Here is a 72,089-nt window from a genome sequence, read left to right on the forward strand (position 1 = left end):
TTTTAACTCCCGGGCCTCATTTCCATATCCAAGCCCCGACTCCCATCGAACCTGGCAGAAATCACTGCCTGGCTGGCGGGTGAGAGCTAAAATTCGGGCAGCAGGAGGTCGCCTCCGGGATTCCCGGCAATCGGTGAGGGTGTAGATGTGGCAGGGTCGATCGGGGGGAGGGGGCACACAAGGAAATCTAAAAAAAGTCAAAAAGACTTATTTGCCTGGGCTTCCTCTGGCCCTCAATCCAACCCCCTGCAGTGATAATACAGCTTAGACAACAATAAAATCTTACCATAGCATTATAAAGAAAAAACAAAAGTTATTTAAACACAATTATGGCGTCAAAGTTCCATACGGGTTCCACCTGTTTCCTGCCATTTTCAGGTGCTTCCTCTTTGCTTTGCAAGGAGCTAAAACTCTGTCCATCCTTTACAAAGCAAATAATGGAAAAGGGGTGAAGCCAGAGGTGGTGACTCCCCGAGCTGCTCCTCAGCCTGGAAGGGTACCTAGCATAGTAGTGGCAGCTGGTACACCAAGTGAGTAGAGGCATCCTAGGCCCCATTGGTGGGGTCTTGGCCAGGCAAGCTTGGACCCCCGAGGAGTTTAAATTTTATTTTAGAACTCCAAATCGACCCCCTTGCTCATGGACTGATAGGACAGTGGTCAAGGTTACGGGGAGCGGGGTGGGGGGAGAACACCCTCCCCTCAATGTGCAGGCAGGCAAACGACCCCAGATTCTGGCAGGGTCAGCACTGGCGAGCACCCTGGGACACAATCCTGGCATAACTGGCGGGATTGCAACTCAAGGAATTTTGGGATCAATAGGGCCGATTTTGCAAGGCTTTGTTGTTGACATGGAGGCTCACATATGTGCATGAATCAGACTGGCACCAGCGCTACTACGGGAGCATTGAAGGTGCCCACCTGCCCATAACTGCCTCAAGCAAAATCTCCTTGCAGGAGTGCTGCTCACGACCCCACATTCAAAGAACATGGGCTGCTATCGGCCATCATTAACTCGCGACCCCATCGCCTCCCTTCCCGACCCGATCGCCCCCTTCCTGGTTGACCCGTTCCTGATCGCCCCCCTTTCCAGGTCGCCCCTCCATTAACGGTCACCCTCCTGTCCTCACTTACCTGAAGGCCGCTGCTGATATCGCAGCTACTCAATCCTCCTTCATCGTCTCCAGCTTGATGGAAATGAGGCCGTGGCCCAATATTGGGTGCGCCTTGGGCCTTACCATTCAAATGCAGGGATTGATCCCTGTGGCTTCCCGCACGCTCAAATATGGGCATGCCCAAATTTCTAGGCCATGTTCTCCACACTAGATTCTTTGACCTATGCTTCAGTAGGGCAAGGCATGGTGCTGGGAGCAGAACGTTACAAGGTAAATCCTAAATTCCCTTAAATAGGAAAAAAATATTGAAAATAAATCAGGTTAAATATGAATTCAAATTAAACATATTAATTAATTATTTCATACATAAAACCACAAACAAAAATTAAATGTAACTACATGTTAGCCACATTTGTTTTGTTTACACTAATATCATTCATGGCCATCTTTATTTGACCAACAACATTTCAATGTAAATGGTTTCAACTACATTTTTGTGCTGTATAAAGAGATCAAATAAATAGTCAGCATGATTGAGCTGGACTCAATCCATGCATGGTGGTTCAACATCACAATTATTTTTGTGAAGCTAAATTCTTGATAAGTGCAAGTTGATTCACTTATAAAACCATTTTGCCTAATGTAAGATAACAGGCACTCTTCATAAATATACAGCCTACTGTATTCAGTCTTGGCTCAGTGGTAGCACTCTCGACTCTAAGTCAGAAGGTTTTGGGTTCAAACCCCACCTCAATACTACACTGTCTGAGATGACATCTTTCGGATGAATCGTTATACTGAGGCCTCATCTCCCTCTCAAGTGGATGTGAACATTTTTCAAAGAGCAAAGGCGTTCTCCTGGTATCCTGGCCAATTTTTATCCCTCAACCAACATCACGAAAACAGATTGCCTGGTCATTATCACATTGCTGTTTGTGGCCCCTTGCAGTGTGCAAATTGGCTGCTGCGTTTCCTACATTATAACGGGGACTACACTTCAAAAGTACTTCATTGGCTGTAAAGCGCTTTGGAAAATCCTGAGGTCGTGAAAGGCGCTATATAAATGCAAGTCTTTCTTTCTTTCATTCATACTTCACTCATGACCCCCTAGTTGCATTAAAAAAATGTGTTTGTATTTTATACATAGAAATTGAGACCAAGGTAGCACGGGGCTGCAATGGGTTACAGCATAGACAGTGTGGGATACATTTTATGAATCAGGGCTTGGTGTTTCAGAACATACAGTGGAGCTTCTAATTGAAGACCACCTGTTCTGCTGAGAAAAAAATGGCCTCTCAAAACAGGTGGTCACTTATTGAAGAGGTGTTGCATGAAGCAGCCCTGGCTGGTGCTCCACCCCGGAGTGTGGCAGTCGGCTTAGTCCCTACTTTACTTCCTCATGGCTGTCGGTTAGGAATTTTGTGAGCTGACTCATCCTCCTCCCGCCCCCGCCCCCACCCCCCGAGGTTTTATATCCTACAGAGATGAAATGACTAACATGCCGTTACTGATCCCCTGCATTGGTATTAAAAAAAATAAACTATTTATTTCATGGTTCCACAGGTAATACACTGATATGACAGTCTGTGTGGCAAACTTTGGCTTATAGAACAAAATCTATAGCAGGGACTATTACAGTCAGGGTAAGTTGCTAAACTCTGGTAACGTGGCCGATCACGTTTGCAAATTTTAAAACAATGTAGCATGTTAAAAAAGTTGTGTTTTTCAGATCTTTTCCACGAGCTGTTTGCACTAATTCTGAGTTGAATGATGCACTGAAGTTGTGAAAATACATTTATTAGTTCCTCTGCATCAGACAACACGATGGAGTAGATTTTCGTCTTCACCACCTGGCCGATAATCTGGTCGAGTGAATCGTCTGCCCATTGCAGAACCTGCCTGATTTTCATTCCATTGAAATCTGCCCAGGTGGTGAAGACAAAACTCTACCCCGTTTGTTAAAACTCCCCATAAAATCCATGCACTGACTGGTGTGGTCATTAATTACAAGTAGAGCCTGGATGCTGGTCTTATGGTCTTTCACTGGAGGTCAATTACAGTGGGGAACCTTTCCAGCCAAACTTTTATAGTCACATACATTTGTTAGCTGCTCTGTCATCAGATAACATGATGGAGTAGATTTTCATCTTCATTGTCTGGCTAGTAATCTGACCACCTGCCCATTGCAGAACCCGCCTGATTTTTATTGTTGTGCTCCCTCATAGGAGGGATCTTAAATGACAGGTGCCACAATATATTGGGAATGTGGGTGCAGTCCGTGCCCGCATGCAGCAAGACCTGGATAACATCCAGGCTTGGGCTGATAAGTGGCAAGTAACATTCGCGCCAGACAAGTGCCAGGTAATGACCATCTCCAACAAGAGAGAGTCTAACCACCTCTCCTTGACATTCGACGGGATTACCATCGCCGAATCCCCCACCATCAACATCCTGAGGGTCACCATTGACCAGAAACTTAGCTGGACAAGCCACATAAACACTGTGGCTACAAGAGAAGGTCAGAGGCTGGGTATTCTGCGGTGGATGACTCACCTCCTGACGCCCCAAAGCCTTTCCACCATCTACAAGTCAAGAGTGTGTTGGAATACTCTCCACTTGCTTGGATGAGTGCAGCTCCAACAACACTCAAGAAGCTCGACACCATCCAGGACAAAGCAGCCTGCTTGATTGGCATCCCATCCACCACCCTAAACATTCACCACCGGTGCACCGTGGCTGCAGTGTGTATCATCTACAGGATGCACGGCAGCAACTCGCCAAGGCTTCATCGACAGCACCTCCCAAACCTGCAACCTCTACCACCTAGAAGGACAAGGGCAGCAGGCACATGGGAACAACACCACCTGCACGTTCCCCTCCAAGTCACACACCATCCCGACTTGGAAATATATCCCCGTTCCTTCATCATCACTGGGTCAAAATCCTGGAACTCCCTACCTAACAGCACTGTGGGAGAACCTTCACCACACGGACTGCAGCGGTTCAAGAAGGCAGCTCACCGCCACCTTCTCAAGGGCAATTAGGGATGGGCAATAAATGCAGGCCCTGCCAGCGTCACCCATATCCCATGAACGAATAAAAAAAAGATGTCATTTTATACTGCAAGATTTTCTGTTCATCTATTTCAATTCACAATAAAGGACCTGGTAGCATAATAGTTTGAGAAAGTGACAGCCACTGGCAGAATCATCCCTATCGTGGAAAGTGTCTCTAGGTCTGGCTTGAAGAGCTGGTGAAGTGTTGGCAGCAAAGGCAGACCTTGTCTGACATCTCTCATTAGCTATGCCGTGGTCTATGGACACGAGTGGTTGGGTAAGGACAGGTGTGGGTAGTACTCTCCAGGTGTAAGTGCACCTTCCTTAGATCCTCCTCCAAAACTAACAATAGGAAGGTATTTCCAGCGGAATGCCCATCTTACCTGTGGTTGCGGCAACTTAAATTACAGTTGTCAAAAAGCCACAGATGTAAAATCTGAGTACTCTCCTCCCCACCCCCCAAAATGTTTTGGAAAATTTTGAAAACTAGGCCTTGTGCCAAACCAGAAGCCAAAGCAACAGAAATTATACAAAACATTCAACTACAAACTAATTAGTGCAGGAAAACAAACTTCTGAAGGTACTTCAGGCACTCACCTTTAAGAATAAATAAACAAAAACTGCAGGTGAGTCACTTCAAGGGGCTCATTTGCTTATGGGACCATTGTGACAGAAGCCTGAGAGCAGGATACAGGTCTGTTCTTCTTGGCCAAAATAAGGTGAATGGCCTATAAAGACATGGAAGTAGGCAAGTGAGAGAATTTGAATAGATCACAAAAAGGTGAGCACAGTCTCATACCCTGTTTCATTTCAATGATTGTTACAGAAGAAGATTTGGTTTAATTCTGGCATTGGCTTTCAGTGGATCCAAAGTATGGATTTACCCAAAGACCATGGGACTAACAATATGAATGAAGAGGTCTGACATATGCACCATTCCATGCGAGCTCAGGGAGGACAGAAACCTCCCTAGGAGCAGAAGGGCATGGATGCATTAGGTGAGTTTTCAATTACGGATGGCCAGTGGTGCTACCGTGGGATGGGCAAGCAATGGGCCAGCAAATTGTCAGATTTCATTGTGCCCTGTGCCTCATCTTCCTGTTGGCCTCTTGGTCTTGCCTCCAATGCTCTTACCCAAAACAGATGAGAGGCTTACTTTAATATGAAAATCAATGCAAATAATATTGAAATTAGCGATAGTATATTTCCATAATTTACTTGCAGGGCTAGCAAGGTCAGCATGTTCTGGACTTATCTGGACCATGTGTGAAAGTGGGCTTGAAATTTGGGTTTGTACCAGCTGAATTGTTCAGTGTTTGTTTGGCATTTGCTTGGCATTTTGTTTATTTTTGGAGGTTTTTATCCCAATTTTTCTCAGCGATATTTATTATTGCTACAATTAAAATTCTGGAAATGAGAATTCCAAGGTGGAATCCTCTCTTTTAATGTTATTTGGAGGAGGAAAAAGATGAAAGGAGAGATGTAAGACAGGAACGATTGTACCAGAAATGAACTTCCCTTACGCACATAATCATGTCTATAGACCCAGGTATATCTACCAGGGAATGTCCAAGGAAAATTACATCGGAGGGCTCTGCTTCACCGGGAAAACAATGATATCTTGGGGCCTGCTGCATTCAGGATAACCAGGTCTACATGTTGTCTGACCAGTGGTTCTTATCGCTGAAAGCTACCATCAAAAAGGTGGTCTTGCAGCTTCTTATGTTACATCACATGATGACCATGCAACTGGTGCTGCCGCATTTGGTGCTGTTGTGGTTTGCTGGACCTGCCCATTTTCTGGCATATCTGAAATTATTTGAGGGGGAAAGGTTCTGGATAACCATGGAGTTGCACTCTATGCTGGACTGGAACTCTGTTAAATGGTCATGCATGATTCCACTGATGAAAGTAGTTAATTCTTTCACAGCAGGCACAGGGTCCCTGCAGGGTGCTGTCCTGCTCTCTAAGTTTAGCAAGAAATGATGGTGCTTAAAAAGCATCCTTGTTTTAAATGTAAGCTCTGTGCTCGGTAACTAAGGAAGAACATGAGCTGGCCTTCTGCCATCCAATTCCTGTTCTTCCTTAGCTACCACCTATTCCAGCTCACTTGTGTTCTGTGTTTTACTATTGTACCCTCCTCAAACTATCTAAATCCCGGGGTGAAGATACCTGTGCTGATACTTGAGTGCAAATCCCAACTTTAACGAAAGAAGTATGCTGGGGGTGGGAGTGATGGGGAGACGTTGTTGCAGGATTTAAAGCCCGCAGCAACTTAAAATGGCAGCAGACTCATGGAGTAAGAGAGGCAAGTGATTTCTCTTGCTGCACTTGGAACAATTTCAATGTCCACTTTTGACTGGCCTATTGCAACAAGACATTCAGAAGAACAGCAGGATTTTCTAGCGCCCGCGGACTTCATGGAAGTCTCCTTATCATAAGTGCCAGAAGTGGCTGCAAAAGCATCCAAGTACAACACATAATGTCTCAGAGACTGATCTGGAGGTACCAATGGAACAGATGAGGATATGAAGGGAAGGCTGGGCAGTCACAGAAAAAAGGCAGTGAAGGGCGTAGTGAGATCCAATGGAGGGAGGTGGTGTGGTTTTGAGTGTTACCTCTCTGACACCTAGGGCATCAGACCAGTGCCAGAACTTCTATGATCTCATGAGTGTAGGCTAGGTAAGAGAACTGCCATCTCCCCCTATTCACTTTGACATCATGGCTCCCATCCACATCTTCAGTGGAATTATACATTGACATGCACAGTGCACTGTGGTTTTATGATGCACTAACCCTTCCACTTGGAACCTGCATTTGGAAGTCCCCTCACAAGACTTCTTCCCCTCTCATCTCCCTCCCCCTCAGTTTGTTGAATCGTCACTGGACTCCTTCAAAGGTAAAGTAAGGTGTGCAGAATTGATCGCAACACTCCAAATGATCTCTGACCAGTGCTGTAGTAATGTCTGATGAAAGGTCATCGACCTGAAATGTTAACTCTGTTTCTCTCTCCACAGATGCTGCCTGACCTGCTGGGTGTTTCCAGCATTTCCTGTTTTTATTTCAGATCGCCAACATCTGCAGTATTTTGCTTTTGTTGTTGTAATAATACTTCCTGGCATTTATATCCTATACCCCTTGTGATGAAGCTCAGTATCTCTTTAGCATTTTTGATTACTTTTTGTAACATTTGAGCTTTCTTTTAATAACGTATCTACTTGGGCATCTTTGTTCGTCTATACTTCTCTGCCACTTCCTCAATTGGACTAAATTCCCATCTGCTGTTCTTACGTCCAAAGTATACTGATTCACAATTTGTTACATTAAAGTGCATCTGCCATCATTCTTACTAAAATCTATCATTCCCTATTACAATTTTCTGTTTTTTTTCAGAACTCACTATATGTCCTAGCTTAGTATCCACAAACTTGGATATACTCTCCTCTAGACCCAAATCCATGTCATTTATATATAGAATGAAAAGCTGAAACTCCAGCACTTAAGTACTCACAGTTGAATAATTTACCAAGATTCACTGACTAGGTTGAAACATTAACAAGTCACATGTAGCGAGTGAGCATAGAAATAGGAAGATAGAGCAGATGAATGCGTGGCTGGAGAGATGGTACTGGAGGGAGGGCTTTAGATTCCTGGGGCATTGGGACCGATTCTGGGGGAGGTGGGAACTGTACAAGCCAGAGGGGTTGCACCTCAACAGGGCCAGGACCAATAACCTCATGGGGAGATTTGCTAGTGGTGTTGGGGAGGGTTTAAACTATCTTGGCAGGGGGATGTGAACCTGAGTGTAGATCCAGATGGGACAGAATCACCACAGGAATGGCAGCTCAACGTTCCTGGTTTACAGGGTTTTCAGATGAGATAGAAAGGGAGTTAAAAAAGGAGGGGGGGTGGCAATTTTGGTTAAAGCAACAATTACAGCCGTGAGGAGGGATTATGTGTTTAAAGGATCATCAATGAGGCCATATGGGTTGAGCTAAGGAACAAAAAGCGGCAGTCACACTACTGGGAGTGTACTAAAGACCCACAGTCAGAGGGAGATAGAAGAGCAAATATATAGGCAAATTTCTGAGAAGTGCAAAAACAATAGGGCAGTTATAGTAGGGGATTTCAACTACCCTAATATTAACTGGGATACAAACAGTGTGAAGGGTATAGAAGGCACAATATTCTTCAATTGCATTCCGGAGAACTTTTTTAGCCAGTACATAGCAAGCCCAAAAAGAGAGGGGCAATTCTGGATTTAGTTTTAGGAAATGAAGCTGGGCAGGTGGAAGGAGTAGCAGTGGAAGAGCATTTTGGTGGTAGTGATCATAATTCAGTTAGTTTTAGCAGAGTTATGGAAAAGGACAAAGATAGAACAGGAGTTAAAGTTCTAAATTGGGGAAAGGCCAATTTTACTAAGCTGAAAAGTGATTTAGCAAAAATGGACTGGAAACAGCTACTTGAAGGTAAATCAATGTCAGAGCAGTGGGAGGCTTTTGATGGGGAGATTCAAGGGGTGCAGAGTAAACATGTTCCCACAAAGAAAAAGGATGGGACTGTCAAATCTAGAGCCCCATGGATGTCAAGGAGCATACAGGGTAAGATAAGGCAGAAAAGGAAAGCTTATGTCAGACATGAAGAACTCAATACTACAGAAAGCCTAGAGGAGTATAGAAAGTGCAGGGGTGAAATTAAAAAAGAAATTAGGAAAGCAGAGGGCATGAAAAAATATTGGCAACTAAAATCAAGGAAAACCCAAAGATGTTTTATAAATACATTAAGAGCAAGAGGATAACTAAGGAAAGAGTACAGCCTATTAGAGACCAAAAAGGTAAGCTATGTTTGGAGGCAGAAGATGTTGGTATGGTTCTTAATGAATACTTTGCATCTGTCTTCACAAAAGAGAAATTGATAGCCAAGTTCCGCACCCATGAGGACGGCCTCAACCGGGATCTTGGGTTCATGTCACGCTACACGTAACCCCACCAGCGAAAAAAAAGTTATCAGTTTTTAATACAACTGGTCATTCTCTCTCTTTCTCTTCCTTTCGGATGTTTCTCTCTCTCTCTCTCTCTCTCTCTGTCTTTGGTTCTGGCCGTTTGTATATTCAGTAGTCTTGTATCTAATGTCTCTCTGTCTGAACACTATTCAATTCCTTTGATTGCCTTGATAATGGGCAGTTGGAAAGATTATCTGTAATCACCAGGCATTGTTCTCTGTCTATATATGCGATAAATTTCAAGGAGTCCCACACACACCTGACGAAGGAGAAAGCCTCCGAAAGCTTTTGATTTTCAAATAAAACTGTGGGACTATAACGTGGTGTTGTAAGATTCCTTACATTTGTACACCCCAGTCCATCACCGGCATCTCCACATCATTCACAAAAGAGAGGGACGATGCAGATATTGTAGTTAAGAAGGAGGAACATGAAATATTGGATGGGATAAACATAGTGATAGAGGAAGTATTAAGGGGATTATCATCTTTGAAAGTAGATAAATCACCAGGGCTGGATGAAATGTATCCCACGCTGTTAAAAGAAGCAAGGGAGGAAATAACGGAGGCTCTGAGCATTATTTTCCAATCCTCACTGGGTATAGGTGTGGTGCCGGAGGATTGGAGGACTGCTAACGTTGTACTGTTGTTTAAAAAGGGAATGAGGGATAGACTGAGTAATTACAGGCCAGTCAGTCTAACATTGGTGGTGGGCAAATTATTGGAATCAATTCTGAGGGACAGGATAAACCGTCACTTAGAAAGGCACGCAGTAATCAAGGACAGTCAGCATGGATTTGTTCAGGGAAGGTTATGTCTGACTAACTTGATTGAATTTTTTGAGGAGGTAACAAGGAGAGTAGATGAGGGTAGTGTATTTGATGTAGTCTACATGGATTTTAGCAAGGCTTTTGACAAAGTCCCACATGGCAGACTGGTCAAAAAAGTACAAGCCCATGGGATCCAAGGGAAAGTTGCAAGTTGGATCCAAAATTGGCTCAGTGGCAGGAAGCAAAGGGTAATGGTTGACGGGTTTTTTGTGTGACTGGGGGGGGGGTGGTTTGCAGGACTCAGTACTAGGTCGCTTGCATTTTGTGATATGTATTAATGATTTGGACTTAAATGTAGGGGGCATGATTAAGAAGTTTGCAGATCACGATACAAAAATTGGCCATGTGGTTGATAGTGAGGAGGCAAGCTGTAGACTGCAGGAAGATGTCAATGGACTGGTCAGGTGGGCAGAAAAGTGGCAAATGGAATTCAACCCAGAGAAGTGTGAAGGTGGGGAGGGCAAACAAGGCAAGGGAATACACAATAAATGGGAAGATACTGAGAGCTGTAGAGGAAGTGAGGGACCTTGGAGTGCATGTCCACAGATCCCTGAAGGTAGCAGGACAGGTAGATAAGGTGGTTAAGAGGCATATGGAATACTTTCTTTTATTAGCCGAGGCATAGAATATAAGCGCAGGGAGGTTATGCTGGAACTGTATAAAACAGTAGTTAGGCCACAGCTTGAGTACTACATACAGTTCTGGTCACCACATTACAGGAAAGATGTGATTGCACTAGAGAGGGTACGGAGGAGATTTACGAGGATGTTGCCAGGAGTGGAGAATTTTAGCTATGAGGAAAGATTGGATAGGCTGGGGTTGTTCGCTTTGGAACAGAGGAAACTGAGGGGTGATTTAATTGAGGTGTACAAAATTATGAGGGGCCTAGATAGAGTGGAGAGGAAGGATCTATTTCCCTTAGCAGAGAGGTCAGTAACCAGGGGGCATAGATTTAAAGTGATTGGTAGAAGGATTAGAGGGGAGCTGAGGAAAAATAATTTCACCCAGAGGGTGGTAGGGGTCTGGAATTCTCTGCCTGAAAGGGTGGTAGAGGCAGAAACCCTCAACTCATTTAAAAAGTACCTGGATGTGCACTTGAAGTGCCGTAACCTACAAGGCTACGGACCAAGTGCTGGAAAGTGGGATTAGGCTGGGTGACTCATTTTCGGCCGGTGCGGACACGATGGGCTGAATGGCTCCTTCTGTGCCATAAATTTAATGGCCTTCTCTGTTTACGAACAGGGTTAAAGTCTTTTCCACTCCTGATAGTGCTCACAATAAGAATCAGATTAATATTTTAAATCAGTGGAGATGTTGCTCTAATGTATGTAGAGTGCTGAAAGCCCCTGTGCTTTCTGAAGGAATGTTATATTTGTACTAGTTCTAATGTTAGAACCTACGTAAGTCAGCCTTTTCCTTTTTGCACTGGGGAGGTGTGGGGGGGCTCACCAATGTCATAGGGTGGAAATTCCGATCAGTGAATTTTGCATACGAACATTTGATACTACATTCCTCTTAATGCCTTTTTTACGCAGGTGTTAATCCATTTATTTCAACTCCTGCATAAAAACAGCACACACAGAAATGGACAATTATCATTTTAAGAGTCTGTCAGTAAAGTTTGCCGATCAAAATTTCTACCCTAATGTGGCCTTGATTAAAAATTGGCTGTTCAGCGAACTCATCCTTATCCTGTAACAACTGTTTGTAATTTTTTTTTAAAATCCCATACAGATCAGTAAGCTCCCAGGTTCAAGCACTGGTTTGTGCTGGGTTACGGTTAGGGTAGCAGTGGAGGCAGTATAGTTGGCCTCAGTGTCCATTGAGAGGGGTGGGGGTGAGGGAGGGACGCCCCAGCCAGGTTCCCCATTCCTGATTGCCAACCAGCATTGACCTTAGCTTTGATGTATTCACAATAGAATAATTTACCAAGATTCACTGACTAGGTTAAAACATGATGTGGTGATGCCGGTGATGGACTGGGGTTGACAATTGTAAACAATTTTACAACACCAAGTTATAGTCCAGCAATTTTATTTTAAATTCACAAGCTTTCGGAGGCTTCCTCCTTCCTCAGGTGAACATCGTTCACCTGAGGAAGGAGGTAGCCTCCGAAAGCTTGTGAATTTAAAATAAAATTGCTGGACTATAACTTGGTGTTGTAAAATTGTTTACAATAGGTTAAAACATGAAGGGGGTAAAATTGGTGCTCGGTGATAGTGGGAAATGTGCGACTGCGAATCAGAAAATTGGACGCAATGTAGAAAAGGCTGACAATTCACTATTGCCCATTTCATGTTATCATCAAAGAACAATTTTATCCCCGTAGATGCATTTGATACATTGCTAATGGAAATATAGTCCAGCATGAGTCACTGTGTTCAGGAGATAACTGAAAAAAAACACTAAAAATTTACCCCACAATAGGTATAGTCAGAACTGGTACTTCTGAATTATGATGAAATCTGGTTCCAAATTGCTATAATAGCAATTCTAGCAAGTGAGAAAATTTAATTGTAGGGAATATGAGGCGGACTTATCTTTTGGCTCCCTTAAATGATAAGACTCAGCTTATTAAAATCCTAGCACTGCACATTTCTGATTACCATGACTGGTATTAAAATATCAAAGGAAGAGTCATTTACATGTAAGCTCTACTATGATATGAAAATAGCTATGAACGTGCTGGCCAGGCAATTGTTGCACCAGCATCTTACTGTTTACCGCATAACTGCATTGTGCCACACTGTGGCAGAACCACTCAATTACACTCTTTCTAAACTACTTCAACTAAGATGTGGAGATGCCGGTGATGGACTGGGGTTGACAATTGTAAACAATTTTACAACACCAAGTTATAGTCCAGCAATTTTATTTTAAATTCACAAGCTTTCGGAGACTTCCTCCTTCCTCAGGTAAATGTTCAGGATCTCCTTGAAGCCTACGCATTTATACATATAGAACAATACATGGTGTTTACAGACTGCCCCTGCAACTGCCCGTTGCCAAGGCAATCACCGTGGGATGAACGGACACCGTGCAACAATCGCCAAACAGGAGGGTTCCCTCCCAGTCGGGGAACACTTCAGCAGTCATGGACATTCATCCACCGACCTTCGGGTAAGCGTACTCCAAGGCGGCCTTCGAGACACACGACAACGCAAAATCGTCGAGCAGAAATTGATAGCCAAGTTCCGCACCCATGAGGACGGCCTCAACCGGGATCTTGGGTTCATGTCACGCTACACGTTACCCCACCAGCGAACAAATGTTATCTGTTTTTAATATAATGGGTCATTTGCTGGCTCTCTCTGCCTTCCGGATGTTTCTGCCTCTCTCTGTTTTTCTTCTCTGTTTTTTTTTTCCTGTTTGTTTTTTTGTTGAATGTGTATTCGGGGGTTCTGCAGGTGACACCTCTCTGTCTGAACACGGTGATTGCCTTGGCAACGGGCAGTTGCAGGGGCAGTCTGTAAACACCATGTATTGTTCTATATGTATAAATGCGTAGGCTTCAAGGAGATCCTGAACATTTACCTGAGGAAGGAGGAAGTCTCCGAAAGCTTGTGAATTTAAAATAAAATTGCTGGACTATAACTTGGTGTTGTAAAATTGTTTACAATACTTCAACTAAAGAATACATTCATACCTACAAACACAGAGGAGTGGTTCCAGCAGTAGGTTAGACCTTTACCTTTCACTTCTGGGTTCATATCCAGCTCAAACTGATGAGCTCAGTGCCTCTGCTGTGCACTGGCTGTAAGGGTCCAATGTAAAATGAGTTTGGGCAATTTCAATTGCAGTTAATAAGTGGAAAGATTCCCCCTAATTTAACCTGAATTGTCAATTCTACTCACTGGTACTCTCTGACATTATTAGGCCACACTATGCTTGATGTTGATATTGGGTGCCTGAAATGGAAAGTGTTCCATTTCCCAACACTAACATTTTGATGAGCACAAAATTTCACATAGATTAAAAAAAAAGATAGCTATGAAAATGATGCAGTCAGTAAAAAGCACCTCCACCCTGAACTTGCTGTGAAAATAGAGCACATACTATATCTCTTGGTTCAATATTAAATGAACATTAGGAGAATTGCAGCTGTTCTATTTTCAAAATTTGATGAAGGATCTCACTTGAAACATCAGCATATCTTTCTCTTCCAGATGTTAAGCAACTTGCCCGCTATTGGCAGCATGTTGTGAAAGGTCTGGTTCAGCCAGGAGAAGGATGGAATTGATGACGAGTGAATGGAGTTTGTGGCGGGGGTGAAAGACAATGGTTTCGGTCTTCCTGATGTTTAGTTGGAGGAAATTGCGCATTATCCAGGACTGGATGTTGAACAAGCAGGCTGAGGACAGAGGCAGTGGAGGGCAATGAGAATTGTGGTGAGGTAGAGCTGGTTGTCATCAGTGTACATGTGGAACCTGATGTCATGTCTTCCGATGATGACGCCGAGGAGTGATATGTAGATGAGGAATAGGAGGAGGCCTAGGATAGATCCTTAGGGGACTCCAGAAGTAACGGTGTGATGGCACAAAGAGAAGCCAATGAAGGAGATTCTCTGGCCATGATTGGATGTAAAGGGTTCAAAGTTCAACCTATTGGCAGCCTTTGTGTCGGCCGAAGGCCTGACAGGACAATTGAAGAGAAAGGAAACCCAAATTTCAGGCATGAATTTGGTGGCAAGCGATGGAGCAGCCCAATACCCAACCTGTATTTGATGACTGTTGAGGTGAAGGTGGTGCTTCAGTGGGTGGTTGTGAGATAGGCGGCCGTCTTTGCCACTCTGTAGCACCATCCCCACGGGTCAACTTTGCCGTGTGCCTGAAAGAAGTGGAAGCAGGCTGGGGGCCGCAGTTCATTGATACTGTTATTGACTATGTCAGGCCTATGTTGGATGGTAGCTTCAGGTGTCTGAGCAGAAGATGGCAGCTTTGCAGTTGCCTGTCTGCTGACCCTGAGCTCATCATTGCCAGGTAGGTACTCCATTACTTGCAGATATGGTTGGTTGCATGTTGGCGAGTGTGGCCAGGCAGGCTATGCTGGTTCTCGAATCACTTTGTACGACCTCTTTCATGAAATACCACTGAAATCATGATTACTGTAATTGGAATGCTTCCACAGAACCATTCAGCATTACAATTAGTCAGATCTTATTCACTAGGTAAGTGGTAACAGCATATTTGATGGTACAGATACATATTGTATCTTTGCCATTGGATATTTTGTTACTACCTACCATGGGAATAGGGGCCCTTTATGCACTCATTGGGGGTAATTTTAACTTTGAGCAATGGTGTAATGCAGGCGATACTGAATTAACAGCCCATTATACACCACACCCGTTTTTCTTTTCCATTGAAGTCACTGTGCCTGAGGCCCCACCCATTATATACATGTTATCTATTGTGTATTTCCATATGCATGGTCTGGTGAGACATTCAGTACCATAGGTGCCAAAAATTCCATCTGTGGTATGTATCTAGTCTCCGCCATGTCATCTTGTAGAGACACTAAAGGAGAGGAGAAAACTGGAGGGAGAGTCATCCTGGACTCATTCTCTGATGCATCCTCCTAATAGCTGATTATTTAGTTGCATTTACAAAAGCCAGGAAACTGGTTATGTGCAGCCATCTTGCTCAAGGATGCATGGTATTGAGAAGACAAAAGAGGGTGACAGAAAAAAAAAATCTTAAATTATATCAATAGAACATGTCTTAGCTATGCATGATAAATATGAGACTGATCACAATCCACACAAGATTTTTGTTACCTTCAGCCATTGAGAGACTTTAGTAGTTCTTTTCCCCTCTATCCTGAAGACTCCAATGAAAGTAAGAGACTGTTGTTTGGAGACAGTCCAAAACAAGTGCAAGAGCTGGATTAAATTTTAAGTCCCGACAGTATGTTTTTGCTTTTCTCACTGGAGAGGGGGAGAATAAAATGGAAAAATGTTACCTTTGAATGAAAAAAATCTATGTGATTATAAAGCAGGTGGAAATACAGGGAGGAAATAAAAGTGAGAGAAAAACGAGAAAACAGAAGAGGGAAAAGTCATTGAGAAAAAGAAAAAAGTCAGAGACAAAAAAAACAGAAAGGAAAGAGAACCATTTTCTACTGCACCATGTCACCCCATCCATAGAGAAATGTATTGCATCACATAGCTGGCCATGACATATGCTATATTTGGAATTAAAAAGAACTATCTCAATTATCCAGGATTTTTGTGTCATTCTCTGTATCAGCTGGAATAGCAAAGGAAGACAACAATAACACAGTGCAAATATGTCTTAGAAATTAGGCTCTTTATAATTATTTTTTCTTTCATTTGAAATGCAATACACTTGTAGATCCAAGTAGGAGATGTAAATGAAGCCACAAATAACTTGGCCTTTTTGAAGTGTTCTGCAGGCACGCACTTTGAACAATTATGTTGTCAAATGAAAGCAAAGCAGAAGTACAGTTGAAAAGACAGAATCTGTATTTTGAACAAATCTTAGCCTTCTAGGACTTCATAGAGATTGTTTTAAGACCAGGCATCTGTGAAGGGGATCTTTTCAATTTTAAAGGAGCATAAAAGTTTGAATAACAGGTTGAAAGAGGTGAGTTAAGAGAGACTTTGAAGAATGATTTTTTGTTGGAAAATTATTCAATGGAATATAACTCCAAAGCATGACCAGATCAAACTAGAGTAGCAAAGTATATTATAATAGTCACATGAGGAATACAGTCTCCTTTTGATAGGAATGTGAACAGGAAAGGCCAGCAGAACAAAATCAACTTATTGGTCTTCTGTGTAGGTAGGATAACACCTATTCAAAATTACTTGTGTACATAGTACATATCTGGTTAAGAATGGGATTGAAGGTTACTTCAAAGAGGTAAGTATAGACATAAATGATCAAATGGGATACATCCAAGCGAGAGTAAAGTATTTATCCTTTTATCACAAGTTGGGCAAAAACCTAAGTTTTGGCTAAATTTTCACCAGTCCAAAGAATCCAACCTTGTTTGTTTAGGTGGAAATAAACTTCTCTCCAAATATTAAACAGGCAATTTTAACCCTGCCTACCCGATGGAAACAAGGGCAGTTAAAATTGGCCAGGAGACCTACCTGCTGTCGTCCTGCTCCCATCCTGCAGTCTTCAAGTTTAACCTACACTTCTGAGCAGGCAGAAAGGACACGTGCCTGAAACTGGGGTCCTTCTTTAAATATGCAGATGAGACCAGTATATCAGGTCAAATATACTACAAACAGACACAGAGTAAAGCATCCTCCGCTTTGGAAAAAAAAATGCTTTAACCCCAACCCCAGAAGACTATTACTTACCACAATAAATCTTATCATACTCTTGATCCAAATATGGACGTAAGAGCTAAGCCCAGATGAGAGCAGCTGCCTTGAATCAAGGTAGCATTCGACCGAGTATGGGCCAAGAAATGCTAACAAAACTGAGGGTCGAAAGGAAAACCCTCCAGTGGCTTGAGTCATATCTGACACAAAGGAAGGTGGTCATAGTTGTTGGAAGCCAGCCATCGTAGCCCCAAGACATCGCTGCAGGAGTTCCTTAACAAAGCATCCTTGACCCAACCATCTTCAGCTGCTTCAGCAATGACCTTCCCTCCATCATAAGGAGTGGGGCTGTTCACTGATTATTCTACAGTGTTCAGCTCCATTCATAACTCATCCACTAATGAAGCAGTCCATATCAGCCTACAGCAGGACTTTGACAACACCCAGGATGATAAATCGCAATTAACATTTGAGCTATATAAGTGCCAAGCAATGGCCAACTCCAACAAGCAAATGCCCAACCTCCTCCCCTTGATTTCTAATGGTACCACCATCACTGAGCCTTCCACCATCAAAATCTTGGGGGTTACCATTGGCCACAAGCTTTAGTGGACCAGCCACACCAACACAGTGGCTATAAGAACAGGGCAGGGGTTGGATACTCTGTGTTGAGTGGCTCTCCTTCTGACCCCCCAAAGCCTCTCCATCATCTACAAAGCTCTAGTCAGGTGTGTAATGGAATACTCAGCACTCACCTGGATGGATGCAGCCACATGAACTCTCCAGAAGCTCAACACCATCCAGGACAGAGCTGTCCATTCAATTGGTGCCCCTGACTCTGATCTCAATATGCATTATCTATAGGATGCACTACAGCAACTCACCCAAGATTTGCCTCGACAGCACTTCCTTTTTCATGGCCTCTACCACTGAGAATGACAAGACCAATATTGTGTGAACCCCATCAGCTCCAAGTTCCCCTCTTAGTCACACATCATGCTGACTTGGACATAAATCACCATTCTTTCATCAGTGCTGGGTCAGTATCCTGGAATTTCCTACCTAACACCATTGTGGGAACACCATCACTACGAAAGTGGTAGCGGTTCAAGGAGAAGGCCCACCACCACCTTCTCAGGGCAACTAGAGATAACCAATAAATGTAACCTTGCCAGTGTCACCCACATTCAAAGAACAGATAAGAAAAAGTAGAAAATGTTCTCTCTGGGTGAGATTGCTAATTTAATAGTAATTTGTGTGGATCTACTGGCAATCTTGATTGTGCCCATTGTGAACTGGTTTGTGATTGCTGCGATGCATTTTAAGTAGAATTCTTCCAGCCAGCAAAGGGAGGAGACTTTCATCCCACAAGTCCAAACTTTATTTGAACCCAATTCCCAGATGTGAAATGAAAATGTGCTAAACTATCGTAATATCCATCCTGCATTCTTAAGTAACATTTAGTTAGAAGCTTTCTTAGTTTCTAATCATATCCCCCAGTTCTCTCTTTTTCTGGACAAAGGACTTGGATAAGTCACTCAAACAATTATTAGGAACTGCTACACGTGAATGGAGTTGGCTAAAGCCTTTCATTTTTCAGCCCCATCAGTCAATGATAATTGTTCTTATATTGTACATAGAGAATAATAAATGGCTGGCAATGAGTTACAGGGTAGTATTTTATTTGTGTGGTTCTTATGAACATGAACAGAACCTCGAGATTGAATTATTGCCTTAACTGTATTGCCAGCTACTTGCTATTAGTATAATTTATTCTTTTCAATGTTCATTTATTTTACTTTTCTTACTATTATCCAACAAGCACACAGAATTGTGTCCCATTCTGGGCACCGCACTATAGGAAGGATGTGAAGGCCTTAGAAAGGGTGCAGAAGAGATTTACTAGAATGATTCCAGGGATGAGAAACATTAGTTATGTGGATAGACTGGAGAAGCTGGGGTTGTCCTCCTTGGAACAGAGAAGTTGTGAGGAGATTTAATAGAGGTATTCAAAATCATGAAGGGTCTAGACAGAATAGATAGAAACTGTTCCCATTGGCGGAAGGGTCAAGAACCAGAGGACTTAGATTTAAGGTGATTGGCAAAAGAACCAAAGGTGACATTTGGAAAAACTTTTTTGCACAGTGATTGGTTAGGATCTGCAGTGCTCTGCCAGAGGGGGTGGTGGAGGCGGATTCAATCATGGCCTTCAGATGGGAACTGGATAAATACTTGAAAGGAAAAATTTTGCAGGGCTACGGGAATAGGGCGGGGGAGTGGAACTACTAGAATGCTCTTGCCGAATGGCCTCCTTCCATGCAGTAACCTTTCCATGATTCTAGAATGTGGTAAAAGTTGAATGCGTTAGGTCAAAGGGTACTAAAGATGATGGAGATATCTGATCTGAATGTGTATAGAATCACATGATTTACACTTCAGTATTCCAAATTCTTTATTTCCAACAATGGATTGTTAGCCAATAACCTATGGAATATATAATCTAAATATACCATAATCCACATACCTGTAATATATCAAAAATCTAATGTAGAGTGCACACTTCATAAGAAAACCTTAAACAAAACCTTGTTTCCTGTTGTCACAAGTATGAATCAAACTTTTTATGTCAAGACTTGACATTGAAAATTGTTTTGTATACATTTGTAATGAGAAAATTACTTTTAAAGATCTAAACAGTTCCTAATCTGTTTAAACTAATTTGGCAGGGGGAGGGGAACCAAGGTGTAGCAGCAGAGAGGAGAGACTAAGTGCATAGAAAACTAACAAGGACAAATAGCAACTGAATAAAGAACAGTGTAGAAATGATATAGTGGCTATAACAGAGACCTGGCGTAAACATGGGCAGGAACGGAAACAAAACATTCCTGGCTACAATGTATTCAGGAGGGATAGGGAAGGAAAAAAGAAAGGAGGGGGGATGGCAGTATTGATCAAGGATAATATTACAGTTCTACAGAGGGATGATATACTAGAGGGTTCAAAGATTGAATCTATTTTGGTTAGAATTAAGGTACAGAAAAGGAACTGTTACATTGCTGGGTGTTTACTATAGACCCCCAAATAGAGAGGGAGATGGAGGAGCAAATCTGTAGGCAAATTTCAGAGAAATGTAAAATTAATAGAGCAGGGGACTTCAATTACTCTAATATAGACTGGGAAGAAAGTGTGAAGAATTCCTGGAATGTGTGCAGGAAAACTTTCTTAATCAGTATGTTTCTAGCCCAATGAGGAAGGAAGCAGTGCTGGATCTAGTTTTGGGGAATGAAGTAGGGCAAATGGAGTGCATTTCATTGGGAGAACATCCAGGTAATAGTGATCATAATATAATTAGATTTAAAGTAGTTACAGAAAGGGACAAAGAAAAATCAGTGGTGAAAATACCCAACTGGAAGAGAGCCAATTTCAGTGATTTGAGAAGGGATCTAACACAGGTGGACTGGAAACAAAGATTGGCCAAGAAAACAGTAAATGAGCAATGGCAGGCCTTCAAGGTGAAAAGAGTTTGAGTCTAAACCAGGCATATTTCCATAAGGAGGAAAGATAGAGCATCCAAAGCTAGAGCTCCTTGGATGATAAAGGCAATAGAGGTTAAAATAAAACAGAAAAAGGTTTATGACAAATGTCAGGTACAGAATAGAATAGAAAACTAAGCATAATACAAAGAATGCAGGGGGAAATTGAAAAAGGATATAAGAAAAGCAAAGAAAGAATATGAGAAAAGATTAACAGGTAACATAAAAGGGAATCCAAATTTTTTTTATAAACATAAAAAGAAAAAGGATAGTTAAAGGAATGGTGGAACGGATCAGGGACAAAGAAAGAAATCTTCTTGTGGAGGCAGAGGGCACGAATGAGTACTTTGCATCTGTCTTCACAAAAGAAGAGGATGAAGTTAATGTTGCAGTAGAGGAGTGGGGAGTAGAGATATTGGATAGGATAAAAATAGATAGGAAGGGGTGCTAAATAGGTTGGCATCACTCAAAGTTAACATGTCACCCGGTCCAGATGGGATGCATCCTAGGTTGCTGAGGGAAGCAAAAGTGGAGATAGCAGAAGCTCTGACCATATTCTTTCAATACTCCTTGGATAGGGGAGTGGTGCCAGAGGACTGGAGGACTGCAAATATTACACCGCTATTCAAAAAAGGGGAGAGGGATAAACCTGGTCACTACAGGCCAATCAGTCGAACGTCAGCGGTGGGAAAACTACCAGAGACCATTGTCAAGGACAAAATTAATTCTCACTTGAAGAGTATGGGTTAATAAGGGACAGCCAGCACGGATTTGTTAAAGGCAAATCTTGTCTGACTAACCTGATTGAGTTCTTTGATGAAGTATCAGGGAGGGTTGATGAAGGTAGTGCAGTAGATGTTGTATATGTGGATTTTAAAAAGGCATTTGATAAAGCACCACATAACAGACTTATTCAGACAATAGAAGCACATAGGATTAAAGAGATGGTGGTAACTTAGGTACGTAATTGGCCGAGGGATAGGAGGCAGACAGTAGTGGTGAACAGATGTTTTTCTGACTGGAGAATATGAAGTGAGGTCCCCCAGGGATCGATATTAGGACCATTGCTTTTCTTGTTGCATATTACTGACCTGGATTTGGGTTTAGGGAGTACAATTTTGAAGTTTGCGGATGATACAAAACTTGGCAACATCGTAAATAGTGAGGAGGACAGTAGCAGACTTCAAGAGGACATATAAACTGGTGAAATCGGCAGACACGTGGCAGATGCAATTTAATGTGGACAAGTGTGAAGTGATGCATTTTGGGAGGAACAGCATGGAGAGACAGAATAATCTAAATGGTACCATTTCGAGGGGGGTGCAAGAGCAAAGGGACCTGGGGGTGCATGTTCACAGATCTTTGAGGGTGGCAGGGCAAGTTGATAAGGTGGTTAAGAAAGCGTATGGGATCCTTGGCTTTGTAAATAGGGACTTTTAATACAAAAACAAGAAAGTCATGCTAAACCTACACAAATCACTGGTTAGGCTTCAGCTGGAGTATTGTATACAATTCTGGGCACCACACTTTAGGAAACATGTCAAGGCCTTGGAGAAGGTACAGATGAAGTTTATCAGGATGATACTAGAGATGAGGGACTTCAGTCATGTGGAGAGATTGGAGAAGCTGGGATTGTTCACCATAGAGCAGAAAAGATTAAGGGGAGACCTAATAGAGATATTCAAAATAATGAAGGGTTTTGATAGAGCAAATAGGGAGAAACTGTTTCCACTGGCAAGTAGGTCGGTAACCAAACGTCATAGATTTAAAATCATTGGGAAAAGAACTACAGGGGAAATGAGGAGAAATGTTTTCCCACAGAGGGTTGTTAAGATCTAGAATGCACTACCTGAAAGTGTGGTGGAAGCAGATTCCATAGGAACTTTCAAAAGGCAATTGGACATGTACTTGAAGAGAACTAATTTGCAGGGTTATGGAGAAAAAGCTGGGGAGTGGGACTAAATTGGACCACTCTTTCAAAGAGCCGGCACAGGCATGATGGGCCGAAAGTTCTACTTCCGTGCTGTAAGGTTCCATGATTCTATGATGTATTTGCAGTTATTCCGCACATGGTGACACTGTGTAGGTACTTTCCAGGGCTACTTTTTGGACTTTTTTCCCCTTTTTTTCAGTTTCCGGGTAAGTAATTTCTTCATTTTTTATAAACATTTTAGATATTTCTAACTCATTTTTTTCAATTTTCTCCCTTTTAGGCCTCCCTTTCCCATTTTCATATTTTTTCATTCTTCCTGCTGTGTTCCAATCCTCTGGCCTTTCCCACAGGTCATCCACTTCACTCCTGGCTCTGTATCTTCTTCCTCCCTTCTGTTTGCAACCTCTCACGGTCAGCTGCAATCAACACTTTCTGGTCTCCAACTCTTCCCATCCCCCTCTGCAGCCCCAGCCTGCTCAGTCTTTCCTGATAGATGCACCTTCTCAATTCTGGTAACTCTTTTCCGCACTTTCTCCAGTACTTCAATGTCCTTTTTGTAGTATGGAGACCAGAACTTCACAAAGTACCCTATGTGTCATCTTTTTTTATTATTAGTTCATGGGATGTGGGCGTCGCTGGTGAGGCCAGCATTTATTGCCCATCCCTAATTGCCCTTGAGAAGGTGGTGGTGAGCCACCTTCTTGAACTGCTGCAGTCCGTGTGGTGAAGGTTCTCCCACAGTGCTGTTAGGAAGGGAGTTCCAGGATTTTGACCCAGCGACGATGAAGGAACGGCGATATATTTCCAAGTCGGGATGGTGTGTGACTTGGAGGGGAACATGCAGGTGGTGTTGTTCCCATGTGCCTGCTGCTCTTGTCATTCTAGGTGGTAGAGGTCGCGGGTTTGGGAGGTGCTGTCGAAGAAGCCTTGGCGAGTTGCTGCAGTGCATCCTGTGGATGGTACACACTGCAGTCACTGTGCGCTGGTGGTGAAGGGAGTGAATGTTTAGGGAGGTGGATGGGGTGCCAATCAAGCGGGCTGCTTTGTCCTAGATGGTGTCGAGCTTCTTGAGTGTTGTTGGAGCTGCACTCATCCAGGCAAGTGGAGAGTATTCCATCACACTCCTGACTTGTGCCTTGTAGATGGTGAAAAGGCTTTGGGGAGTCAGGAGGTGAGTCACTTGCCGCAGAATACCCAGCCTCTGACCTGCTCTTGTAGCCACAGTATTAATATGGCTGGTCCAGTTAAGTTTCTGGCCAATGGTGACCCCCAGGATGTTGATGTTGGGGGATTCGGCGATGGTAATGCTGTTGAATGTCAAGGGGAGGTGGTGAGACTCTCTCTTGTTGGAGATGGTCATTGCCTGGCACTTGTCTGGCGTGAATGTTACTTGCCACTTATGAGCCCAAGCCTGGATGTTGTCCAGGTCTTGCTGCATGTGGGCTTGGACTGCTTCATTATTTGAGGGGTTGCGAATGGAACTGAACACTGTGCAATCATCAGCGAACATCCCCATTTCTGACCTTATGATGGAGGGAAGGCCATTGAAGAAGCAGCTAAAGATGGTTGGGCCGAGGACACTGCCCTGAGGAACTCCTGCAGCAATGTCCTGGGGCTGAGATGATTGGCCTCCAACAACCACTACCATCTTCCTTTGTGCTGGGTATGACTCCAGCCACTGGAGAGTTTTCCCCCTGATTCCTATTGACTTCAATTTTACTTGGGCGTCTTGGTGCCACACTCGGTCGATTGCTGCCTTGATGTCAAGGGCAGTCACTCTCACCTCACCTCTGGAGTTCAGCTCTTTTGTCCATGTTTGGACCAAGGCTGCAATGAGGTCTGAAGCTGAGCGGTCCTGGCGGAACCCAAACTTAGCATCGGTGAGCAGGTTATTGGTGAGTAAGTGCTGCTTGATAGCACTGTCGACGACACCTTCCATCACTTTGCCGATGATTGAGAGTAGACTGATGGGGCGGTAATTGGCCGGATTGGATTTGTCCTGCTTTTTGTGGGCAGGACATACCTGGGCAATTATCCACATTGCCGGGTAGATGCCAGCATTGTAGCTGTACTGGAACAGTTTGGTTCGAGGTTATATAGAACCAAGGTTCTATATAAATTTAACATTATCTCCCTGCTTTTGTATTCTATTCCTCTAGAAATAAACCCCAGTACTTTGTTTGATTTGTGTGAAGATTGGAATTGGAGTTAAAAATGAAAAGGGAAAGTTGAAGAACAGAAATGTAGATATTAATTTAAAAATTAATTACAAACAATTCTTCCAAAAATTGTGACCTTACACAAACTACAAAGGGAGAAGTTGGAGCTGGATAAAGGAGATTTACTGGTGTGGGTAATAAAAACTAAACTGCTAGGAGATAAAGAGGAGCTGTCACAACACCACCTACTGGATAGAGGCCTGAATCATGAGAACCCATCGTGCACAGAGGTGAACAGGTCAGCATGGTCATGGTCACAGAAGGTATTATTTGTGACTTTGTTTAGGGCCATTTCAGTGCTGTGGTAGGTGTGGAAACCTGATTGGAGAGAGTAAAACATGGAGTTGCAGGAAAGATGGTCAAGGATTTGAGAGGCAACAACATGTTCAAGAACTTAATAAATAAACAAATTATACTTTGAGTATTATAAACAAATGATAAACTAGAGCCAGCTCCACGGTCAGGCCAAAAACCAGTCTATGTTCCGAGCGCTTGCATGTGCACCCATACTAGTTGCATGGCAACCCAACCCCACCAGATTCTGTGGGACTGAGTATTTTAAACATTTCCTATGAGTAGGGAGTTTTACTGGACCTGTGGGAACACCAAATCAGGAGTGCAGCCACTCTTAAAGGGCTGTTAAACTCTTATAAACATGCATCAATTTTTGTTCAAAGTTGAACTAATGGAGCAGCTCCCAGAATTGTCCCTTTCAGTGAAGAAAGCGGAAGGATTTATTGGAGGAGGTAGCCCTGGGGAATGCGTCAAGTTTTAGGGTACAACATCAGGAAGTGGACAACACACATCCTACACTATCTCCAAGAGCCAGCACCAGTGAATCCAAAACTGATAGAGGGTCACCTGACGAGTAGAGAAATAAACCAATTGCACCTTCTTTGATACGTTTGGTGATGATTTGTTGGCCAGAAGCAACATTTTACTGTAGACGTTGGAGTCAAATGTGGGGATGGTAATAAATTCATGGGGGATTTAACCCAGCATGTTGGTATGGGTGAGTGAAGTATAGAGCTGCCCATAGCATTGCTCTTGTAGTGGCTGGTGAACTGCTTTCAATTAAAGGTTTGTTCAATCAGCGTTTATCGTATCAGTCTACCTTGCTATGCATCAGCCCGGCCAATTGTGCCTTCTGCCTCTTCTTCTCCTACCTGCACTGCAGGAAAGGGTGCAAACTCACCTCCCAGCCCTCCTGGATCATGGATGTAATGCCCTCTTGTAATGGTGCAGGTGTGCAGAACAAAGCAGATACAAATAATCTTTGAGACTTTATTGACATTGACGCCACCTAATCTGTCCAGACACTGGACCTCCTGTTTCGATATCCCGATGACATGTTCTATGAAAATTTGAATGGATGTGTGAGCCTTATTGTACTTTTTTTTTAGCCTTGATGTGGGGGTTCTGAACTGGTGTCATTAGCCATCAGTCATCCATTCATGTTTCCTGCTTCTTCAAAGAGTTGTGGCACCATCGTCTGTTATAAGATAAAAGCATCGTAAACTGCTGCCAAGGTTCTTGCAGCTATTCAATTCCAGTGATCCGAGACCACCTAGACATTGATGGAATGAAATCCTTTGTGATTCATAAATCCCACAGGATTGTCATTTGGCAATCTAACAGCAACTTAAGATGCCATAATTGATACCCTGCACTCTTGGGAGCCCAGGCACTGGGTAAAAGTGTTGGGTCATAAGAACATAAGAAATAGGAGCAGGAGTAGGCCAATCGGCCCCTCGAGCCTGCTCCGCCATTCAATAAGATCATGGCTGATCTGATCCTAACCTCAAATCTAAATTCATGTCCAATTTCCTTCCCGCTCCCTGTAACCCCTAATTCCCTCTCCATTTGTCTCCTCCTTTTCACTGGGAAAGTGACAAGCATGTTGCTCTCGACAAACAGGGCTGCAGTGACCTGCTTGATGCAGCGGTATATATACTTATCTGGCAAACGTCACCAGTAGTAGCTTAAAATGAGCCCGAGGCAAAAAAGGTTGATACAATGGCAACTTTCACAGCAACAGGCAGGGTTGTCCCTGTGCTGGGTGTTGTCTTCAGGTCAGCCCCCAATATAGGGCAAATTTGGTGACAATCTTTCAACAACGAGGCAGACAGTGAAGGCAGGTTTCTTCTGATATGCTGAGGTAATTGTGCCTGAGCCGCTTAACGTAGTTCCTGCAACACCTGCATCTAGGTGGTTCTCACTTGCAGTGCTAGTGCACCTGCCTCTCCTTGAAGTCCTCTTTCTCCTCCACCCCAACAGTCAATGGCAAGCCAAATGGAATGGTCAGCACTGCTTGCAGCTGCAAAGGTGGAACCAGTTGCAGCAGGAGTGTTGCTTTTGGAAGCTTGCACCCTATGCGTTCTGAAGTGAAGCAGAGTAGCAAACATCAAAAAGGGAGTTCAACATTCAGTAACTGAAATAAAAACAGCTACCAGAATGCAACGGGTGATAATATAGTAACCCTCCTTTAAACAGTGGAATTCTTTAATGAATAGCTTGTGAGCATCACTTTAAACAGGCACTCAATGAATTGAGTGCTGCATTGCCAAAAGACAGAATTGTGCATGGGACCAATTAGCACTCATTTGCATAATTTTGTAGTCACTAATGAGCCAGTGCATGATAGAAGTGCTGCCACAAAAACTGCCAAAACTTATCCTTCAGCAGAACCAGGAGTTCAATGTCTAGTGCACTGAGGCCTCACTTCCTGATTTTGCTGCAGAGGGGCAGCACCACAAGCACTCCACAGCAGAACTGGCCTATATATGATAAAAGATACCGTTATAAATTACACATGTATCCTATTGTAACAAGTTGAAGCAGGCCCAGGACCCAGTGGTCAATTAGATACACAGACCAGAGCTTAATGGTTAAAACAAGTCAGGTTTATTCACCCACAGCAGTTGTGTCTTTAAGAACAAAACAACAGCAGCAGCAGATCACTCTCCTAACACCTCTCTCCAACTGAATTATTTTCCTGCCTTTTATCCTTACAGTCTGGGAGTTATTCCTGTTTAAAGGCAATTAAGGTCAATGATTTCTTAAAGCTATATCACCTTGCCTTGGTCATTCTGACATTTTATACCACTTCTTAAAGCTGCAACCCTTTCGAGGATACAGAGCTCTCATAAGAACATAAGAAATAGGAGCAGGAGTAGGCCAATCGGCCCCTCGAGCCTGCTCCACCATTCAATAAGATCATGGCTGATCTGATCCTAACCTCAAATCTAAATTCATGTCCAATTTCCTGCCCGCTCCCCGTAACCCCTAATTCCCTTTTCTTCTAGGAAACTGTCTATTTCTGTTTTAAATTTATTTAATGATGTAGCTTCCACAGCTTCCTGGGGCAGCAAATTCCACAGACTTACTACCTTCTGAGTGAAGAAGTTTCTCCTCATCTCAGTTTTGAAAGAGCAGCCCCTTATTCTAAGATTATGCCCCCTCGTTCTAGTTTCACCCATCCTTGGGAACATCCTTACCGCATCCACCCGATCAAGCCCCTTCACAATCTTATTTGTTTCAATAAGATCGCCTCTCATTCTTCTGAACTCCAATGAGTAGAGTCCCAATCTACTCAACCTCTCCTCATATGTCCGCCCCCTCATCCCCGGGGATCCTCTCAAAAGCTTACGGCTCACATATCGTCCCTCCCTCACTCTGTTACACCTATATAAAGAATCATAGAATCATAGAAAGGTTACAGCACGGAAGGAAGCCATTCAGCCCATCGAGTCCACGCCGGCTCTATGCACGAGCAATCCAGCTAGTCCCACACCCTCGCCCTATCCCCGTAGCTCTGCACATTTTTTTGTTTCAAGTACTTATCCAGTTCCCTTTTAAAGGCCGTGATTGAATCTGCCTCCACCACCCCCTCGGGCAGTGCATTCCAGATCCCAACCACTCGCTGCATAAAAACGTTTTTCCTCATGTCACCTTTGGTTCTTTTGCCAATCACCTTAAATCTATGTCCTCTGGTTCTTGACCCTTCCGCCAATGGGAACAGTTTCTCTCTACTCAGTCTAGACCCTTCATGATTTTGGATACCTCTATCAAATCTCCTCTCAACCTTCTCTGTTCCAAGGCAAACAATCCCAGCTTCTCCAGTCTATCCACATAATTTAAGTCTCTCATCCCTGGAATCATTCTAGTAAATTTCCTCTGTACCCACTCTACGGCCTTCACATCCTTCCTAAAGTGCGGTGCCCAGAACTGGACACGATATTCCAGTTGTGGTCGAACTAGTGTTTTATAAAAGTTCATCGTGACTTCCTTGCTTTTGTACTCTATGTCTCTATTTATAAAGCCCAGGATCCTGTATGCTTTTTTAACCGCTTTCTCACCTGCTCTGCCACCTTCAATGATTTGTGCATATATACCCTCAGATCCCTCTGTTCCTGTACCCCTTTTAGAATTGTGCACTCTAGATTATATTGCCTCTCTTCATTCTTCCTACCGAAATGCATCACCTCACATTTTTCCGCGATAAACTTCATCTGCCACATGTCCACCCATGCCACTAGCCTGTCTATATCCTCTTGAAGTATATCACTATCCTCCTCACTGTTTACTACCATTCCATGTTTTGTGTCATCTGCAAATTTTGAAATTGTGGCCTGTACACCTAAGTCCAAGTCATTAATATATATCAAGAAAAGTGGTCCCAGCACCACCCCTGGGGAACACCACTGCACACCTCCCTCCAGTCTGAAAAACAGCCGTTCACCACTACTCTCTGTTTCCTGTCCCTTAGCCAATTCTATATCCATGTTGCTACTGCCCCCTTTATTCCATGGGCCGCAATCTTGATGATAAGCCTACTGTGCGGCATTTTATCAAATGCTTTTTGAAAGTCCATATACAGCACATCAACTGCATTGCCCTCATCTCCCTCTCTGTTACCTCATCAAAAAACTCTATCAAGTTGGTTAGACACAATTTGCCTTTAACAAATCCGTGCTGGCTTCCCCTAATCAATCCACACCCATCCAAGTGGCTGTTAATTCTGTCCTGGATTATCGTTTCCAAAAGTTTCCCACCACCGAGGTTAAACTGACTGGCCTGTAGTTGCTGGGTTTATCTTTACACCCTTTTTTGAACAAGGGTGTAACATTTGCAATTCTCCAGTCCTCTGGCACCACCCCTGTATCTAAGGATGTCTGGAAGATTATAGCTAGTACCTCCACAATTTCCACCCTTACTTCCCTCAGCAACCTAGGGTGCATCCCATCTGGACCAGGTGACTTATCTATTCTAAGTACAGCTAGCCTATCTAGTACCTCTTCTTTCTCAATTTTTAGCCCATCCAGTATCTTAACTATAACTCTGCTAGCATCTTCTTCCTTGGTAAAGACAGATGCAAAGTACTCATTTCGTACCTCAGCCATGCCCACTGCCTCCATGAGTTGATCTCCTTTATGGTCCCTAATCGGCCCCAACCCTCCTCTTACTACCTTCGAGATCTTGAAACATTTGCCTGAGGAAGGAGAAAATCTCCGAAAGCTTGTGAATTTAAAATAAAATTGCTGGACTATAACTTGGTGTTGTAAAATTGTTTACAATTGTCAACCCCAGTCCATCACCGGCATCTCCACATCATACCTATTTAACGTTAACATGTCTGTAGAAGACTTTTGGATTCCCTTTTATGTTGTCCGCTAGTCTATTCTCACACTCTTTCTTTGCTCCTCTTATTTCCTTTTTCACTTCCCCTCTGAACTTTCTATATTCTCTCTGGTTGGCACTTGTGTTATCAAGCTGACACCTGTCATACGCGGCTTTTTTCCATTTCATCTTACTCTATCTCCTTTATCATCCAGGGAGCTCTGGCTTTAGAAGCCCTACCTTTCTCCCTCGTTGGAATGTACCTTGTCTGTGCCCGAATCATCTCCTCTTTAAAGGCCGCCCACTGTCCAATTATAGTTTTGCCTGCCAATCTTTGATTCCAATTTACCTGGGCCAGATCTGTTCTCATCCCACTGAAATTGGCCCTCCTCCAATTGAGTATTTTTACTTTTGAGTGGTCAGAGTCCTTTTTCATAGCTATTCTAAACCTTATGATACTATGATCGCTGCTCCCTAAATGCTCCCCATTGACACTTGCTCCACTCGGCCCGTCTCATTCCCTAGAACCAAGTCCAGCAAGGCCTGCTTCCTCGTTGGGCCGGAAACATACTGGTCAAGAAAATTATCCGGAACACATTTCAAAAATTCCTCCTCTTCTTTGCCCCTTATATTATTGTTATCCCAGTCTATATTAGGATAGTCCCCCGTTATCACTACTCTATGGCTATTCTATAGAATAATAGAGGTGCCATTAGAATAATGGATAACTGGGAGTGATGACAATGTGATACTCTCATCTTAGAGTTCAGATTATGTTATCCACCCACAGGCACAAAACTCAATGGCTTGATAACCACCATCATTGTAATCACTCCAGAATATCTGCTGTCTTTTATAATATATACTGTGAAATTCGCAAAGTTGATTTTATTCATTTTTTGGACCATAACTTTTGCCGTAGAGGTTGATATGGCAGATATAAATGTCTGGTACACATTGTATCATTGGCATTTGATTATCTCCATGATGAAGGTGATCTAACTACAGCAAGTCAATTGAATGGTAACCATCAGTTACTGTGACATATGTGTTATAAAATTATTATTATACTGCACACTGAGTGACCTTTGGGCTAGCACAGAAGTACTTGCTTTCCACACGTTCCCACCTGCTGTAATTGGCTTTGTTTACAGGACTTCATACAGATAAAAGTGCAGTTTCCTATGAACCAAGTTCTAAACATTTCATTATTTCAAAGCATCTGACCTGTACTTCATGAGACTATCCACCAGGAGGTGCAATTGCACTGTAATCATCACAATGTGGTAAGTATTGCCACCTAGCTGCAGAGTTTGTATCATGTTTTTCATTAGAAGTGTCCCTTTTGAAACAAATACAGTCATAAATCTGTACCTAAATCAAATTATTTAAAATTAAATGGTGAACTATGATAAATTTATATGGTGTAAGTAAATTGTCAATTTAAAAAATATATATTTTGAACACACTTTCTAAAATTGACCAACTCCCAGGTTTCTGCCAACATTGTTGTATAACTTGTAACTAGAGGATGGGTGAGAATGACCTAAGTTAATTTTCACTTTGATTTTCCTTCTTATTCTGATGGGGAAGGACGTTGCCTTCTCCGTGTTCGTCCAGCTCAGTTTGAGAACTTACTGTGTGGAAAATTGCAGTTATGATCAATTAAACATGTCACATTTCAGCATCTAGTCTCAGAAACAGCAAGAACTTGGCAACTTGATCTGGCCACTGAATGATAAAACTTTAAAAAACTGAATTTAAAAAAAATATTTGTTGTTGCTTTTTAAAAGTCCAAACCTATACAGAAGCATTTAGAGTGCGTGTTTAACTTTCTATCAATTTAAGGACATATTATCTTGACTTTGTACTAAGTTATTGAACTATGAAGTGAGCTACCCTATGGTTCAATGATTTTATCCAGTGAGTGGCTGAGCCATTCAGTTCAGAAAGGCCCCAAGTTTAAACCCCACTCTTTGCAGAGTTTCCTGCCCTCAGCTGGGGTGATGGGAGGGGTGCTGCAATAGACCTCAGGTTTAGGGAGGGGAAAATCGCAAAGTGCTTCTGCTCTTGATTACTATGTAGTGGCCCATGCTGAAAGTGTGTACATGTATCATTGGTTGGAACATAGGAACAGGAGTAGGCCATTCTGCCCTTCGAGCCTGTTCCACCATTCAATTAGATCATGGCTGATCTATACCTTAGCTCCATTTACCTGCTTTGGTTCCATATCCCTTAATATCGCTGCCTAACAAAAGTCTATCAATCTCAGTTTTGAAATTTTCAATTGACCTTGCCTCAACAGCTTTTAGGGGGAGAGAGTTCCAGATTTCCACTACCTTTTGTGTGAAGGTTGAGGACAGAAGAGAGCCCAGGGAGTTGAATGAACTACCAACACTCACACTCAGGATCACACATTAGGTGAAGTATTTGGAGGCAATCTGCACCCGTAGAACCAGCAGGAGTGGAGTGGAACAGAGTGGAGCAGAATAGAAAAAACTGGTGAAGACAAATTGGAGAGGAGGTAAACATATATTAACATGGCAACAATCTTGAGAAAGCTGTCTGAAAATAAAGCTAAGTACCTTTACATGACATAATAAAGTTATGTAATAAAGCCCTATAGAAATTATTGTGATACTCAAGGAGTTATTGTGATATCATAAATGTTTATTGTTACTGACTGACGATTATTTACAATGTGAATTATGAAAATTGTGGAATATAGATTCACATTACTGTGCACAGAAAATTAAGTTATGGGATTTTAATTCCATAGTCTATTATTGTTGGACTTGCTATTTATTTATATATTATGTAATCAATTCTATATTACCTATTTTCTGTCTAAATTATACCAAATCTACATTGTTTTTTCAAGGCAGACCTTGTTGCAGATTAAGTGGTGTAATGGCTCACAATTCTTTTCTTTCATGCAGCCGATCCTATACCCAAACTTAGAGCACTTGATACCAATACAGGGTACAAAAAGTAACAAAGCATTTCATACCCTGGCACTAACATCCCTCATTTTGATGAACAGAAAATGAACTACCTCTTGCAAAAAATATTCTACAGTGAGTCTTAAACTAACACAATATAGTTCCTCATACATAAATACACGGATTTAACCCTTTGAAGTATTATTTATGCATTTTAATCATTTTAAATACAAGCTGATGTATTCTTGTTTAATTACAAATTAGGATTAATTAAAGAATAATTCTATGGTTCTGTACATTCATTATGAACATTAACTATCAATGGTGTGGACATTAGTAGCATTGATGCTGATTGAATTAGTGCCAGCTATAAACTATATGACATATAGTTTATTATTTTAAATAACACTTATATAAAGTTCTTTATTTCCTTTTCTCACCAGTTTAATCCCCATGTCTCTTTAACTTAAAGTGTTGGCTCCCTATTAAGTCAACGCTATTCACGTGGGAGCCTTGGCAGTGAGGAGGGCATTGGGTGGATGCATCATTTGAAGTCAATGTTCTTTTTTTTCAAAACAAATAAAAATTACTTCAATTTTGGTTTATGACACTTGACTAGAAACGTAAAAGATAGAAGAAAAAGCTTGCATTTATATAATGCCTTTCACATCCTCAGGATTGTATAAAGCAATACTTTTGAAGTGTGATCACTGTTGTAATGTAGGTAAACACAGCAGTCAATAAGCACAAAGAATTTTCATTCAATTGAGCAGAGTGTTATTCATTGTTTTTTATTCTGTAGGATTGTTTGTGATTTTTAATTGTTAAACAATCATCACTGAAGATCATTTACAATGTGAATTATGAACATTTTTTGTGCCTGTGAAGGTGGGAAATGTTGAAGCCCGAGAATGGAACTCATCTTTCTGTTGTTTTGCACACCCATGAATTCCCCGTTTCTTTTTCTCTGCAACTGACGATCTGCTAACGAAATTACAAGCAACACAAGACTTGTGAAATGTTGTTAGTTGGTCATTAATTATGAAGAAAAACGGGTATTCTCCCCATTTTCTTTGAAAGAGAAATGTTATCTTCACCACCAAAGCAGAGCTGAATCCCAGCATCTAGCACTCCTAGGTGAGATATAACACTGGCCAACAACCTGTTTTCATCAAAACTTCAGAACTTACTGTACCAAAATGGACTTATCAAACGCTCCACAGCAATCTTATGGCCTTCCTGAATTATATTGGCGATTTAGTGCCAATTAAAATTGAATTGTAGACAGTGTTGAGTTATGATCCCATGGCTTAATAGCAACTGGGTTGAATCTGCCCAAATTTATTTTACATAAAAGATCCTTTCTGCCAGTGGCCAAAGATATTCGCCCCATCAATCTGCACTGTATTCAAATTTAGGAGCCATAGGCCCAAAGATAGTGTGTAAACCCACGGTATCGCCATGCCCCCTCCTCATTTATTAATTATATATTTTATTATTTTCTGAGCGTGATTAATTCGAAAACTGCTTAAAACATCCACTACACTCAAGGTCAAAGGCGCACAGAAGTTTTTTCGCCATCAAACGTACCCAGAATAATACTGAGACACGAATTCCTGTCGCGCAGTGGCTAGTTACTTATGCCAATACTGCAGAATCTGAAGAACAAGAGATTTGAAATGTATATATGTTGGGTAGTAAGGTTCCACCAGAGCTTCACTAAAAGCATGTCTGTCTTTCCGTCACATCTCCTACCGAGCCGATCAGGTTAATCCGAACACACAATGGGTGGAATCACCTCTAAGTAGCCTGTTTGGAGCCGGTGACGATGGCATTTTAGCAAAATTTTGAGTTACAGCCCCCTCCGCTTCTATACAGATCATGGCCAGTCCGGGACAAGTTCAACTGTTCAAAAGTAATCGTTTAAACATTGAATGGGAACATTCGGAAGAGATCCGCAATGGTCAGAATTCCTTTGGATTCGCACAGACATTTCAGTTAATTAATATATGTGTGTGTATATATATATGTATGTGTATATATATCATCTTTATTGAAATACTTCCAAAAAGGTTCGATGTTTTAGTATAAAGATCTGACACTGGTTCACTGTTTATTTAGAAACGTGTCCATGTGCTGCTATGAAAGGATTTGCACTGGAGAGAGACTATGAAGGAGAAAGAAAATAAATTAATCCCCAAACAGATCAAAACGTTTGAGTTTTTCCCCGTTCGTCTACGAACCCTATTTTCGACAAAAGAAGCGCATAACAAATGTATTTTTTACACTTTATTTATAATATATATATAATCAAAAACACTTATAAAAGAATGCATCGGAGATACCCGGTGATGATGTCTTAATCGCTTGCACTAAAATCACCAAAAACCTCCATCAATGAAACAGCAGTTCGTTCCAGTGTTTACATAACTCGGTGTCAACAGTAGGACGCCGATTACAAGAGAAAAACACATAAATATTGCACTTTGAACTGTTCTTTCGTTCTTTCAACTTCCATCTGCATAAAACACGTCATTTTCCTTTTATGTTCAGAACTGTAACAATGAAGCGAGCCATACTTTGAGAACTTTTATTTTTTGTCGTTGAATTTACTTTAGAAAGTTTTTCAAGTATATTAGAAGGGTAACACAGAGCTGCTATGTTTTCTTTATACAATTCAAACTAAACAAAAAAAAAGAGAAACAGTTCAACAACTTCATCCAAGGCAGTACCTGGGTTATTTTATCATCAAAAACTTAGTGCCAGTCTGAACCCAACCCTTCCAAACAAAAAAGGTTCAAAACAAATGTATTTTCATTTAGCTTGTCTCTGTTAAGTGACTGTTCATATATCGAATAAGCTCCTGTACAAGAAATTCTGCAGTAATACAGCTTGGAATTGCAGTATATTTTTGCTTCATTTAATTCTGTTTGCGAATTCAGTTTTAATCCAAACAATATAGGCTATATACACATTTAATTTACAACTGGGTCCGGCCCTGTTTGTTTTTGCATAAAAGCCTCCCCCACCCATCCCCCTCCAGCTGAGTTTATTGTCTTCAGTTGTAATACTTTTTCTCTGGAAGACATATCAGGTACAAGAGTTTTTTTTAAAAATACTGAGTAATAATTTAGTGCTACTTTTTTTTAAAGATCCTTTATATACATAAATTAGTCATTACCCAGTATCAAAATATTGTAAATAATATGATCTGTATAAATAGTGTGCCCAAGTGTTTCCTCGCTGTTTACATGTGCCTCTTCATGTGTAAGGCAAGGTGGTCAGACCTGGAGAATGCCCTCTCACAGAGGTGGCACTGGAAGGGGCGGTGGCCAGTGTGTTTGCGATAGTGGCGAGTTAATTCGTCGGATCGGGCGAACTTCCAACCACAACCTTCCCAGTTGCAATGATAGGGCTTCTCACCTGGAAAGACAGTCAAAAAAACCCAAGAGCACAAGAAAATTAGTTTGGAAACTTTCCAGAACCCAATTACTAAAACACTGACCACAGCTTTGATAATAATAAAAAAATTATTACCTGTAAAGTTCCTATTAACATTAATTTTATTCTGTCATAAGCTATTATGTATTAGCCCAACAACTGTCTCAATATATTTTCCCACCGTGCCTGCTTATGCAGTTGACATTTGACGAGCATTTAGGAATTTGTTCTGTTCGATACTGTACATTTGTCTAAATTTGAAAAACTTTTTTTTTAAAAAAGATACCTCGGAATGTGTTAAATCTGCTTTTTGCAGCTACATTCTAGTGTATCAACATTTCCGTTTTCAATTAACTTCTGATCTTTCTAAAATTACCAAACTGCCGTGAGGGGTTTGGGCTCATGCTTGGAGCTGCTCACCTGTGTGAGTCCTCATGTGCGCCTTGAGGTGTGAACTCTTGGTGTAGGTCTTGCCACAGCCGGGGAACTCGCAGCTGTGAGTGGCTGTGCGTTTCCTCGCCCACGATCTACGGCCCCTCTTGGGTTTACTGTCATCCGGAGCGCCCACTGGAGAAAAGAAGTCCAGGAGAGGCGATGATGGCGGGGTCAGCATCATTCCGTGCATGCTTGCATGGACCTTCAGAGGATCTCGGTAGACGTTGAACTGTCCGTGAAACTGTGCCGGCGCTTGTTGTCCATAGTGAGAGGGGTAGGCGCTGGCTATCTGGTACTGTTGTGGCACAGACATGTGTGAGCGACGGTGCATATCTGGCATTGGCTGGCAATCCTTGGTCACTATTTGGCCCGAAGGCACTGAATGGGGGACTCTGTGATGACCAAAGTTTTGGCGGTGGACTTGCTGCTGGTGGTGGTGCATTGGCATTAGGGTGGGCTTTTGGTCCATCATTGGCCCCATGCATTCTGAAGGAGATCCCGCAAGCATGCAGGACTGGCTAGACTGTGGCTCTCTTTTGATTTTATGTCCCATGTGATGAATATGATCCATCGGGATGGATCTTTGGATGGAGTTGCCCATGTTGGGAGACCTCAGCTCGGTATACTCTCTTCTTTCCATGGCAGCCTTTATGCTAAAGTCCTGATTAAGTTCGCAGGCGCCTGAAAAGTTGGTTGGCAAATCTGGGGTGAGCAGTTCGGCTACCAGGCTTTGGTTTGGGCTCCCTGCAAAGTTGTTGTTTCCATAGTTGTTGGAGGTAGGATAGGAGCTGTCGCTGTCATACACAGTGCTGCAGCTCTCCGGGGTCTCCGGCAGAGGGTAAGTTGAATGGTGCGCTCCGGCGCTCCTGTTCTCAGAACACATCGTATTGGACAAAATAAATTCCAAATCCACGAATTTCCCCAACTCGTCGTCTTCTTTTTTGACAGATATATTTTCAAGTGAGTTGAAGACAGTGTTGTTGACGGGTCTTATCTCGTAGCCACACTTGGAGACCGACTCGTCAACTTTCCATCTCTGTTAAAACAAGAAAATATGAAGTGAAAGAATTAGTGAGGTTCGGTGGTTTTTAAAACATGGAGCTGTGCTCTTCCACCCAGGATTCCTCAAGGAACCTCGCAAACGTAGCTATTTGATGCAACAATCTTATCAAACCCGCCAAACCAGTTTGGGGTTCTTCAAAGGCCCGTTTTATTTATACCGTCAATTCACAGGAGCGGAGATACATGACTGTCATAACTCACTCGATTCATGTTCTCTACACCAGTTAATCAACTATTCCTTATTTTTACACTCAGATGACCCCATCAAAAGTTGGAGACTAAAATGTTTCTTTTCCTTTTAAATTCGTGTGGTCTTCAGAAACTTGTAAGAGATAACAAATTTTTACGCCCCGCTCCAAATCGGTAGCCATCATTCTTCTAAAAGTTTTTTTTTAAAACGCTGATTTCAGAATGTGTGCATTTGTCTTTAAACTCTCCATTGCTGTTGCTGACACTCAGCGAGAGATGCTGACGAGATAATAACACCTTACATTAAGAGCTGTGCATTAATTGAACGGCTGCACGCAACATTGCTAAAGATTAAACCGCACTCAGAAGTTAAGGACGGAAGTAGACAGGTACATACTGCTTTGATTGTGAAATATTTACCTGCAATAATCTACAATAAATACAGTAAAATAGTCCACAGCGGGCGATGTTTAGCTTCCCTATAACTTTATTACAATGTAGCCATTCACAACCCGCAGGTTAGTAAAAGTTGACAGGCTAAAAGGATGTTGTAAAATATGTCAATAGTTGAAAGCAGCCTAGTTTTAACACAGAATGCTACTAACACGATCTACGGATTAAATAAAGTTTCAGAAATTATATCCCATTTAAACAAAAGTTTAAAAAAGATCCACGTGCGCCAGAGGAAAGTAAAGAAAAGCTTTCACACAAAACCCCCACCAAGTTTCTAGCACTTACGTTGATTATCTCAGCTTGTTTTTGCCCCAATGTCGCATGACTGGCAAAGGTGGCGATTGAAGGAAGCATAGCGTCTGCCAGGGCCATTGCTGCTTCCTTGACTGAAGAAGGTCTTCTTCGCACCAAGGGTCGAGAAGAAAGAAACTGGCTTCTTCGTTCTTAATTCCAACGAGTAAAGTTGTTTTCGGATTGTGAGTGTGTGAGAGAAGTTTGTGTCAGAGCAATCAGTTCAGGACTGTTTCCCCAACTCTGGGAGTGGGGCTTGTTAATACTCTTCCCTCTATCTGATTGGCTGTCAAGCCAATCAATGTTAATAAGTGTGATGAATAGCTAATTAGAAATCATCCAATCCCGAGTGGCCAGCTCCAAAAAAAAAGATGCAACCATCCCCTCCCTCTTCATATGACCTTGCGAACTGTAATTGGTGGGACCCTGGTTCATGAATATGAAGCAACTGAAGTGAAGGGCGGAGGAGTACAGTAATGATTGGTTGTTTCTTCCCTTCAGGCTGTCATTGGTACATGAGGAGTTAAGTTGTTTTTAAAAAAAAGTTATAACTTTGTCCAATGGTGTCGCTAATGTCACAGAAAGAGAGGCAGCAGTAACACTGACATGTGATCTAAATTTAGTGTTGGTATAAAAGGGGCTTTGGGGAAGCCGAGAGTCCAGCCAGAAACGCTATTGTGTTGTTCCAGGGTTATTGAAACCGCTGGACCAGCCGCAAAAACCAAACATGAGCAGCGTAGTTAGAATCAGGTTCTGTTAACGCAGGTGAAATTCCACGAACTTTTCATTACATACCATCAAGCACCGTGTGCAGTTTGAAATTTAGAACTTTACAGTCAGATTTCAGCAGCCAGCTGAGGCAAAATATCTTGATGCAAACACCGATACATTTGTTTTGTTTTTAAATTCAGTCCAGCGTTACGTATCCGATTCAAGGTAGTATTTTGGTTACATTTTAAAACCCCCAGGCACAGAAAGTCAAACGAATGGCAGTATATAATACTTTTTAACAATGCTATCTCTGAAATATTTGTATTCGCGTTCGTGCAGGTCTGTTTCAGTCGATCGAAAGTTATTAAACCTCTAATTTATATTTTGAGGCTGATTTCAATAGGGTCGAACAAGAGAAACACCCAGCATACAATTTGTACAGCGTACATCGTGTAACGCACACACACACACACACTCACACACCTGTAACAGGAAGGCAGTGCATTTTCCAGAAGTCATGATTATTTAGTACAGTCGAGGTCTCAAGATTCATTCGATTTTTGCCCAAAAACTCTTTCTCGGGTGTATTAAATTCGTTAATTGGGAGTATTCCAAGCTCTTTAGGTGGAAGCGACCCAGACAAGAAGTTTTCTTATGTTAATGACCAACTTCATATTGGATTAAATAGAATTATAGAACTTACAACACATACCAATTCGTTGAATGAAATAATTTCTTTTGTCTTTTTTTCTGTTCTTGAAACCTGCGAGGAAAATATATCTGCATGTCCTTCTTTATTATAATCAAACGAAATAATAACATCTAGTTACTATTTAATCATGTTCAATATAGACATGATGGCTTGATTCCTGCAATCGTTTGGCGTGTGGGTGGGAATTGCTGTTTGGTATTACTGTATTAATCATTCTCAGAGTAGTCAAGTTTGAGAAAAACGTAGCAAGTCTGAGAGGCGCACACCTAGACAGAGAAACTATCCCAGGGGGATGGCACTATCTTTTATTATTTTTATATTTACAGTGTATACGGGGTGAACACAGTGCACAATGTCAGAATTAATTTAAGCAATAAAAACAGACAGTAAGCAGAAGTAAATAAACAATCTTCGAGGGCAACAGAGACCCAATGGAAGGGTAACGTCCTTCTCAGTTGAGAACAGTGCAAATTGGTAGAGTAAGTGATAAACATTTAGTTAGTGATGGCTTGAGTTTTACGAAGATCCGACCACGAAATAACGCTTCGCAGAATTCGCAGGCTTCTTTCAATGTGGCGAATAAGAAGTCAAGTGTATTAGTGAGATCAGTCTTAGGAATGCATGAAATGTTTCGTCTTCCCATAGCTTTCTCCAAGTTCCTTTATTGTGGGTTAACTCTGGCAATAAAGAATAGGAAAAATGGAACAGCTTTGCTTAAAGTGGTTGTGCCCTGTTCACATTTTAATTATAAGCAGTCTTTCTCATCTATCTATGTAATAAAAGTGGATTTTAATTTTAACATCTTCCCTTCTCATCAGATACACTCGTTTTAAAGAGAAATATTCTTTGAAGAAGTTAGTAAGGGCTACGTATTTTAGGAATTCTATTTTAAAAAATCAAGTGGTTGTAGTGAAATAAACCAATAAGGTTGCTTTGCAGATAATACTACAAATTGACTAGCACCAAAGCGTTTGCTTTACTTGCTACTTGTGTCTATGTTATACAGCACAATCCAATCCAGCGCTAGGATTCCGTTTGTCCTCATAGTATTTTGAGGTTCCATCTAATTAATTATGTGAAATGTCAGTTGATTTCTACAGCATTGGGCTCGCCATATCTTCCCATATCTTCCCATACTGCAATTTGTAGCAAACATGACATTTTTTATGACGTCTTCAATGTGGGATATATTCACTTTATTGAAGTCCTATTTCACTTGAAGCCACTTAAAATGATCTGTGGATTGAAAAGGGAACCCGACAGTATGTTTTTAAACTGAGAAATTTTGTCCAGTTCTAAATCCGAAACTTTGGAGGCAAATTTGAAGTTGTCCCCCGCCTCCTAACTGGAAACCACGGTGAACTTTGAAGCGGCTGGAGACTGACTTACAGGATGAAACAAATCAGGTGTTCACTTCAAATAAAAATCACGATTCCTTTATGATAATTTCCCGGCCCACCCTATTAGAAAATTTTAAAATTTCGTTTACAATGTAAGAAAACCCTTTAATTCATTTAGCACGACGCAGACATGTTGTAAAACGGCTAAACACATATTATATGACCTGTTACTGGAGTTCCGTGTATATCTAATTTGGAAGGAACCAATTTTCCCCCAAATTCGGGACATTCAATAGGGATTCTACAGCCCAACAGATCATTAACTCAAGTATTTGTCATTTAAATAAATATTGTAGAACATGAAATGGGATAAATTTTTCAACAACTTGTCAACGTCGTTACAGTAACTTAATCTTCAATCATGACACAACAAAAGCATTTGACACGTGTAACATTATAGAACTAGGGTCTAGACTCACTGAATACACCAAACACACACACAGAAACACACACACAAATACACAAACTCACACTAACACATACACACGAACACTCAAACATGCAGACACACACACACGAATACAGACACTCCCACACACCCACCCACACACATGCAGTACAGAAGCCAGTGTTCGCGCTCACAAATAGTTAGATTCTATTACTGGATGTTGGAAGAATGGATTTGTTAGCTGTTTTGAGAGTTCGGGGGGAAATCGCTGACCAAACTGATATCTGCATTGGTGCTTACCCTAATACCGTAGATATGATAAACCAGGAAATAAAGATGATTAGATCAATATGCGAACTAACATGCTGCTATCTAAACAACCGAACGTCAACTCGTTATTAAATAGTTTTTTTTATTTGGTTATTATTATTGCATGCAATATGCTATTCAATCTGATCTGCTCCAGGGCGAAGAGTTCAGTCCTGTTATTGTGGAGAAATCGAAAATACAAAGAAGTGACTCTTAACCTCGAGGTAATTCATCCTTATCTATAATTTGACAGTTCCCCAAGTGCACCCAAAGAGCCTTATCAGGGCAAGAGTTCAAGATTAGAGCCGGGCTGTAAAAAATCTGTTAGCATGGAAAAACTGCAGATTATAAGGAAAACTCGACCGAAAGCAAAACTAAATGATGTCCATTAAATACCGCAATATTGTACCAATTGCCTGCCAAACCACAATAAATGTCTTTTAGGAAATGGAAAGATTTCTTTTAAACTTTCAAATATGTCAAACTTCATTCAGTGCTGTGACCTCTCTATAAGTTAACACAACGAGAAAGATCGAAGTCTCAGTTAATACTCTAATTTCGATGGGATGTGTACCTGAGAATGTGGGTATTGGGATTGGGGTGATAAATAAGGCCCGTCTACCACTGCCTTATAACGGTCTCAGTGCGGATTATATTGTAGATCTGTAGAACATAATTTTCTAAAAACTGACTTATCTGTTCACTTGACCATGTATATTTCGTTGGACTATATTATAACTACTTTGCAATAAAAGAGGACAGATAGCGTAACTCTCATCCTCATTTGCCTGGGCAAGTTGTGTTTTGATGATCATTTAAGTCAGATTGGTGAATGTTTAAACAATTAATAGGTCCCATAGACAGTAACGAAAATGAGGATGTTGCTTGTAAAACGGAATATCACGGACGCACAGGCGGAAGGCACTGTTTAAATATTCCTTTTCATACCGGGCTAGATGGTAAATTACGGGCGTCAGTATATATTTTATAAATTTGCAATAGTTTGCAGGCAAAGCGTTTTATATGCATTTATTGCCCGAGATCGCAACGAAAAAGAAAGCTTAAGTGAACGTGTGAGAGGGAGCTCCGAGAGCTAAGTGAGTGGAGCCAAAAGCTGTGTTATGGTCGGAGTTCCTCGCCTGCTCTTCTCCTTATATACCCCTGTTATTTTTAACCTAACTACGCAAATCATAATCAGAATGCCGCATTGTTTCTCTTCGGGACCAGAAGGAAATGGGAATGTTGCGAGTTTCCTGATGGAGTTTGGGCTACGGCTTCTGACAGAGGCAGTGACTGAGCGAGGAAAGCTGGCACAAATCCAGCTTTCAACTTTCACTAGTCAGAAAAAAAAAATCCAGCACAAAACCGTAGAGCGGTAGAGCCAGCACAATCTGCCTGTCTCTGCTATCACTGTTTAAAAAGATAACAGTCGAAGCAGGAGAATATTTAATTTATACAAATTAGAATTCCTTTTATGCAATTAAACTTTAAAACATGGGACCTGGAAATATAAAACATGAGTCAGGGATGTTGAGGGGCTGTGATAGAGCTTCTCCTGTGACCAGCAATGACTGCAACAGTAAATGGTTTTGGATGTGGAGTCAATAAAAGGTCTAAGCTGGCGCAGCGCAATGGTTGGAGCCAATGTGGACCATTAGTTTGGGCTTTTCTCCCCCCCCCCCCCCACCCCCTTGCTGCTCTTTGAATGTTCCGTGACACCACTTGCAGGTTCTCTGCCATTTCCTCCGTTTTTGTTTCAATGAGGTCAAAATCAACCTCTTTGACCGTACCTTGGGTCCCATATGCCGAAATACGCCCCACTCTACAGCTGGATGCATCCGTTGTAAAGCACATGGGTTTTTGCTATGTGAAAAATAATTGTTCAAATGTGAGCTGTTACTGTTGTTGAGGTCCTCTCAGGCCTCCATCGGGAAGGAGCAGTCATCGGAACATAGGAACAGGAGTAGGCCATTCAGCCCCTCGTGCCTGCTCCGCCATTTGATAAGATCATGGCTGATCTGTGATCTAGCTCCATATACCTGCCTTTGGCCCATATCCCTTAAAACCTTTGGTTGCCAAAAAGCTATCTATCTCAGATTTAAATTTAGCAATTGAGCTAGTATCAATTGCCATTTGCGGAAGAGAGTTCCAAACTTCTACAACCCTTTGTGTGTAGAAATGTTGTCTAATCTCACTCCTGAAAGGTCTGGCTCTAATTTTTAGACTGTGCCCCCTACTCCTAAAATCCCCAACCAGCGGAAATAGTTTCTCTCTATCCACTCTATCCGTTCCCCTTAATATCTTATAAACTTCGATCAGATCACCCCTTAACCTTCGAAACTCTAGAGAATACAACCCCAATTTGTGTAATCTCTCCTCGTTACTTAACCCTTGAAGTCCGGGTATCATTCTAGTAAACCTACGCTGCACTCCCTCCAAGGCCACTATGTCCTTCCGAAGGTGCGGTGCCCAGAACTGCTCACAGTACTCCAGGTGTGGTCTAACCAGGGTTTTTTATAGCTGCAGCATAACTTCTGCCCCCTTGTACTCTAGTCCTCTAGATATAAAGGCCAGCATTCCATTAGCCTTATTGATTATTTTCTGCACCTGTTCATGACACTTCAATGATCTATGTACCTGAACCCCTAGGTCCCTTTGGACATCCACTGTTTTTAACTTTTTACCATTTAGAAAGTACCCTGTTCTATCCTGTTCAGTCCTGGGGGTGTCTGTCAGAGTATCGTTGTTTCTGCTTACTCCTTGCAAGTGCTTGCCTTTTTCCAGCTGACTGTAAAAGCAGCGTAAAAGACTGTAGAAGCCCGTCATCGACTAGTCTGATTGTATGATTAGGCCATCATAGCTGACCTTCCAAGATCACAGTTTCCAGTCTGGTGGTGTTAGCTTTGGACAAGATTTCTTGTCTCGCCAGGGGAACCATGTGATCATGGAAAGGCATGGCATGTGAAATCCATTGAGAGTTTTGATGTGTCTAGGGTTGCCAACCCTCCAGGATTGCCCAGAAGTCTCTAGGAATTAAAGACTAATCTCCAGGATACTGCTCTGAGCAGCCCAGGGGAAAAATCATAAGGGCATTCAAAATTGAGTTTTAAAAAATTTTCTTGGATCACTTTTGTTCGTTATACAAATGTCCGACATGAGGAAAAAAGGTTGTTTGACAGTCAAGAATCATCCGTTTGGGTAATGAAGAGTTTATTTGCTTTCCAATTGCTGTGGGAAGGTGATGTGTGGCAAGTGCGGCCGTGTTGGGTGATCAACGGCAGGAATGTGGGGGCAGGGTGCGTGGAGGGAGGAGATCATGTGATGGCACCTCCAGAGTTGGCAATCCTAGATGTGCCCCTGGTAAATGCAGTACATAAATAAAATAATCACCAGGTAAACTATGGTCTTTGTCTTCAGATAAGAGCTTGCTGATCTCGCACTCGTTTATTTGATCTGCTAAAAGCAGAGCTATCCTTTTTGATACAAAGTGCGACCTCTTGGTGGATTGTTTCCTCACTGGAAAGTGTTCTACCAAGGTATATGAAGTGCTGCACTAGATTTATACATATGCCACCCATTGTTACTGTCAGGTTAGGGTGTAGATGGTGAAGCACGGGTCAGCATAAAACCTCAGTTTTCTTCCGGCTGATGATAAGTTCATGATGTAGCGAGGTGGTTCACAGTTACCTGGAGATCTTGCTGTGTGTGTGAGACAGAAGGATGCAAGCATCAACAAAATGAATTCATGGACACATTATTTTCTTTGCCTTGGAACCACCTACCCTGTGCCCGCTGACCCACGTTGGCTCCCGGTCCACCAACACTTCAATTTAGAAATTCTCTTCCACTCGTTCAAATCCCTCCATGACCTCACCCCTCCTTACCTCCATAACCTCCTCCAGCCTTACAACCCTCCGAGAACTCTGCATTCCTCCAACTCTGGCCTCTTGCACATCCCCACTTTTAATCGCTCCACCATTGGCGGCTGTGCCTTCAGCTGCCTAGGCCCTAAGCTCTGGAATTCCCTCCCTAAAATTCTCCCCCTCTCTACCTCTCCCTCCTTTAAGATGCTCCTTAAAAACTTCTTCTTTGACCAAGCTTTTGGTCAAGTAAGTGATAGCTGATCTGCTGGCAGAATCCACAAGATCAGCGCTGGGCAGGGTGAGTGGGACAGGAAGGAGATTGGTAAGATTAACCCCCAGTGGATGCGCTGGGCGGGAAGGTCAGTGAGAGTGTAGGATGGGGCAGTTGGGGTTGCTGCTCGTAAAGAGGCAACGACAAGTGCTTCGATGGGCACTTCGGAGGATGCCAAGAGAGGCACAGAGGATAGTTGTAGGCTTATCTAAGAGCGAGTCAAGCCTGGGATGGCAGCAAGAGAGTAGGAAAGTCGAGAAGTGCTGAACGATTGCGGTATGGATTTGGAGGATCAAAGTACCCGAGAGGGGAGAAATGAAAGGAGGCAGACGATAGGAGAGAAGAGCTTAGAAGGGGTAAAGAGAAAAGAAGACAAGAGGGAAAAAAGGAGTGAAACGGAAGTGATGGGCTTGTCCAATGCCTCTCCTCCATCATCCAGCTGGGTGGGACTGCGCTCGCCTGCTTCCATTCTTATCTATCCAGTCGTAGCCAGAGTTACCTGCTCCTGCACAGTTATTTGTGCAGCCCCCCTTGGCCCCCTCCTATTTCTCATCTACATGCTGCCCGTCGGTGACCTTACCTGAAGACGCAAGGTCAGGTTCCACATATACCCTGACGACACCCAGCTCTACCTCACCACCACCTCTCTTGACTCCTCCACTGTCTCTGAACTGTCACACTACTTGTCCGACATCCCAATACTGGATGAGCAGAAATTTCCACCAACTAAATACTGGGAAGACCGAAGCTATTGTCTTCGGTCCCCGCCACAAACTCCGTTCCCTAGCCAATGACTCCATCCCTCTCCCTGGCCAGTGTCTGAGGCTGAAACAGACCATTTGCAACCTTGGCGTCCTATTTGACCCTGAGATGAGCTTCCGACCGCATATCTGCTCCATCACCAAGATCACCTACCTCCACCTTGGTAACATCGCCCGTCTCCGCCCCGACCTCAGCTCGTCTGTTGCTGGAACCCTCATCCATTCCTTTGTTACCTCTAGATTTGACCATTCCAATGCTCTCCTTGCCGAACCCCCATCTTCCACCCTCCATAAACTTGAGCTGATCCAAAACTCTTCTGCCTGTATCCTAACTCGCACCAAGTCCCGTTCACCCATCATCTCTGTGTTCGCTGACCTACATTGGCTCCCAGTTCGGGAACGCCTCGATTTAAAAATTCTCATCCTTGTTTTCAAATCCCTCCATGGCCTCGCCATTCCCTCTCTCTGTAACCTCCTCCAGCCCTGCTACCCTCCGAGATCTCTGCGCTCCTCCAATTCTGGCCCCTTATGCAAGCCGGTTTTTAATCGAAAATTCACACTTCTATTTCCCCCTCTTTTCTCTCTTCTTCTTTTCTTTTTAATTGCTCCACCATTGACAGCCATGCTCTGCAAATCCTTCCCTAAACCTCTCCGTCTCTCTATCTCTCTCTCCTTCTTTAAAACGCTCCTTAAAACCTATCTCTTTTACCAAGCTTTTGGTCACCTGTCCTAATATCCCCTTATGTGGCTCAGTGTCAAATTATGTGTGATAACTTTCCTATGAAGCACCTTGGGACTTTTTACTACATTAAAGGTGCTATATAAATGCAAGTTGTTATTGCTGTTGTTGAGGATGGTGTGGCCAACTGTGTCAAAGGCTGCAGATAGGTTGATAAGGATGAGGAGGGACAGTGCACCACGGTCACAAAATAAGTTGTAAACAATTTTACAACACCAAGTTATAGTCCAGCAATTTTATTTTAAATTCACAAGCTTTCGGAGGCTACCTCCTTCCTCAGGTGAACACCTGAGGAAGGAGGTAGCCTCCGAAAGCTTGTGAATTTAAAATAAAATTGCTGGACTATAACTTGGTGTTGTAAAATTGTTTACAATTGTCAACCCCAGTCCATCACCGGCATCTCCACATCACAAAATAAGTTGAGAGAGAAGATCAATACAAAACCAATATTGGTCCTTTGAGGCAATAAAGTGCAGTTAGTTCTCATGTCGTTTGTTTTAGTTATAATCCAGGTAATTGCTAAATTAACCTATTGAGACAATAATCATTCTTTATCCAATGTCCAGTCATTTTATTTAATTGCAATGAAAGCATGAAAATGACACATAGTTTTCTTCCTTTCTTGTTGTTCCCAAGTAACTGAAGTTTAGTGAAAAGGAAGTTATATGGCAATGGGAATAGCAATTAGTGAGATGTTTGTTTGCAAGGCAGACGTACACAGAGCAGAAGCCAGGCTATCACCCCCATCAGTCTCCTGCCTTCCAAACACATTAAAGCAGCTCTATAGTTTAGTTAGCCTGATAACGACAAACAGTCGGTAAATCACGCAAAATATCTAAGGATTTCGTATGATGTGGTGAGACTTTTAAAATTATTTTGTAAACATAAAGAAAACGACTACCAGTATTATTTACAGAAAATATTACAGGGAAACCTAACAATAACATCAAAACATGGCAACATTCGATCTAAATCTTCGATTTGTTGATGAATAAACATAAAACTTATAATTATACAAATATTAAATGATAGATTTATCTCAATTACATGGAATGCTTGGTTCTTACTTGGGATTTCAATTGATTCTTTCCCTCCTTAGACTTGCATGTAGTACATCTTGTACTATTTCTGTTTATTTACTTATGCATGTACTTATTTTACAAAGGCTGTTTTCTTTGTCTCTCTCCCCTCCCCTCCTCACCCCCACACGTACACACTTGGTTCATCAGTTTTTCTTTGGACCTGGCAACATTTTACCACCTTAAGAAACGGAAACTCTTTGTTGTTTTTGGTTTTGTGGTATCTGGTTCCCCAAGTCTCTGTGTGCACTGATTCTCTTGTACCGAGGCCTGCCCTTCCTCCTTCCCCTTCCCATTTTGCTATTGTTTCAACTCAGGAACATTAGGAACAGGTGAAATTGGGAGACTATATCTTGTAACAATTTTGAATTTGGACAGTGATACTATATAATTATAGAACCTTACAGCGCAGAAAAAGGCCATTCGGCTCAACGTGACTGTACCTGCTCTTTGAAATAGCTACCTAGTTAGTCCCACTCCACCGTTCTTGCCCTATAGCCCTGCAAAAAAAACCTCATCTCTTCTGTGGTTCTTTTGCAATTATCTTAAACTTGTGTCCTCTGGTTACTGACCCACCCTCCAATGGAAACAATTTCTCCTTATTTACTCTATCAAAACCCTTCATAATTTTGAAAACCTCTATTAAATTTCTGCTTAACCTTCTCTGTTCCAAGGAGAACAATCCCAGTTTCTCCAGTTTCTCCACATAACTGAAGTCCCTCATCCCTGGTATCATTTTGGTAAATCTCCTCTGCACCCTTTCCAAGGCCTGGACATCCTTCCTAAAGTGTGGTGCCCAGAATTGGACACAATACTTTACGGGAGGTCTAACCAGTGATTTATAAAGCTTTAGTATCACTTCCTTGCTTTTGTACTCTATGTCAATATTTATAAAGCCAAGCATCCCATATGCTTTTTAACAGCTTTATCAACTTGTCCTGCCACCTACAAAGATTTATGTATGTAAACCACAGGTCTTTCCATTCCTGCACTCCCTTTAAAAGTGTGCCATTTAATTTATATTGCCTCTCTTCATTCTTCCACCCAAAATGCATTACTTCAAACTTATAGAATCATAGAATCATAGAAGTTTACAACATGGAAACAGGCCCTTCGGCCCAATATGTCCATGTCACCCAGTTTATACCACTAAGCTAGTCCCAATTGCCTGCACTTGGCCCATATCCCTCTATACCCATCTTACCCATGTAACTGTCCAAATGCTTTTTAAAAGACAAAATTGTACCCGCCTCTACTACTGCCTCTGGCAGCTCGTTCCAGACACTCACCACCCTTTGAGTGAAAAAATTGCCCCTCTGGACCCTTTTGTATCTCTCCCCTCTCACCTTAAATCTATGTCCCCTCATTATAGACTCCCCTACCTTTGGGAAAAGATTTTGACTATCTACCTTATCTATGCCCCTCATTATTTTATAGACTTCTATAAGATCACCCCTTAACCTCCTACTCTCCAGGGAAAAAAGTCCCAGTCTATCTAACCTCTCCCTATAAGTCAAACCATCAAGTCCCGGTAGCATCCTAGTAAATCTTTTCTGCACTCTTTCTAGTTTAATAATATCCTTTCTATAATAGGGTGACCAGAACTGTACACAGTATTCCAAGTGTGGCCTTACTAATGTCTTGTACAACTTCAACAAGACATCCCAACTCCTGTATTCAATGTTCTGACCAATGAAACCAAGCATGCTGAATGCCTTCTTCACCACCCTATCCACCTGTGACTCCACTTTCAAGGAGCTATGAACCTGTACTCCTAGATCTCTTTGTTCTATAACTCTCCCCAACGCCCTACCATTAACGGAATAGGTCCTGGCCGGATTCGATTTACCAAAATGCATCACCTCACATTTATCTAAATTAAACTCCATCTGCCATTCTTCGGCCCACTGGCCCAATTTATCAAGATCCCGTTGCAATCCTAGATAACCTTCTTCACTGTCCACAATGTCACCAATCTTGGTGTCATCTGCAAACTTACTAACCATGCCTCCTAAATTCTCATCCAAATCATTAATATAAATAACAAATAACAGCGGACCCAGCACCGATCCCTGAGGCACACCGCTGGTCACAGGCCTCCAGTTTGAAAAACAACCCTCTACAACCACCCTCTGTCTTCTGTCATCAAGCCAATTTTGTATCCAATTGGCTACCTCACCTTGGATCCCGTGAGATTTCACCTTATGTTACAACCTACCATGCGGTACCTTGTCAAAGGCTTTGCTAAAGTCCATGTAGACCACGTCTACTGCACAGCCCTCATCTATCTTCTTGGTTACCCCTTCAAAAAACTCAATCAAATTCGTGAGACATGATTTTCCTCTCACAAAACCATGCTGACTGTTCCTAATCAGTCCCTGCCTCTCCAAATGCCTGTAGATCCTGTCTCTCAGAATACCCTCTAACAACTTACCCACTACAGATGTCAGGCTTCTCTGCATTAAATTTCATCTGCCATGTGTCTGCCCATTTCACCAGTCTATTTATGTCCTCCTGAAGTCTGCTACTATCCTCCTCACTATTTACTACATTTCCAAGTTTTGTGTCATCTGTAAAGTTTGAAACTGTGCCCCCCATACCCAAGTCCACATCATTAATATGTATCAAAAAGAGCTGTGGTCCTAATACTGACCTCTGGGGGACACCACCACACACTTCCATCCTGTCTGAAAAATAACCGTTCGCCATTACTCCCTGCTTTCTGTCTCTTAGCCAATTTCGTAACCATGCTGCCACTACCCCATTAATCCTGATGTTTGAAAGATTGTTATTTTCTTGCGGAAGTGCAGCTTTAATCTTTGTATAACTGGCACAATTTACTTTCGTATGAAGTTTTATCGTATTCTATTGGTTAAGGTAAATCATATTTACAGTATGCAGTGTTGCAAAATATTTATTTGTTCATGTAAATGTTCATAAACTGTACAGCGCCGAGTAGATCAAAATGTATAGAAGAGAGATATTTAAAATGCAGCCATAAATGTTTCTGCCAGAATATTTTATAGATAATTGATTAACCAAGCATAAAATCATATTCATCTCACTAAACAATAGAAACATTGGAACATGTATTAGAACATGAGATGCAAGCATACTTGAAATATGCATTTCTGCCTAATTTTACACCACAAACATATTTTCGAAGTTGACGTTTGATTCCTGGAAACTGTTTCTGGATATATGCCTTATCTCTATACTGAGAAAGTGCACACCCAGGCAGTCATCCAACACTGTATACACTCAATAGAAAGTCCCGAAGAGTCAAAAAACAGATAGTAAAGAGAGCATTAATCTCAAGATGAAAATGAGAGGGGCAGTGACACACCAACTTTAACGGTGCAGCGAAGCAGTTTCCGCTGTAGATGTTGTGTGAACAAGGACTAATGGTAGAGATCTCAGATCTCATCTAACTAAAGAAGTAGAACTCAAATCACAGTATGTGATGGTTTGACACCCAAACTGCAGATCACAGACCTGGGTGTAAATGCAGGCCCGGAATTTTCTGTAAAGGTGATATAGATGATGAACGTCAAGTGTTAGACCATTGTGCGTCCCGATCCTCCAGTGGTGGATTGGCCCACAATTATCTGGGAAAATAACGGCGAGTTTAATGCGCACGCCATTATTAGTGTATAAGATAAACAGCAATTTGTGGTGAGGAAGAGCCATGAGTTGTGAATTGCCACAAATTACTGGACATTTTGCGCCGCTTCACCTTTAGCTTCATAAAAATGGCAGCTCGCCGTCAACCTCCCCGTGAGTTTCAAGAAATTGCTGCATTTGCACTGTTAAAACAAATTAAACTCACTGCAGAAAGTTAGGGCTGGTATTTAACGATGGAAGGATCCTTTTAATGACGATACTTTTGTTCCTGCAATGCCACTCAACCTCGGAGGCCCCAGAAAGGGAACAATTGAAACTGTGGAGTCTCAATCCTGCAGGTAGTAAATTGCTCCTAGAGGCTTTTAATTTTTTTCTTTCTTTACCTTTCTGTCTCTTTTTTCTCTCTCTTTTAATCCAATCTTTCTTTCCCTCTCTTTATTTCTCTTTCTGTCTCTATTTCGACTCTAATTCACCCTATTACCTTCTCTGTCGTTCCTCTGTTTCTTTCTCTATCCTTAGATTTCATTGGTTAAGGAGATAGACTGTTGGTCCTGTCATTCACCAAGGTCCCAGATGACCTCGCCACGCGCGCTGTTATCAGCTCACACTTCCAGCAATTTGCGGCGCAAAAAATTTTTGAGCTGAAGGGTGAGGAAAAGAATTCAACTCACGGGACATGCCGCGAGATGCCCACCTCCAGCAAATTCTGGGCCACTGATTGTGATGGGGGACAGAGCTGTTGGCCATAATTTTAAGGTCCACGCAGGGGGACTCCCGCACTGTCTTCTGGCCGGCAGCAGCAATAAGGTGGGAGGAGCCAACTGGCCGGAAGAGGCCCAGGTAAGTTTTAAACCTTTGCCAGTCTTTGAACTCCTTGTGGGTCAGGAGGAGCAGAAGTTAACTCCAGGCCCCTCAAGGAGTCCTTGGACCTCCCTGGCCCCTGTATCCCCAGGATCTTCAGGGAATCCCCAGCCCCAGTAAATCCCACAATCTTCGGGGAATCCCCAGCCCCGGTAAACCTCAGCATGCCCTGATTGTCCACTAACAGTAAACCTCAATGTTCCCCTCCCACTGTGGTGCAAGGCAATCCACTCTAGCCGCTGATACCAAAGACCGTTCCTACCCGGTCCCCGGCTGCGGCCAAATTTCCACTCCCACCTGCCGGCCAGGCAGACAATCTGACAGGGCCTTCACGTCCCCGACCCTGCAGGATTCGTCGTCTGTTACCGGGCTCCTGTGCACCCTTCTCACCCCCACTGTAAAAATCGAGGCCTACTGTCAGCGATACATGTGCTTTATTCAGTTTTGTGGAATTAATGGCAGTTTGTCTGTGCTAATGGTAAAGGGTTAAAAAGAGTGTCAAGAGACTACCTGTCAGCGAGGCTTAATTGTTTCTGTTTAGTGAAGCACTACATCAAATTTACAAATGCTTTTCTTGGTAGTAAGTTGCCCGGCTAATCTTTTGACTATAGATGGTGCATGACACAGACAAAACGTATTGTCTGTAACAGAGAATCATCCAGAAGTTTGTGCAATCATTATCAGAAAAGTCAACAAGGATTCTAAGGCTGTCTGAAACATTTGCCTGAGGAAGGAGAAAATCTCCGAAAGCTTGTGAATTTAAAATAAAATTGCTGGACTATAACTTGGTGTTGTAAAATTGTTTACAATTGTCAACCCCAGTCCATCACCGGCATCTCCACATCATGAATCACAAAGGGTTGCAGGAAACATAAAATAATTTAAAAGATAAGCCTAAATTTAAAGTAGCGCAAAAAAAAAACATTGTGCTGTGGAGAAAAAAAACGTTTTTTAGCCTGTTAAATTCTTCAATCTTCTGAGTGAGGGAACCAGAACAGTTTTGTAGTCGAAGTAGGTTAGCCTGAGTCACAAGGGAAGAGGAGAACATAGGGGGAGAAAAGTCATAAGGAAGCATGGAATGAGAGAAAGCCATTCACCAACCATATGCAATCTACTCTATCATGGATTCTATCCAATCCATTTAATGTCCTAAGGAAAGGTTTTGCAAAGTTTCTTCCTGCCCTCTAAAGGGAAATCAGACTGAAGTTCAGATATCTATCAAACCTACATCCTGTATTCCACACCCTAGAACAGGTGACTTCCTTGACATGACATTTTCAATGGTCCCAGCAGAGTCTCATCATGTTCCACGCATCGTTCAATTATTTTTATCGGTATTTATCTTTATAATCTTTCTCATTATGATAACTGTAACTGCTATTTTTAACAGCTATTCATAAATAAGAAATTATTTCAGAGCAGTGTTCAGAAAGTTTATGCTGACATTGGGAGAACATTGTTATATGTAACAAAATCATAAGCATGTTCCTTATGAATGGGTATTACCATTTTGCTACACATAGTGCACAAATCTTAGCCCAGTATTAGTACTGTAAATCATGTGTACAATGTCCTAAACGCTAAATAGTTTTCTGTGCTGGAAGTAAACAAAATAATTGTTGGTTCTTGAACCTCTGGAGCAATTGTAAAAACCTGCACCTGGTGTACAATTCAAAGTCAATTATTGAAAGTACTTGTGTCTCAGCTGATGATTCCTCCATATATATTTCTTCAGCAACTTCTTCAGAGGAGGAGAATGATCAGACAGTTGCTGAGATGGAGTGCAAGCCAACTCCTGAAGACAGGGGTCTGCGGTCAGGCCATTACATTTGCTGTCTAGCCAGGGGGGAATTCACATTTGTGCCAAGATCCTCCACAGAGCCATGCAACCTGGAGAGCCTACCATAAAAGACATAGGGATATATCAACCACAGTTGACAGGTGCTGGCATTTCATTACCCCACTGTACTCTGGCAGCATGCTGGAGGAGGGCATTTGGCCAGATATTAAAATGTTCAAGATGCTGGCAGTGGGAGCACAATGGAGTGACATTTATCACTCCCAGTACCGCTAATTTTTCAATCAGGACTACAACAACAACAACTTGTGTTTATATAGTGCCTTTAATTTAGAAAAATGCCCCAAGGTGCTTTACAGAGGTGTAAGGAAAAATAGACACCAAGCAAAGAAAGAAAGATTAGAACGAGTGGCCAAAAGCTTCTTAAAAGAGGTAGGTTTTAAAGAGCATCTTAGAGGTGGCAGAGGTTTGGAGAGGGAATTCTAGAGAGTCAGATGTAGGCGGCTGAAGGCATGGCAACCAATGGTGGAGTTAAGGCAGGGTGTATGCACAAGACACTGGAGTCGGAGAGTATGGGGAAGGGGTTGTAGCGTTGAAGGAGGTTACAGAGGTAGGGAGGGGTGGAGTCATGGAGGGACTTATATTCAATTATGAGAATTTTAAATTTGAGGCATTGGAGAACTGGGAGCCAATGTAGATGACTGAGGACAGGAGTGATGGGATTTATGGCTTGGTGTGGGATAGGACATGGCCAGCAGAATTTTGGATGAGCTGAAAGGTGGAGGTTGGGAAACCAACCAGGAGAACATTAGAGCAATTAAGTCTGGGGGTGACAAAGGCATGAGCTAGGGATTCTGAAGCAGGTGGGTAGAGGTTGGTGTGGAGGCATATGATGGTGTGGAGGTGGAAGCAGGCGGTCTTTGTGATGGTAAGGATATGAGGTCAGAAGCTCAGCTTGGGGTCAATCAGGATGCCAGTTTGCAAGTAGTCTGGTTCATCCTGAAAATGTGGCCGGTGGGGGGGGTGGTGCAGTCAATTCCTGAGGAAGGTACTGACTGGAGGTACTGCTGGGAATGAGAGGCATATGCCAAGGCTTAATTCAGAGCACTGTCCATGATTGTTTTCTTAAAAACGGGGATTTTAACTATTCTTTTTAACTTACTTGGAGTTGGCGGCCGTGGGAGCTGTTGAAGAATCCTGAATCATCGGCAACTAATTTTTTGCACTTGATTTACGCCCAAAAAATGTGCTCAACCCATACCAATTTCTACCCCTTTAATGGGTTCATATCAAATGCTCTGCACTATTTTAACAGAGGCATTAATCCATTTATACCACCATTAAAATAGCTGAGCGAGGAATTTGAAATGGTAATATTAAGTATTTGTACAAAAACGGCGCTCACAGGCATTTCCAGACTTTGCTAATAATTAGAATTAGATTTTTCCTCAAGAAGATGTAACTGATTTTTAAAACATCAGCAACTATCTGAATTGGTGTCCAGTCCAGAGTTTGAGGGAATAGAAAGAGCGTTAAGTTGAATTTAGAGTAAACACCACAGTTTCTGCCGCTGTCCAATTGGTGAAGATAGTGCTATGAATTCGCCTGACTCCACTCCAGCGCAAACTTCTTGGAGAGGAGAATTTCATGACATGCTTAGACCTCCCAGCTTTCAGAAGAACTCTCCCGTGCTGTGTAAAAGCTCCTGCTTTTAACTCTGTAGGTGTCAAAACCAACAGTTATAGCATTCTTTTTCCCAGATCAAATCAGACAGTATCTCATGTGACTTGCAGATTAGTGTAGGAGATAGCTATAAAAAATATCAAATCATACTTTGTGCAATTAAACATATCAGGCAGATCTCACCACATACAAAAAGAGGAAATGTACATTTTTGTTTGTGGAGTTGTAAACACAATTCACATATCCAAGTCTTCTCAATAGAGAAAAAACAAATTTTTTGATCAAAGGAACCATCTGTTAATTAACTCAATGAACCAATCTGATCTGAGATCAAAGGTCTCTTTGAACATTAAGGTCAAACAATATGGACTTTGTTACAGGCTCTATAATGCAATGAAGGTGCTGCATGCTCTGTTTTTCCCAAGTTTGATGTAAAACCTGAGATTTTGCAAAAAGCTCTTCTGTCGCTAAACTTAAAGCAAATTATTTCAAAAATATATAATAGAGAGAATCACCCCCTTCAGACAAAGATGTCTGAATACTTTATGACCAGAACGACTGACTTCCAATGATCATGAGGTACATAAGCCGCAATGCTCCTTATGAGCTAAACAATGAAAGGTTAACCATCAGATTTTTCAGTATAAACTGGAAGTCATTTCATTAAAGCTTGAGTGTCATTAATCAGAGCATTGCAACATTGTAACTTTTTGGACTATAACAGCAGTATTACTGGCTGAACATAATTAGACTTCATTGCAATAAGTTAATGTTCTTTACAGTTAATTTTTCTACTTTTGGCCAGTAATCAAACTGTGTCAAAGGCCTCGTCTCTTGTCTGATCTGACTTCATTTTGTTAAAGGCAAAATCTTCCCTATTATTAGAAATATGACAAGCAAAATGAGCTTCAATGTACATTTCATAGGTGCTTGTCATTCTTTAAAAACTACAGCTAGTATCTGATTCCTAGCTGCTGAGCCCACATATATTGTTCTTGTTTTAATAACAGGTGTGGTTGTAAGGAGAGTGCCAAAGCTAACAGACGCACTCAGGAAAACCCAACAGTTGAGGGATGGACTTAGAGAAATTTCTAAGTAACATCTAATTGCAAGAGGTCAAGAACAAGCGTTTAATAGTAATGTGATTACACGTAGATTAATGGATGGCCAGAGGTCAGCTACAGACGTGTGTGGGGACCAGAGTTGGTGTTAAGCCAGAATGTAGATAAGCACCAAAATCACCCTTGCACATTCAAGCCAAAACTAACTAAGCCCTGCTCCCCAATACATGCCTGTAATTCATCCCCTGGCTAGATCTCATGTGTATTTGATCACAACATTTGAAAATAGTGTTCTTATGGGCTGGGTGTTGATTGAATGGTGGTGTTGCACTACTGGTTTAACACAAGTACCTGCTCAAAGTGATGCAAAGAAACTGATCCAAGTTATACTAGTGGCTCTGCCTTGTGTAATTAGGTAAAATAGAGAACTGCACATATGCCCCACTCGCAATCTTATGGTAATCATAAAATGTGAAAATGCAGTCAATTTTGATGACTTACATCCGTTATTCTAAAGATTTTGCATCAATGCAAGGGGATCTTGGTTTTGCATTCACACAAAATGTATATTGTAATTGGCCCATAAGATTTGTTTGAGGATGATCAGTACCTCACTATGGATACTTTCATGAGACACTGCAACACATGCTGGTATGTCAAACAATAACATCACCTTCTGCACGTCAGAGGCAATGGAGAATTCTCCCACACTGTTTGAGCATGGTCAAAGAATATTGAACACTGAAACGAGCCATAACATAAGACAGCAACAGCAGAGATTGTAATTCAATGGTGACAGAGATTGGACCAATGCCAATTCATAGTGAGGCTTGTCCCAGATATTCCATTTTGCAGTATTTCTATCTGTTTAGTAAAGAACCTGGAGCAGCACACTGGTCCCCTCAAGCATTGCCTCCTGCCCCCAGGCCTGACCTGCCGGCGGGCTCAGAAAGGGAGCTGGCAGATTTCCTGCTCTCCCACAGGCATCGGTAAAAGTGCCAATGTAAGTGGACTCTCCTTTGCGCACATGCTGCCTTTTTCTCCATTGAAGGCGTGGCACATTTTTTTTATTCGTTCATGGGATGTGGGCGTCGCTGGCGAGGCCGGCATTTATTGCCCATCCCTAATTGCCCTTGAGAAGGTGGTGGTGAGCCGCCTTCTTGAACCGCTGCAGTCCGTGTGGTGACGGTTCTCCCACAGTGCTGTTAGGAAGGGAGTTCCAGGATTTTGACCCAGCGACAATGAAGGAACGGCGATATATTTCCAAGCCGGGATGGTGTGTGACTTGGAGGGGAACGTGCAGGTGGTGTTGTTCCCATGTGCCTGCTGCTCTTGTCCTTCTAGGTGGTAGAGGTCGCGGGTTTGGGAGGTGCTGTCGAAGAAGCCTTGGCAAGTTGCTGCAGTGCATCCTGTGGATGGTACACACTGCAACCACTGTGCGCCGGTGGTGAAGGGAGTGAATGTTTAGGGTGATGGATGGGGTGCCAATCAAGCGGGCTGCTTTATCTTGGATGGTGTCGAGCTTCTTGAGTGTTGTCACGTGGACAGTATTCCATCACACTCCTGACTTGTGCCTTGTAGATGGTGGAAAGGCTTTGGGAAGTCAGGAGGTGAGTCACTCGCCGCAGAATACCCAGCCTCTGACCTGCTCTTGTAGCCACAGTATTTATATGGCTGGTCCAGTTAAGTTTCTGGTCAATGGTGACCCCCCAGGATGTTGATGGTGGGGGATTCGGCGATGGTAATGCCGTTGAATGTCAAGGGGAGGTGGCTAGACTCTCTCTTGTTGGAGATGGTCATTGCCTGGCACTTATCTGGCGCGAATGTTACTTGCCACTTATGAGCCCAAGCCTGGATGTTGTCCAGGTCTTGCTGCATGCGGGCTCGGACTGCTTCATTATTTGAGGGGTTGCGAATGGAACTGAACACTGTGCAATCATCAGCGAACATCCCCATTTCTGACCTTATGATGGAGGGAAGGTCATTGATGAAGCAGCTGAAGATGGTTGGGCCTAGGACACTGCCTTGAGGAACTCCTGCAGCAATGTCCTAGGGCTGAGATGATTGGCCTCCAACAACCACTACCATCTTCCTTTGCGCTAGGTATGACTCCAGCCACTGGAGAGTTTTCCCCCTGATTCCCATTGACTTCAATTTTACTAGGGCTCCTTGGTGCCACACTCGGTCAAATGCTGCCTTGATGTCAAGGGCAGTCACTCTCACTTCACCTCTGTCCACATAGATGTGTTTCTGCCCGCAAGCTCAGGGAATGAGGATGAACAGAGGATGTCTCCCTATTCCCAGCATTCTTGAGCACAACAATATTTGCTGTAAGGATGAAGGAAGTGCCTGAGAGTGGACAGACCCTTGTAACAGTTGCATTGCCGCCTGTCATTTGAACTGTTGCAAGGACATCTGGGGCTTTACACATGGCCATGGTCATCTTAAGAGACTTGCAGGACTCCACCTCAACTCGCCACTGCAACTGCTTCTACTACATTTGATCACAGTTTAAGACTAAGTAGTAGCTCGGAAATGGGAGTCACGTGTATAGGAAATAGATCACTTGAATGTGAAATATTCGCATAACCAATTTATGAGATTTTATTTTCTCCTACTTTCGGTGGAATATGCTGTTTGGAGTATTTAAGACTACCCATGGCAGCCACACAGGTCAACATGAGTACAGTGAATATGGAATTTGTGGGGCCTTCACAGTGTGGGATATTGAAGAACAATGGCAGGTGCATTCTTTGGAAGTAGTTCTCAATCAGAGTTTCAGGCTGCTCTCCCTGTCTGAACATAGGGCCTTAGGCACTTGCAAATAATGTCAGGCGGTGGTCCTCCTCATCTAGACCATGCAACAGCAAGTCTCATCAATCCAACTTACTGAGCTGAAATGATATTTTAAATGCAGCCTAATCAACAGCAAACTGCCTTTAAGAAGCAGTATTCAGCTCAGCACTCAAGCACCCAGCTTTTATGGGCGAGGCTAATACTGTGGGCAGAGCCTCATCCAGGCTCATGAAATTTGGTGTGGGAGCAGTTTTGAATATATTTGGCATTGAAATGAGGCCTGTGCATGCTAGAGCATGGCCTCTTCCGCCCCCTCCCAAAACCGACTACATCCCAACATGTGCCTGCTGCCCCTGAGGCTTCACAAAATTGGAACTCACCATCAGAGTTTTCCTGTGTAACGTGTTCTTGCCTCTCCCATACTTTCCCATACTTTCTTTGTGTTTTGTTACCATACGTGACTGAGAAAACACTAAGAAAATAATGGAAACAATGTGCGTAAGCTATTTTAATCTAAGGTTATGATTTAATTTACTCATTTATTTTTGAAGAGAGTGATTTCCTCTTTTTTTTTAAATACTTTCTACTCTTTCCATTTCTTTTCCTTTGGCTTGCACTCTGTCTCTCTTTGCTTCTATGCTTCCATTTCTCTCTTACCCCTTTCCCTTCCATTGCTGACTAGTCAGTGTGCAGTCAGAGATCAGAGCATCTTTAGCTCAAACCAGGCACCTATTGTCACATGTTTGGGTGGGCGGCAGGAATGAATGAATGAAAACAAAAATATGATTGTTAAGATTCTCAGAGATAATGCCATTCCATTTTCTAGGCTTGTGTTTTTTCATTGAGATCTTAGTCGTCAGTTTTAAATTTGAAAAGGTTTTTTTGAAGTTCTTGGTGGTCATTTGTAATGTATCATAGGAGAATAGTTGTAAAAACAGGATGAATATTGTGGTTTGTTGTTTTCCTACCCAAAGCAGCATTGGGACTTGATTTTCTCGTGGATATAGGAATTCCTGTGGACCTGAGAGCACTGCTACTGCCAGTCTACAGTGAAAACTATCTCTGCAGATTCCAAATATATTGCCAGCTCCTGTCAATATAGATAGATCAATTTAGATTCTCTCTCTTTTCCCAGTAAACAAACTGATTTGGATTAATTGCTCAAGGAGCCACTGAACAAGGCAATCTGGTGCTAATCATAAACCACTTCTATACTGGAGCAGTTTTGGATTGGATTCCGGGAGCCTGACATTCATGAGCCAGCTCCTAAAGTTTACATTGCTAAATCCGATTCCCTTATCTGAAAAACTGGCTTTATGAGTCTTCACCCAGGGTAAGGGTGCTGGATACTGCAAACATCAGGGCCTGGCTGATGGACTCCAGTCTCCCTGAATCATAACTAAAACAGCCCCAGGATAAAAGTGGATATTGTGAGGCCAGTCTCTGTAAGCCTCATTTACACTTTACCTCTCAAACCCCATGTACTTAACAGGGTTGTAACAACAACAACAACAACAACAACAACAACAACAACAACAACAACTCCTCACTTTTATATAGCACCTTTAACTTTGTAAAACAGCTCAAGACTTCCAACAATAAGGGTACTGTTGGAGGCAACCCTGTAAAGTAATGACTGAATAGTAGTGCGGTCAGAGGCACCAAAACCAACCTCAGGTGAGGGTTTGGTTAGATGTCTCCACTCGCTGGGTGCTCCCAGTGGCAATGCCCGCTGCCAGCAGCACTTATGTAAAGTATGCCATTTTGGCTTTGGATCGTGGCGGGCTGATCTCCCAGCCCACACATAAAGGCTAGGAATGTATTTGCTAGCCAGTACAGACTTTCCCCCTACATCAGGGAAAAGTCTGGCCAGAAAAAAACAAAGTTATAAATTTAAGGTTTGCACATTCAAAATTGCTTAAAGGGCTGTGAGCTTGTTCCTTTGTTCCTGAACCCAGCTCACTGTATAAACTGGAAAATTTGGCATCAACGAAACCAGGTTATATGACAGAACTACTTCCCTGGAATATAGGTGGAGTATCACTTTCCTCAGGAAACAGGTTGGACTTGCATCAGTTTTGTGCTGGTTCCATTAACACCCAATCCGTCTGTCTCTTCATGTTCTCTCTCACCATGTGGTTGTGTCTCTTTAGTTAAATCCTTTTGTCACCTACTATGGGACCATTTTGACCTTTGGGTGGCCGAGCGTGCTGGCTGGCTGGTTGTCCCTGTGGCAAAGAAGCGGTTGCAATCTTGAGAGTTTCTGCAGGGCTTGTTCGGGGCTGAGCCTCCATCCACCCTGAGCAACGTCCTGAAAAACAATCATTTACTGATTTGTGTGCATACATTGTGAGCTTTGTAAGCGCAAATCAGTTATGCCTATTTTATCATGAGTGACCTATTTATCATAAGCTTCCATTTTCTAACATTTGCCTTGTTTGTATCCACACAGCTCTGTTTGAATAAACATTTACAAATTTTCATGATTCAAAACTGAGTCTTTTTGTTTTTTTCTCATTTTGTTCACAAAGGTGAGATAATTTCTGGTTTGTAACATCATTGTTAACATTTCGCATCACTCCAAGGGTATCTGCCTGTGCATTATTCACATCAGAGAGACCATGTGAAAGAGACACGGCAATAAGATGCAGCAGACATAAACAGAAAAGGCCAGTATAGTGATAGAAGTAACTCCCCAGAAAAAGAGAGACAGAAAGGGAAAGAGAGAGAAAGAGTTGAAGAAGTGGTGAGAAAGAAAAAAACAAGCAGGAGAAAGGAGAGAACAAAAAATAAAGCCCACAAGAGAGTAAGGAAGAGTCAGATAGACTTAGAGAGACAGAGAATAAAAAAGCTATTGCCAAACACAATGTTTCATATAAAAGAATGTGACCATAAAACAAACAACATGAATTGATAAAGTGAGATTAAAATGAAACATATGTACACAGAAGTCAAAGCAAGATAACTTCTATTTTTACTATTTCAATTTTTAAATTGTTGGGAAATTTTGGCAACAGTAGTAACCTTAGCTACTTACATGTGGAGTAGCTGCATGGAGCCCAGGGGCTAAAGGATTTACCTGTAGTTCAACTTTGAGCCTGTAACTATTTTGCCTTACCTAAAACTCTATTTTCATTTTTGAAATTATTTTCATTCAGAAAAAGAATAGGTGCATATATTTTGTGAAGCCACTGTAGTTTTGACACATTGTACACTGATACAGTTGGGTTGTTGTAACCATTCAACACGTGCTGGCAACAGCACACTTTTTGGGGAGGGTCAAGACAGTCCTTGAGTTTTGCAACCTAGTGCAACCTTTCTCATAGCAGGTGTGTGAATAAACCATTTGTGGGACGTAAGCCGGTTGAATTCTGCTAGTAGCGCTCGATGTATTAAACTGTTTGGATGCTCTTTCTGGAAGCCTGACACCAGTCCTCCAGCCCACGTACACCCAAACGACCCCTGATAAGGGGCCAACTTGAAGTGGGGCCATAAGCAAAAAACAGTGACGACCAAGCATGGTCCGGCAGCTCCCCACAGCCCGCAAGAGAAAAACATGGGCAGCTTCTCTCACACAGCTCCTACTTATCATCTAACTAGCATTGGCTGAAATCTGGGAGCAGGCTGTCTGACTGTCATCCCAGTAGCGGGAGTGGAGTGTGAAACAATGCCACATGATGTAGATTCTGAAACGGGGGAGGGAATTTTTTAAAAAAAATATTGCTTAACAAAAAATAGTATAAATACAAAAAAACAAGAACTGAGACAAACACATTTAAACTTTTGCAAAGAAACTCATAAATCCCAGCACCGTTATTCAATGGGAAACTTGGCCCTGGAGAGGATGCACCACCTATACCAGGGACATCAACATCAACCCAAACAGGAGGTGATTATTATGATTACCCACAGATTCTGATCTAGGAACTATATATTTATATGGAAAAGAACTAAAAAGGTTTCCACTGGAGCAATCCATTTACCGGCAAAGCCAACATTTCAAAGCTGTTTGTTTCTATACATGGTGCACTTTCCATTTATTGTGTCACTGCATCAGGAACACAGTTTATATATTTTTTTAAAAATCACTATGGATCCTGCAATTGCAACTCATGGATACAAAATTGAAAGAATTATTTACGTACAAGTTTTCTTCACAATATATTTTACTGCCAATTCTAAATGTCATAGTTGATCAGAAGTTCTTTCTGGGAGATTTTCTAACAGTTATACTGCCTGTGTCACACCAGTCAGAGGTTAAAAATAGCCAGAATGTTCCATCATTGGTATTATGTTCTGTTCTGTTTATGAGAATTAATACAGCATTCATTTTTAGTTCATGAAACATACCACACCTACAAATGGGTATCATATTGGGATTTGAAATTCTGTTGTGTGTTACTTTTTGTGTAATGGTTAAAGCCCTTGTGTAAAATTGTTGATCCATTTGTTTTAAATAGGTTCATTATTTTGGTTAAATAACACACAAGTGAATCTTACACAAACATGTTAACCGGTGCACTAAAATAGCACTCAATGCAATTTCAACCATCCTTTTAGCTACCTAGGCTCTGGAATTTCCTCCTTGACCCCTCCGTCTCTCCACCTTCCTCTTCTCCTTTAAGACCGTCCTTTAAATTCACCTCTTTAATCAAACTTTTGGTCACCCCTTCTAATATCCCCTTCCTTGGCTCGGCATCCTTTTTTTTGATTACACCTCTTTTAAGCACTTTGAGATGTTTTTCTATGTTAAAGATACTATATAAATCCAAGTTGTTGTTACGTTTATAGAACAAATTAGATCTACCAACTCCCCAAGCTGAGTATGTGTCCACATTACTGAGGTGGTTGATGTCTCTGGCAGGTCTTCAGGGAACTAGCATTCTCTCAGGAATCGAGGCTCAGTGAGTCTATCTACCAGGTCCCCCGATGCCTGAACGTGCCAGGTTGCAGCAGCAGGATGAGGTTGCCCTGTCATTTGATTTGGAGACACAACCTGCAGCTGGCCCTTCTCAGGACAGCGACTGCCAGAGACACCAACCACCTCAGTCCCATGAGGCTTGAGTACACAAAAAGCAACTGGCCATTCCCTTCACCTCAGTGACACCTAGGAGAAGCTGATGTTGAGCAGAAGGTTTTAAGGAACATAGAGACACACGAGAAGCACTCTGATGAAGACTGAGTGAATTTTGAGGTGTATGATATGTGTTAGTGCAATGAACTGGATTGACACTTTCTGCTTTTATTCCATTGACAATGATAAATGTTGTGGAAAAGGGGGGTGCTGCTGTATGGTGATTTACTGGGAAATTCAAAAAAATGGTAAAGTAGATTCTTCAATGTTATGGGGAGGTGAGGCCATGCTTGGATATGGGAGTCTGGGTGTATCCATTAAAATGTACATTGATTTTCACAGGAAAATGTCTATTATCAGAGCATTTCTCACATTTCTTGGGCCAGGCATTGGAAAATTGCCTCGTCCTTCTGCTCTTTAGTGTCTGGTCCAATTCGTCCTACCTTTCCAGTAGCTGGATTGCTCTCTAATTATGCAGGATGCGGAGGTCAATGCCTACCCTTGATACTTGAGTTGGAGTGCAACATAGAGCACCATTAGGCCTGTCCAGACAGCAGAATCAAGCCTTCAGCATTCCAAAGATGTGCTCTAGAGTTCCGGTGGTCCTTGGGCCTTGTTGTACCTCTCCTTAGTGGCATTTGACGAATCCTGACTGAGGTCAGTAGCCAGGTTTTCAGAGAACCCTTATCTCCAAAAAGCCATTCATTCATTGCCTTTGATTGGCAAAAAGTTGGTAAAGGGGACTGCCTCATTATCAATGCACCATGGCAACTGTCAGGCAAGCTTGTGTTGACATACAGGTTCTTTTTCCTGTGGTAATATACCAGCTGCACATTTAGGAAACGGTATTGCTTTCTGTTGATGTAAGCCACTATATCTTCAACTAGCACTCTGATAACTACATGAGTGCAATCCATGGCCCCCTGTATCCTTGGGAAGTCTGCTGCATTGCACAATCCCAATTTCATCTAAAACTACTCCCCCTATTTCACTATTAAAGATGTCGACATAACAGTTTATAGCAGCTACATGATAGGATGGATTTTCCACTTCACTCCGCTGGGGAATTGACAATTCCCAAGTGCAGCAAAGAGAAAAAAGGGGCAGTGGCAAGTTGCATCAGGTCTCATCTTGCCCTTCATCTTCCATACTCATGCACAACTCTGCTGCCCTTAACCTATCCTTCATTTGGTCCTGCTTGCCCATCACCCCTGTCCTTGCTGATCTATATTGTCTCCGAGCATCCCCAATGCCTCAAATTTAAAATTCTCATTGCTGTATTTAAATCCCTCCATGACCTTGTCCATCCCTATCTTTGTTACCTACTCTGGCTTCACAACCCCCCAAACATGTTCTCCATTATTCTGACTCCGACCTCTTGCGTATCCTCTTCTCCTTTTGCCCCATCGTTGGTGGCCTTTCCTTCCACCATCTAGGCCCCACCCTCTGGAACTCACTCCCTAAACCCCTCTGCCTCTCCACCTTCCTCTTCTCCTTTAAGAACATCCTTAAAGGCCATCTCTGTGACCAAGCCCCTCCTAAGTCTTTGCATCTTTGGTGCCGTGCCTATTCTTTGATTACGCCTGTGTGAAGTGCCTCGGGACATTTTTTGTAATTCTTTGGAAACTATTCTTGTCTATAGGTGATTTCCTCCAATTTGTTAAGTGCTGGGTAAATAATGAAAGAGACAAAAATATCTTTCTAAAGGCTTGTTTACTGCTTCTTAATGTCTGGAATGGGCCGTTATAAAAAATTTTTTTGCATAGAAACTGTTGCTTTCCTCAAGAGAAACAGGGATGAAGCTGTCCAGATCTCCACAGAGCACACTATCTAAAGTAGGGTGTCTGCTTTGACGGGATTCAAGTAATCATTCCACTGTAATTTCTAACTCAACTCCTGCTCTCACACTGAAACCTCATACTCTCCAAACCAAAACCTGGCCCAATGGAGCTGCAGTTCAATATGAAATACACAAAACCCTGTGTCCTGGAAATTCCACAGGGGTTCTCCAGATCTCCCACTATTATTTCAGCAGGAGATTCATGGAACCCCCGGAGAAATGGTGTAAATGGCTGAAAATGGCCGTTTCTGCCATTTGTCTGGGGTTCCTCCGATCTTCTCCGAAATTACGACCAGAGATTGGGAGGACCCTTGGGGAATTTCAGGCCTTGTAGTTGCAGGCCAAACAGGCATTCCCAGCATATTAAGACATATATATGCAAATCTACAGGGAGCACACAAACACACTGTAAGTCATTAGTCAGACAACTCAATCATCACCTGCTTCAACGATATATCTTAGAAAAATACTGACTCACATAAATTTTGGATTGCAATATGTAATGTCATCCAATATAATCAGTGACCCTCCTCAACTGCACACTTGTCATTCATTCATTCATGAATTTGTTCTGGGTGAGCCTTTAACTTTGCTACAATAAGAACTGCACCCAAATGTGTAGTGTGCCAAATAGAGCTTTGCTGCATAAATGAAGATAAGGTGACTTGGATTTGCAAGGACCAGTTTTGTGAATCAAGTGGCCACATGTTCAAAAGAAGTTTTACTATGCGAGTATCTGATTCACAGAGTTACCCACAAAAGCTGCAGTCAATCATCCTCTCGTCATATGACATAGCCATATTTGACAGGACACACCGTTTGGTGCACTTCTTTTGATAGTAAGGAATAGTATTTAATAGGTCAAACTGAAGATTTTGTGGAAACCATAATGACATTCTTATCGTCTGGCGTATCCAATGGGTATAGTGTCAATTGTAGGCTATGACATTGTTGACAGCCAGATGCATGAGATTACAGGATGAGGTTGTTGAGGGCATAATAGGATCATTACTAGAGCCGTGAATTTCCTTGGAGCCAGAAGCGCACCTCTGGTGTAATATTGGCTGGGGGTGCAGCGTGGGGAAAGAAAATGCCAGGTCACAGCCCAGCTTGGCATTTTCCAACTGGGCCTGGGACGATGGAAGTTCCATCTGATCCAATCATGGTCCAAGATGTTGGAGGCGGCGAGGCTGAGGGGAGGGATTTCCCACGCCAGGAATTTCCTTGGTACCAGCCTCTCTTCCACCCAACTGTGGGACAGAAGTGGAAATGATGACAACTTTGTTCCCTGATCAGCCCACTTGTAAAGGGGACTGAACAACTGTGGTTCTCGCATTACTGGGGTGGCCACCAGCAGTCTCCAGCAGCCATCCAGCCTCACATTTCCCATCGTCCCCCCTCCAAGGTGCACCCATACTGGCGGGGACACCCACAGATAATATTATAATCAGCTGATCCTGCCCTGATCACGGATACTCCGGCATGGTCAGCAGAGGAGGACAGCAGTGCCCAACCCACACACTAATGCCGGTGGAGCAGGGCCAAGGGTATCTAACAACTAGCTCAAGCTGGGGTGTTTCCAAATAAGGTAAAGCAAAACTACTTGGAACCGACTGAGGAGCAATGTGTAATGAGGCTCTAGCTGAGCAAGAAAGTATTGCCATTTGGTGCAAGATAATCTGTAGCCAAGGTCAGGAAAAGCAACAGCACTGTTGGTGGAAATCAATGGAACAACTGTACTGAACATCTATGTTACCAACACTTTCCAAGGAACACTTAACCAGAATCAGCTGCTTTGCAGTGATCTGCTGCTTTAATGATGTGATAGAAGTTGTCTACTGAAAGGAATGAAGTTCCTTTGGTTCAGAATGAACACCAGCAGCAGGAAAAAAAGGCAGTTTACCTTTTGCCAGCTGGCACATTTGTCCAATGTACAGTCCATTTTTGACAGCGCACATAACCTATTCCTGCTCCTGCATATAATCCTGGGCCATACATGAACTGCCTTTAACATGCAGATGGTTTGCAACCACCTGTTCGTAATTATGCATGTCAATGCATACTATCTAGTGAGTACACATGATTCATTCATGCTAAGGTAGTCTAAATGACTGAATTGTTTGAAAGGGAAGATTGCATGAAAGCTTGCATGATAACTCCTGCGAGACAAATATATATAGTACATGCTGATGATGGCACTTCTGTTCAACCTCATACAGGAGCTCAGTTCAGATATATTAAACAACATCAATAGAGGAAAGAAACAGTAACTTGCAAACAAATGCAGCAAAAGCAACAATGTGCCTTTAAGAGCAAGGACCCAGCTGAAGAGAACATAGGAACATAGGGACAGGAGTGGGCCATTCAGCCCCTCGAGCCTGTAAAGCCATTCATTGAGATTGTGGCTGGTCTGTATCCTAACTCCATCCACCCGCCTTGGCTCCATATCCCTTAATACCCTTGGCTAGCAAAAATCTATCGATCTCAGATTTAAAATTATTAATTGAGCTAGCATCTAGTGCTTTTTGTGGGAGAGAGTTTTACATTTCTGCCACCCTTTACAAGAAGAATTGTTTCCTAACTTATTTCCTGAATGGCCTGGCTCTGATTTTAAGGTTATGCTCCCTTTCTTTATTATTCATCCATGGGATGTGGGCGTCGCTGGCAAGGCCAGCATTTATTGCCCATCCCTAATTGCCCTTGAGAAGATGGTGGTGAGCCGCCTTCTTGAACCACTGCAGTCCGTGTGGTGAAGGTTCTCCCACAGTGCTGTTAGGAAGGGAGTTCCAGGATTTGACCCAGCAACGATGAAGGAACGGCGATATATTTCCAAGTCGGGATGGTGTGTGACTTGGAGGGGAACGTGCAGGTGGTGTTGTTCCCATGTGCCTGCTGCCCTTGTCCTTCTAGGTGGTAGAGGTCGCGGGTTTGGGAGATGCTGTCGAAGAAGCCTTGGCAAGTTGCTGCAGTGCATCCTGTAGATGGTACACAATGTAGCCACGGTGCGCCAGTGGTGAAGGAAGTGACAGTTTAGGGTGGTGGATGGGGTGCCAATCAAGCGAGCTGCTTTGTCCTGGATGGTGTCGAGCTTCTTGAGTGTTGTTGGAGCTGCACTCATTCCTAGAATCCTCCTACCAGTGGAAAAAGTTTCTCCCTATCTACCCTTAGAAAGGCACAGGTTAATCAAGGACTGTCAGCATGGATTTGTTAAGGGAAGATCATGTCTGACTAACTTGATTGAATTTTTTGAGCAGGTAACAAGGAGGTCGATGAGAGTAATGCATTTGATGTAGTATACATGGATTTTAGCAAGGCTTTTGACAAGGTCCCACATGGCAGACTGGTCAGAAAAGTAAAAGCTCATGGAATCCAAGGGAAAGTGGCTGGTTGGATGCAAAGTTGGCTCAGTGGCAGGAAGCAAAGGGTAATGGTTGACGGGTGTTTTTGAGACTGGAAGGCTGTTTCCAGTGGGGTCCAGCAAGGCTCAGTACTAGGTCTCTTGCTTTTTGTGGTATATATTAATGATTTGGGCTTGAATGTAGGGGACTTGATCAAGAAGTTTACAGATGAAACAAAACTTGGCTGTGTGGTTGATAGTGAAGAGGAAAGCTATAGACTGCAGGAAGATATCAATGGACTGGTTAGGTGGGCAGAAAAGTGGCAAATGGAATTCAATCCAGAGAAGTGTGAGGTAATGCATTTGCGG

The 72,089-nt window shown here is 42.4% G+C and overlaps 1 protein-coding gene across 1 annotated transcript; it reads right to left on the minus strand.

Annotated features, from left to right (window-relative positions):
• Positions 1 to 35,818: 35,818 nt before the first annotated feature.
• klf17 (Kruppel like factor 17) lies at positions 35,819 to 39,671 on the minus strand. Its single transcript, XM_067990117.1, has 3 exons — positions 39,408 to 39,671; positions 37,404 to 38,454; positions 35,819 to 36,965 (listed from the first exon to the last, which is right to left on the minus strand). The coding sequence occupies exons 1-3, from the start codon at positions 39,492 to 39,494 to the stop codon at positions 36,790 to 36,792; spliced, it is 1,314 nt and encodes a 437-aa protein (XP_067846218.1). The 5' UTR covers positions 39,495 to 39,671; the 3' UTR covers positions 35,819 to 36,789.
• Between the last annotated feature and the right edge of the window lie 32,418 nt (positions 39,672 to 72,089).

This window comes from Heptranchias perlo, chromosome 9, assembly GCF_035084215.1.
Source record: "Heptranchias perlo isolate sHepPer1 chromosome 9, sHepPer1.hap1, whole genome shotgun sequence".
In the NCBI taxonomy this organism is placed as follows: Eukaryota; Metazoa; Chordata; class Chondrichthyes; order Hexanchiformes; family Hexanchidae; genus Heptranchias; species Heptranchias perlo.

Bases quoted from the DNA above. Each gene is read 5' to 3' on its own strand.
- klf17 (XM_067990117.1), bottom strand. From the start codon at position 39,494: ATGGCCCTGGCAGACGCTATGCTTCCTTCAATCGCCACCTTTGCCAGT. The intron at 38,455-39,407 runs GTAAGTGCTAGA...TTGTTTTAACAG, and splicing joins AACAAGCTGAGATAATCAAC to AGATGGAAAGTTGACGAGTC. The intron at 36,966-37,403 runs GTGAGCAGCTCC...CTGTCTTTCCAG, and splicing joins GCACATGAGGACTCACACAG to GTGAGAAGCCCTATCATTGC.